Source organism: Protopterus annectens, chromosome 12.part0, assembly GCF_019279795.1.
Source record: "Protopterus annectens isolate FY-2018-M chromosome 12.part0, PAN1.0, whole genome shotgun sequence".
In the NCBI taxonomy this organism is placed as follows: Eukaryota; Metazoa; Chordata; order Ceratodontiformes; family Protopteridae; genus Protopterus; species Protopterus annectens.
In genome coordinates this window covers 815,523,153-815,595,241 of record NC_056746.1, presented here as the reverse complement: position 1 = coordinate 815,595,241, position 72,089 = coordinate 815,523,153, and positions in this window count along the sequence as shown.

The window sequence follows — 72,089 nt, the reverse complement described above, 5'->3', positions numbered from 1 at the left end:
CACCAAAATCCACACATAGAAACTCAAAAATATTCACGGAGGCTCTCATAATAATCTGCCTAAGCAACAGAGACCTCCAAAGCAGAAACACAAGCAACCTCCATCCCCCAACACAACCCAAATGACACATAGCCCACAGATTCAGTGTGCCACTCAAACACAGCTAATAAGGCAAAACAACATACCCAACACACTAGTCATAGGTGACTCTATAGTCAGGCACACTGATGTCCCACTCACCAGGCTAAACAAGGAGAAGGTTACTGTCAGCTGCCTGTCGGGTGCCAGGATCTGCCACATAACCCATGCACTCAGGTCACTCCACAACAAGTACAAATATGACTCTGTCATTGTCCATGTTGGTGTGAATGACCTGAGACGTACCTCCCTGGACTACATGAAAAGCGACATGGAAGAGCTCTGCGATCTTGTAGCCCAGGCAGGTATGACCCTAGCCCTGAGTAGCATTCTACCATCGCCCAGAATGATACCGCAGTACAAGGACAAAATGATTGATTTCAACAATTGGCTAAGCTTCTGGTGTCATTCAAAGGGGATTCAGTATCTGTCTGCTTGGGATGACATGGTCAACAGACCACGATGCTTTGCCACAGATGGCCTGCACCTGTCGCCCCTAGGATTCCGGATACTGGCTAAGGCTCTTGCTGCCCCTATAGTGCCTTTTTTAGGCAGGGTTTGAGTAACAAATTCACCACCATAACAGGAACAGGCAAGCAAAAACTGAGGGTAATGCTACTCAATGCTAGAAGTCTAAATTTCAAAATGCACTCACTTGAGGCACTCCTTAAAATGGAGAACATCGATATCTGTGCAGTGACTGGGACCTGGTTCAAGGCTCCAGAGAGCACCCCTGCACTACCAGGCTATAACTCATACCACCCTTTTCGGCCATCTAACCTGGACCGAAACACCAAAGGTGGGGGTGTGTCCATAGTCATTAAGGATAGCCACACCTCCAGGCTAGTTGCTCAGCATCATGCATCCGAGGTTATCCAAGTGCAACTAACTCTTGGCAAAACTGCAATCCAAATTGTAGCTTGATACAGATCCCCCACCATGCCCCAGGATTCCCACTCCTCTTTTCTTGATGTACTGGAAAATATTAGGGTTCAACCAAACACCCTAATAATGGGCGACTTCAACTACCCCACCATTAACTGGAAAAACTACTCATGTACTAACTCCTTAGTGCAACGCTTTCTGGAATTCATAAACTCCAATGCCCTAGATCAACTTATCCACACCCTCACCAGAGGCAACAATATCCTAGACCTAGTCATTACCAACATGAGTGACCGGTGTTCCACACCTGAAGTCAACTCCTTGTTCGTCTGATCCGACCATAAGCTAATCACCCTTGATATCCACATCCCACCCCCACCCCCCATTAAGGAAACCACAGTAAGAAATTTCTCCAAAGCCAACTTCATGCTTCTTAAGACAGAAGTAGTGAACTTCATAACACCCATGCAGATGGACAATACAGTTACAACTGCTGAATCCTACACAAATGCACTCTATAAGCACGTACATGAGTGCATGGATCGTGCTATCCCAAACAGAACCAAGATGCTATCCTCCAAAAAAAGGAAGCCAATCTGGTGGTCCACTGCCATAAACAAACTGTACAACAGAAGGAAGAAACTGTTGCAAAAGAGAGTAAAATCCCATGAGTGGAGGAGCTCACTGGTCAGCCTCAGTAAGGAGCTGAGATCCCTTATAAGATCCCCCAAAGCTAGCTATGAAAATAAAATTGCCACTAATTCCAAGGACAACCACAAAGCATTCTATAGCTATGTCAAGAATCTCAATGGCAACACCCAGATCTGCTCTGAGTTACAGCACAAAGGCATGAAAATTACAGAACCAACTGATATTGCCAACATCCTGGCAGATAGGTTCAGTGCTAACTTTACCCCCCCCCCCCACCCCCTAAAGGGCTCATATCTCTACAGGAAGAATGCAGAGTCCCTGTAATCACAACTATGCAGGTGAAAGCTGCACTCTCTAAAGCCAAAAACACAGCATCCATGGGACCGGACAACATCCTAAGCTGTGTTTTACATGAACTTCAGAATGAACTGGCTCCCCACTTAAGCACCATGTTCAATAATAGCCTCACATCAGGCTTTGTACCCACTGAATGGCACAAAGCAACAGTTATCCCACTCCACAAAGGGGGAGCCACTACTGATCCCGGGAACTATAGAACTATTAGCCTGATGAGCCTGGTCTGCAAAGCCATGGAATGTATCATCATGGAACTCATAAACAAAGACATTGGTAACCTCCAAACTCTGGATCCCACCCAGTTCGGGTTTGTGAAAGGCAGATTGTGCCCCCTGAACCTGATCGACTTCTTTGAGGCAGTCACCAAAGCCGTAGATGAGGGTAAAGTGGTTCACACAGCCTATCTTGACCTCGCCAAGGCTTTCACCATCCCCCATTCCGGAATTATAGCTAAACTCACTAAACTAGGCATAAATCCCTACGTCACAAGATGGGTTGCCAACTGGCTCACTGACAGAACCCACACTGTAAAAGTTGCAGACTCCAAATCTGACCTCAAACCAGTGACAAGTGGAGTACCACAGGTTTCCGTCCTGGGATCACTCCTGTTTGGTATCTACTTCTCTAAAGTACAGGCTAACACAGAAGGCCTCTGGCTAATGAAGTTCACAGATGACTGCAAACTAGGAGCCATAGTCAAGTCCCCAAATGATGTGAACATCCTACAGAAGGGCCTCTCTGAGACAGATGCCTGGTGTCAGAGCCATGGCCTCAAGCTCAATGCCAAAAAGTGCAGTGTCATCCCCTTTGGTAAAAACTCTGTACCCATGAACTACCACATAGGCAGCAATCTACTTAACACCAAATGCGTGATAAGAGACCTTGGGACCCAGGTGGACAGTAGTCTCTCCTTTGATAGTCACATCACTACAGTAGTCAGGAAGTCCTTCTACATGACACACCTCATCATAAAAGGGTTCTCATCCAGGAAAAAAGAGGTCATTGTTACCCTTTACTCATCACTCATTAGACCCATTATAGAGTACAATGCCCCTTTTGGAATGTACCTCATAACACATCTGCAGCAGCTGGAAAGGCCACAGAAGTACCTCACAAAGAGGATTACTGGACTCAAACAAATGCCCTATACTGACCGGCTCAAAAAACTCCAGCTTTACTCCATAACATATCACCTACTCAGAAGTGATTACTGCCTAACATATAAAGCTATGTCAAACCCAGAGCTGTTGGAAATGCAACACCTAAAGAAATCCCAATCCCTCCAAGCTACACGTTCTAGGGACCTAAACCTTGTTACCACAATAAACAGGACATGCTGGAGGGATAGATTACTATCCCAGAGACTTTCCATACTCTGGAACAGGCTACCCATCTATGTCAAGCAAAGTTCTTCATTAGCACTCTTCAAGAAAAATCTTGATGAGTGGATGGGAAATAGGAAATACACCCCGGGGATCACTTCTGTGTCTCTGCTCATCAGTGGCACAGGAAAATAACTTTCTTGGGTGGTGTAAGCCAGGGAACCTTGTTGGCTAGGCTTGTGTAGACCCTTGGGCCGATAGCCTAGTACCTACCTATGAACCTATGAACCTATGAGCAAAGGCCCAAATATAGTGACACTAGAAATATTGCTGAAATACACTTAGACAGTTTATAGCAAAGTAGGCTTTGCATTCACAGGAATACTTTGCAGGATATGACATCTGACATTCAAATGTATCCTATTATATTATGACTTCAGTCTTTACTGATTTGCCAGACAAAACACAACTGTATGAGAAAATGACTACAAATATGAGGCAAACAAGTGGTCAGTCTGCAAAACTCCAGACAGTTGAATGGTATGAGCTCAGTATATAACATACAGTTGAAGAACACTTCTGAGCCAGTTGTTTACTATGCACATACCCTATATAGGTCTCTCACATTTGTAACATAAGCATATGTTTCATAGTAAGATTCACAAGTGACATATGAATATTTACAACATCGCAGGTAGCTGGCCTGGCAGTGTCACAGTCAGTGTTGCACAACAGCCACTCCAGTAGTAGTCATATGTGAGCTGACCTTTGCTGGGTTGACTCAGGGGCCAGAGCTGTGCTCTATGTCACTGCAGACAGAGCCAGCAGGGATGGCCATAGGTAGGTGATGGACAGAAAAAATATTAGTCCAGCAAGTCTTGTTGAGACCTATTGTTTAACATCCTATTTCAAAGTAATGCAAACGTGTAGGTTTCCGTAGTCACAGTCTGACTTTGCATAGAAAGGTTCAGACCTGTTTTACATAGGCAGCAGCTTTCCTTTTATAGGTAGTGCACATGAGCAGGTGATGCCCTGTGCACCAATTGGTGTCTCCAACTTGCTAACTACATCCGAAACAGCTGTGTTGTCTTTCCATTAGCCAATGGCATGGCAACACAGCACTATAATTAAGTCCTTCATGTGGGCCTGTTATACAGTTATAAAATTTCTACATGAACAGGGTTTGTTTGGACATGCATTTTCTGTATGATTTGAAGTCTGACACTGATATGTATATGACATACCTCTCAACTGTACAGATTTCCACAGAATGTCCAGAGGTTTGCCTGTTATGTTTGGTCTGTTCCTCAGACAATTTTTGTTTTTGGCAAATCACTAGGATAATCTGAGGATTGAAGTTACTAAATATTGACATCCATTTGATTTCAGAATTCATATTCTTCAGAAACTTTATGTTAAAACAAACGCTGTCACTCCAGCAACTTTTTCTGTTTATAACACCATTATTTAAAATATGTCCCTATTTTGTGGGCCTCTGTTCCCCAAGTATATCAGGCTTTGCCCAGATGTCTTCCACTAAGAGGTTCAGAGGTATGGTATATCATTATTTAGTGACTTCATTCCTGATATCATCCCAGAGATTTAGCAGATGCCCAGAAATGTCATGAGGAAGAGGCCATAAATATGGTCCCGAACCCTGGACATTCTTTGGAAATCTGTACAGTTGAGAGTTAGGTATGTCTGGCCATTGTTAACAGACTGTAAATATTGTGCAGCAGTGTAGTGTGTAAATGTTTGTTGGGCTGGGTAGGGTGAGGGGCAGATGTGAGTGTCATTGATCCTTTTTTATCTGACTGTGCATGCTGCTACAGTTGTTGGTGTTCTATCAGCTGTATATGTTTGTAGAGGAGACATGTCCCTTAACACCTCAGGATTCCAAGTAAACTGTGACTTATGGCAGGATATCTAGGAGTAGTGTGTGACTGGCAATCAGGATATGTTTGTTCAGTCATTATACTGTAGAGGTCAGTTGGCTTACTGATTATGATTATGATTATGTTTATGTTTATGTGACTGTGGTGCAAATGGTTATGGTTAGACAATTTCTCACCAATGTCTGTTTTTCCATACAGTTACATCCCTGAGGTGCATGATATACTTGCAAATGCATGGGCAATCCCCCAGAGCTGATTTGGTGTAATGTTGTGTTGGTCTGACTGTAGTTCAAAAGGTGCTGGGTGAAATGGTTGGCAGCTCTAAGTGTTTTTTTCCTTCTTTTACATGACTGCACAAATACCTCTTCAGTGTCCAGGTTTTCATAGACTGTCCAGATGTGTGGCTCATATTTTGGTCTATTCCCCATAACTGTTGTGGATGTCTGACAAATCACTGGGATGATGTGAGCACTGAAGTAACTAAATAATGACAATCATTTGTGTCCCAGACTTGAAGTCTATCAGAGAATATATGTTAAAACAAACCGTGATACTCTAGCAACATTCTGAGCTAATAAAATCCATATTTAACTTATGTCCCTATTTTTTGGCCTTTGTCCCCCAACTTTGTCAGGCTTTGTCCAGATGTCTTGCACTAAGAGGTTGTGTTTATGTGTATATATATATATATATATATATATATATATATATATATATATATATAATATATATATATATATATATATATATATATATATATATATATATGTGTGTGTGTATGTATGTATGTATATATATATATATATATATATATATATATATATATATATATATATATAAAAAAAACATTACTAATTCCACAGGCTTTTCCCAAATGTTGGACGACCATCCTACATGATATATTTACTGAGGCATTACTAATTCTCACAGCTCATGTGGGGTAGTGGTAGCTGCTGTGTTTAAGACTTGCCAGGGATGTGTATCTTTCCCTTATGTTAAATGACTGTGAAGCATGATATGTTTGTAAAAACATTACACATTCCCATAGGTGAGATGGTGTAGTGGTACATTGTTGTGATTGATGTGTATAGGGTCCTGGGTTCGAGACTTGGCAGGGCTGGTAATTTTGTTGCTGGGCAGAAGAGGGGCTGATTGAGACAGAGTGATTAAAGTGCTTTTAACCAGTTGTAAGTGGGTTTGCGTGGTTTTGCACAAAACTAAGTGATGCTAAGATGCTTAAGTCCTCTTAGCTTCGCTTAGTGGTGCTTATTCCCACTTAAACCCATGCTAATTTCAAAAAAAGAAAAGAAAAAAGGGTGACAGGAAAGTGGTGAAATGGGGCAAGCAGGGGTGAAAACATTAGGAAAACCAGCTAGGGATGTGCAGGACAGGTGTAGGAAAGGCCCATAGCTCTCCATACCTTCTGCAGCAACAGCTGTGAATGATGTGGAGAATTTGGAATTTAGAGCCTCACACCACACAGGGAGGAGTGTAGGCAGCATACATTGCTTGAGTAATTCAAGGGTGAATTGACTGACATCAGTGTACGTGGGGGCAAAATGGAGAGCTATGTATGGGACGTGATTTTTTTGTGTGGGGACATATGTCCCTTTTTATTTTTTTAGGTGAGAGTGGGATGTTGGGGAAAGGTTGTAGGTACGTTTGGGGTGGTAGGTTTGGTAGGAGAGGTTGCTTTTGCAGACAGACAGGACAGACAAGACAGCAGACAGGGGCAGTGTATGACACATGAGGGGGGTAAACACCTTGGATGGGGAGGGTAGTTGGGAATTGGAAGCCCATGTGCCCCTAGATAGAAACAGTGGAACTGAGGTCCCCACTCATGGGCAGTCACCACTGCACCTTCACAGCCCAGAAGGTGGCTGTGTTGGGGTGGACAACAGGGGTAGGCTTCCCCTCAAGCTGTGCCAGGTGGCTCTCCATCTGGCTCAGCTGTCCATCCAACTCTGAGTGGATGACACTGCGCACCATACCCCGGAACTTGCAGTGGATGACAGGCTCCTCTCCGTGACCGGGGGGGGGATGGTCCCCATCCCCTGAGGCAGTTCCACCCAAAGGAGATGCAGGACCAGCAGAGGAGGAAGTTCCAGGTTGGGTCTCACATGTGCTGAGGCTCAGAACCATGGCCAGATGAGGCAGGAGAGGCAGATCCACTGGGCTCTGCCTTCCAAATGTGCTATGGTGTTAAGGTTTTCCAAGATTTATTGGTTAGTCATCAACACAACATGTTAAAATTAGTTATAACAGCATGTGTGGGTGTTCAAATTAACCCAAAACAATAGATTTGAAGCAGTTGCATAGCAAACAGAGCACATGCATAAATGGAACAACAGTATGCATTGCAAGAGCATGCCAGTTACATTGACAGCAACAGGACACCAACAATGGTATTTGAACAGGGTATATTAATATGCAACCAATTAAATATATGAACAATAATAGAACACAAGTTGCAACATTAGGTTTTGAGAAAAAACATACCTGTAGTATATGAATAATAATTATTGCTGCAGATAATGGGTGGGGGGAGAGAAAAAAGTCCATTAACAACTGTATAGGCTTCTATTTTTCACAACAGTACTGCTCAGTACTCTACAGGTCTTTCCACACTTTCCATCTATCTATAGCCCATAGGTTCTGTAGCATATATGTACCTGTTAAACTGTCAACCTAGAATGGTATGGGGCAAACTGTGACAACTCTGGGTACATGACTAGAGGGGACTCGTACATATCAGTGTAACATGTATGACAAAGAAAGGGTACCCTGTACTGATGTTCTGCGAGTGTGCTACTGGCATACTTCACCTGGATTCCTATCTGTGTCCAAGGTTATTGGCAGCAATGACCACTAGCCATGACAGCATGACACTTGAGAGACATGTATCTGAAGAGTGCATGGTGTATGTACCTATCCTGCTGTCATTTGCAGGCATGGGGTTGGACAGTGGAACAGTTGTACATGGTATATTAGTATACCCTTCCTACAGCTACTACAAACATTGTTTTACCTGTAAGGCCTGTGGAAAAAAATATCTGTTAACACTATCCGACTGTTTCTACAAATATTCAAGATTTCTTGAGTGTAAATATGCACTCATCTTAGTACCACTCCCTGGATTCAAACCATGTCTGGGTGTGCAAAAATGAACAACAAAGCTATTTGTCATCACACTCAGCTACTGGAGAACTGCTGTCTCTTGTTTGACTTATTTCTGCCTAATATTCTCTTGGTTAGACAGTCTGACCTTGCAATCCTGAGATTCATGCATGACAGATAGTGTACTGTGTATTACTTCTTTGAGATACTACAATTTGGAAAGCAGAGGTTAACACAATGCAATGCTGCAGGCGACACACTATAATACATTGCATATTACTATTCAGGGTTCATATCTTAGTGCAGGACATATTTCATATTTCATTTATATCTTGTTGTTTTACAGCTCCACACTCTACAGTTTTGCATAACAGATGGTTCTCAGAACAACCTCAGTTAATGCATGCTGTCAAAGTCATATTTACTGGGAAGAACCTGTGCACATTCTATTTCTACAACAACATACCAGAGTAAACACAATAGTCTGTGGTATAAATCTTTATTTCAGTAACATAATACGGTGCTTTATAACTGCATATCTTGTAGATCAATATTAGTCTTCACAAACTTTTTATTTATACAGTAGAAACAGAAGACACTATACCTACTGGCAGTAAACAATGTACTCCTTCCTACTTTTTGCACTGTATACTGTAAGATAGATCTGTGTACTGCGGTGGTGGTGCTGCGGTAGCATTGTCACCTCACAGTTAGACGTTGTCCATTCGATTCTCAGTTAGAGCATCTTCTGTGTAGCGACATGCGTGAACGGGCGTTCTTTCGTTGAAGGTTGTGCATTAGGCCCGACAAGCCAGCACGTAAAATTCTACTGCCAATCATTAGAGGACCAGAGTTCTGCTGTGGCAACCCCTAACTGGGAAAAGCCAAAAGACACAAACAATACTGCAAGATAGATCTGTACTCACCAGCCTGTCAGCACAGCCTTGACAGTCTGTTCACATGGGCCTCCACATTGCTGGCCCTCTCCGCTGCAACTGTAGGGGAAAAAAACAAACATTATGCATACCTGTCTGTGACATACTCAGGCTAGAATTTGGTACAGTTATGGATGAGATACTTAGAAACTACTGGGGCATTCTGGCCCCAAGCTTCTTGGATCCACTGGGCCAAGAGCACCCACTTCCTATGCTTTAGGTCAGCATAATGATGCCATACCTCCTCACTAGTTCAGGGGATTCCAGTAGGACTGGTCAGATCACCTGCCAGATGGTCCCAGGCCTCCGCTTGGTACAGTGAGCCCTGGTACTGGCCCTGCAGCTGTCTGTGGTCATGGACTTTAACAAGGAGCCCGGCCATGACCCTGGACTCCAAGATGCCCCAACGCTGTGCCCAAAAGTGCTCTCCCTCTCCAACACCAGACAGACATCCTGCAGAGATCAAACTATAACAGGTTCTGGCTGTATTCCCACCTGTGCAGTTTAAATAAGGCCATATTCCCACCATTTTCCATCATTGGACCATTTTGAAAATGCTGAGCACAGCTCTGCCATGCGTAATCTGCTAAGCTGAGTTGACCAGTGCTTAAAGGGGTAGATGCTGAGTAGTGATTAGTAGTGTGCAAATCCGCTCAGCTGGAGTGAATACTGCTTAGGTTCATAGGTTCATAGGTAGGTACTAGGCTATTGGCCCAAGGGCCTATGTAAGCCTAGCCAACAAGGTTCACTGGCTTACACCACCCAAGAAAGTTATTTTCCTGTGCCACTGTTGAGCAGAGACACAGAAGTGATCCCCGGGGTGTATTTCTTATTTCCCATCCACTCATCAAGATTTTTCTTGAAGAGTGCTAATGAAGAACTTTGCTTGACAATAATGGGTAGCCTGTTCCAGAGTAAGGGAAGTCTTTGGGACAGGAATCTTTCCCTCCAGCATGTCCTGTTTATTGTGGTGATAAGATTTAGCTCCCTAGAGCATGTAACTTGGAGGGATTGGGATTTCTTTAGGTGTACCATGTCCAACAGCTCTGGGTTTGACATAGCTTTATATGTTAGGCAGAGATCACCTCAGAGTAGGTGATATGCTACAGAGTAAAGCTGGAGTTTTTTGAGACGGTCAGTGCAGGGCATTTGTTTGAAGCAGTAATCCTCTTTGTGAGGTACTTCTGTGGCCTTTCCAGCTGCTGCAGATGTCTTGTAAGGTACCTTCCAAATGGGGCATTGCACTCTATAATGGGTCTAATGAGTGTCAAGTAGAGAGGAACAATAACCTCTTTTTTCCTGGATGAGAACCCTTTTATGATGATGTGTGCCATGTAGAAGGACATCCTGACTACTGTGGCGATGTGACTATCAAAGGAGAGACTACTGTCCACCTGGGTCCCAAGGTCACTTATCACACATTCGGTATTAAGTAGATTGCTGCCTATGTGGTAGTTCATGGGTACAGAGTTTTTACCAAAGGTGATGACACTGTACTTTGTGGCATTGAGCTTGAGGCCATGGCTCTGACACCAGGCATCTGTCTCAGCGAGGCCCTTCTGTAGGATGTCCACATCATTTGGGGACTTGACTATGGCTCCTAGTTTGCAGTCATCTGTGGACTTCATTGGCCAGAGGCCTTCTGTGTTAGCCTGTACTTCAGAGAAGTAGATACCAAACAGGAGAGGTCCCAGGATGGAACCCTGTGGTACTCCATTGGCACTGCGTTGAGGTCAGATTTGGAGTGTGCAACTTTTACAGTGTGGGTTCTGTCAGTGAGCCAGTTGGCAACCTATCTTGTGATGTAGGGATTTATACCTAGTTTAGTGAGTTTAGCTATAATTCCAGAATGGGAGATGGTGTCGAAAGCCTTGGTGAGGTCAAGCTAGGCTGTGTGAACCACCTTACCCTCATCTACAGCTTTGGAGACTGCCTCAAAGACGTCAATCAGGTTCAGGAGGCATGATCTGCCTTTCACAAACCCGAACTGGGTGGGATCCAGAGTTTGGAGGCTTCCAATGTCTTTGTTAATGAGTTCCATAATGATACATTCCATGTCCTTGCAGACCAGGCTTGTCAGGCTAATAGGTCGATAGTTCCCGGGATCAGTGGTGGCTCGCCCTTTGTGTAGTGGGATAACTGTTGCTGTGTACCATTCAGTGGGTACAAAGCCTGTTGCAAGGCTATTATTGAATATGGTGCTTAAGTGGAGAACCAGTTCATTCTGAAGTTATGTAAAATGCGGCCTGGGATGTTGTCCGGTCCCATGGATGCTGTGTTTTTGGCTTTAGAGAGTGCAGTGTTTACCTGCGTAATTGTGATTACAGGGGCTCTGCATTCTTCCTGTATAGATATGGGCCCTTCAGGGGGTGAGGAGCGGTAAAGCTAGCACTGAGCCTATCTTCCAGGATGTTGGCAATATCAGTTGGTTCTGCGATTTACGTGCCGTTGTGTTGCAACTCAGAGCAGATCTGGGTGTTGCCATCGATATTCTTGACATAGCTATAGAATGCTTTGTGGTTGTCCTTAGAATTAGTGGCAATTTTGTTTTTGTAGCTAGCTTTGGAGGATCTTATAAGGGATCTCAGCTTCTTACTGAGACTGACCATGGAGCTCCTCCACTCATGGGATGTTACTCTCTTTTGCAACAATTTCTTCCTTCTGTTGTACAGTTTGTTTATGGCAGGGGATCACCAAATTGGCTTCCCTTTTTGGAGGATAGCATCTTGGTTCTGTTTGGGATAGCACGATCCATGCACTGGTGTAAGTGCTTATAGAGTGCATTTGTGTAGGATTCAGCAGTCGTAACTGTATTGTCCATCTGCATGGGTGTCATGAAGTTCACCACTTTTGTCTTAAGAAGCATGAAGTTGGCTTTGGAGAATTTTTTTACTGTGGTTTTCTTAATGGGGGGTGGGGGCAGGATGTGGATGTGGAACACCAGTCACTAATGTTGGTAATGACTAGGTCTAGGATATTGTTGCCCCTGGTGGGGGTGTGGATAAGTTGATCCAGGGCATTGGAGTTTATGAATTCCAGAAAGCATTGAGCTAAGGAGTTGGTACATGAGTAGTTTTCCCAGTTAATGGTGGGGTAGTTGAAGTCGCCCATTATTAGGGTGTCTGGTTGAACCCTAATATTTTCCAGTACATCAAGAAAAGAGGAGAGGGAATCCTGGGGCATGGTGGTGGATCTGTAACAAGCTACAATTTGGATTTCAGTTTTGCCCAGAGTTAGTTGCACTTGTATAACCTCGGATGCATTATGCTGAGCAACTAGCCTGGAGGTGTGGCTATCCTTAATGAATATGGACATACCTCCGCCTTTGGTGTTCTGGTCCAGGTTACATGGCAGAAAAGTGTGGTATGAGTTATAGCCTAGTAGTGCAGGGGTGCTCTCTGGAGCCTTGAACCAGGTCTCAGTCACTGCACAGATATCAATGTTCTCCATTTTAAAGAGTGCCTCGAGTGAGTGCATTTTGAGATTTAGACTGTGAGCATTGAGTAGCATTACCCTCAGTTTTTGCTTGCTGTTCCACCTACGGTGGTGAATTTGTCATTTGAACCTTGCCTAAAAATGGCACTATAGGGGCAGCAAGAGCCTTAGCCAGTATCCAGAATCCCAGGGGCTAGATTTCTAAGCAATGCTGTAACCAGCTAAGCAGAGCTGAATTCTGCTAAGCATTGCTCAGTTTTCAGGTCAAAAACAGTTTTGAATTGGACATTAATTACTCATTACTGATATATTATTAAGTGTATATATTTTACTTTACATGACATCCCCCTATGTGCTTAAATGATATTACCTTAGGGTGTGACTGTACTGTATGGGACACTTGTGTTTACATGGGGGTTTCACAGCATATATCCACTGACACTTCAATTATGGAGCAACTACAGTACCCTGGTTAACAAATATCACTTACTACATCATTTAAAAATTACAAAAAAATAACAATGCTTTCCCATGTACAAATGAGCGGCCTGTCTTGGTAACTGAACCATGAACTGCTGTATGCAAAGCCAGAACTCAAACCAATATGCTATCTCACCATTGAGGGTTTTAGCTATGCTTTTGTATTTAGCTCCCATGAGATGTTTAAGCAATGCTGAGCAAAGTTCTGTGACAAGCAAACCTGCTCAGCTATGCTTAAACTTCACTTATAATGGGAAAAAATACAACCACTTAATTATATATATTAATACTAATGCTGATTCATATTTAGTAATGCACTACCTGTCATTCTATCAACTTTCTAAGTTAGTAAGTGCAATATCTTTTAGATCTGTCCTATTTTGGGACTTGTGTCCCACGTTTATTTCATGGCTTTATCCAGATTTTGTGGTGGAAGAGGTTGAGGTGTGTGCATACCTGTCAACTGTCCAGATTATCGCAGACTGTCCAGATGTTTGGCTCCTATTTTTGTTTTGTTCGTCATAACATTCGTGGTTTTCTACAAATCAGTGGGATGATCTCAGGATTGAAGTAACTAGATAATGGCATACATTTGAGTTTTTGACTTCTAATCTTTCAGTAAATGTATGTTAATGCAAACCCTGTTCCTCTATCAACTTTCTATGTTTATGAAAGCTGTACTTCAAATATGTTCCTATATTTGGACCTTTGTCCCCCCTATTTGGTTGCCCTTTGTCTGGAGTTTGGGCACTAAGAAGTTTACAGGTATGGCTGTGTGTCTGGGATACACTTGTACTGTAAAGTGCCATATGTCACTTTGACAATGCAGGGGGTGTATTACAGTTCCTGTCACAAACTTCCTGCATTGCTTCTCATTGACAAACATGCTTTCAATGTCCACAGTCACTGAAAGCATTGTAAAGTGCAGTACGGCACTTTCACAATGCAGAGGGTATGTGTCAGTACCTGTTACACACCTCCTGAATTTATTTCAAGTCCTACTAACTCTTTCAGTGTCCACGGACAATGTTTTACTGTTTTATTAGTTCCAGGAGTTTGTTTCCAAACCTTTACATGTATTTTAAACTGTTGTTAGTTAGACTTAGACTCAGGCCATTCAATAGCAGAGTTAAATGTCTGAGGAATTCTGTCACCCTCCCATTTATTTTACATTTGTTTACTAGATAGTCCAACTGGATACAAGTCAATTTTCAGCAGAGGCCCGAGGAGAAAAGCTCCAGAAACACATCCAACAAACTGTTACATTTTTACAGTTTAAACACAAATAAAGATGAATAAAAGCATTTTTACACATATGTTGTGTTCTTAAATTTAGTGTCTCTCTTTTGTCTGCCCATTATGTTAATTTGGCCACAAAACTCCCTCTGTCTCATCTCCAATATGTGTTAGTATTGGACAGGATCCTTTACTAATACTGCTATCCAAGAACAAAAATACTTCTGCTGTGAGACTTTATATCATGCTTTGTTGCTAAATAAAGAGGGTTAAACATATTCTTGCAGACCCACCCCTTAAACTGCTTAACCTAAGTTTATCTAAAGGTTTTTTTCCAGCTAAGTGGCACACTGCACTGATGATACCCCTCCATAAGGTTGACCTTACAAATGACCAAGTAATTATAGACCTATTGGCTTTACAAACATCAAAAGAAGCTTTTTATTCAGTGCCTTGTAAACCTTGAAGATACAGCTCTGTCTTGCATTCAACTCCATCATTCATTCAAGTGTCCTGGAGCTCTGGTATGTCCACAAGTCCAATGACTCCACCAATACTATATAAAGGCCCTAAATCTTCACCTACAAGTAAATAAAACACAGTGGAGAGACAGGTTTATGACACAGCACCCAAACCTCTGGAGTAAACTTCCCATATATGTTAAGCAGTGCAAGTCATTAGCTTCCTTTAAATATAACATAGTTGACTGGATGGGCATACACAGATTTATTCTTGAACTAATTAGTAAGGCTGCATGACCTGAAGAAGGATACAGGTAAGACATACATGGTCATAACACTCAATAGCCTTGCAGTATCTATTTATGTATGAGTCAAATCTTTAAATTTACAATGCCATCTTTGCTTTGCTCGGTATATGTTATTTATACAATGTGTGACTTTTGTATTAGGGGTGTAGTATGCTCCTTTTTTATTAGCTGTACACCAGTCACCTTTGTGTTAAAACTATACTGTGTCCTGTTTTTGTTAGCCCTCTACAAGGTCACCTACATGTGTATACTTAACTGTGTTCTTTGTATGTTATTTATATATTTTTTGCCCAGTTGGACTTTCCTGTTAAACAAATGTAAAATAAAATAAATAAAAATAAATAAAATATACTTGTTTAATAGTGTACAGTATGATCTGTGTTAGCCTTGTTCCTTAGTTCTTTGTGCTAAAATGGTGTGATGCACATTTGTGTTAATCAAATACCATGTCACCTTTGTGCTAAAAATATGCCATACTCCTTTTGTGTTAATATTGTGATATACTCCTTTTGTGTCATGGCACTTTGAGTTAATAGTGCTGTGTGTCCTTTGTGTAACTTGTTTACTATAATTCTACCTTTGCATTTACAGTATACTGTGTCTCTTTATGTTATTCATGTACCATGTAACTGTTGTGGTAAAAGTGTGTTGGGATCCTTTGTGTTACTGGTGCATCATGTTATATTTGTGTTAATACTGTGTTATGTCCTCTTGGTGTTAGATATATGTCAGCCCACCTTTGTCTTAACACTCTACTGAGTCCCATAGTGTTAGTTTTGTGTTATACATCTTTTTATGTTAATACAGTGCTGTGTTCCCTTTACATTAATTTATCTTGACATATTTGTGTTAAGTCATGCCAAGCCTCCTTTATGTTGTTTGCCTGTTGTTCAGCCTTTTGTTAATACTGTGCTGTGCTGTGTCCCTTTGTGCTAATATTTACTGTGACAATTTTGTATTGACAGTGTGTCATGCCTACTTTGTGTAGTTTCTGTAAAGCTACCACCTCTGTGTTAATACTGTGCTATTTTCCTCTGAGTAAGTTGTATACTATGTACCTTTGTCTTAATAGAGAGCTGTTTCTCTTTTATATAAGTCATGTATCATGCCTCCTTTGTGTTAATCACACAGCACACCACTGTTGTCTTAACAGTGTGCTATACTCCTTTGTGTTGCTCATTTTTTATGCCACCTCTTATCTGGTACTGTGATATGCCTCCATTTTTATAGGTTTTGTATCTCACTACCTTTGTGTTACCACTGTAATGTGTTCTGTATTGGTCATGTACCAGGCTACTTTGTGTTTATAGTGCACTGCATCTCCTTTGTGTTAATTCTGCACCATGCCACCTTTGTGTTAATGTTCTGCTCTTCACTTCTAGGCTGTCTTCGTGTGAAAAGTATGATATGCCTCTTTATGTTAGTCATGTGCTATGCTGCCTTTATGTTGAAATTATGCTGTGTCAGTAAGTGTTAAGTACCCTGCCTGTCACTTCTATTCTCAAATGTGTGCTGTACCCCCTTTTAGTTGGCTATATACTAAGCCATCTCTGTGTTAATAGTGTACTGTGACCTCTCTGTTATGTATTATTTGCAGTGAATCAGAATGGGAAAAAAGAGCAGATAGACCACTCACAATTTTGGTCATTGGATGTCAGCATCAATTACTGGATACATTTATGACTCCAACTACATATAATGTGGATCTGAGGATAGATAGGGCATTTTTTTCTCATATGGTAGAACAAACATTGCAGGCTAAATCATCTGATACACTACACTGCACTGCACTACAGGTTCATAGGTTGGTACTAGGCTATCAGCCCTAGGGCCTATACAAGCCTAGCCATAACAATTCCCTGGCTATTTCGTAGGTAGGTTCATAGGTTGGTACTAGGCTATCAGCCCTAGGGCCTATACAAGTCTAGCCATAACAGGCTTATACCTTTAAATAATTTTGTCCTGGGATGGGAACAACAATGCTTGTCGATTCTCTCATCAGTTTATAGTGGCATAATAAAGCTAATCTGATATATTTTATTTTTATTTTACATTTGTTAACCGGGGGTGTCTGACTGAGCTGAAAAGGCCCTTTTTCAGCAGAGGCCCAGGGAGAAAAGCTCCACAAAGAAAAATTACAGACATGTTTAGTTATTTAGACATGACCAGTATACACACAAATTACAAGAGACATGTTTTTACAGTGGCATGCGGCACATCAACAGTTACAGTGGAGAGAACAAACAAAAATATATTAATTTAAAAATAAAGGTAATTGATAAATTTGTGGTGTACAGCTGAAGTTTGGAATATTAATAATATGGTAACAAATAATGCCTTATAAACATTAATGAACTGTAAGTACATAGCTGCCCTTTTATGCTATTTGTAGTTGAGAATAATAGCGTAAACACAAGAAATTACTATATGAGATACAGATGAACGATTCATAGTCTACCAGAGTGTTAAACCCTTTTTCTTTTGCCCTTCCCCCAATCTTGCCACATGCTTTCTTTGTGCTGACCAAGGTATACTAGAGCCATGTCTAGTGGTTTACTTTTTACCACTACTTTAGCAATGCATTCCATGTCTTATTATCTTAACAATCTCCCCATGAAGAAATATTTTCTTAAGTTTGTCTTGAATCATTCTTCTTCCAGTTGGTTCTGAAGTTCATAGGTTCATAGATTAGTACTAAGCTAACTGGCCTTGTGAGCCATATTTTAAGCCTAGCCAATTATCCCTTATGAGACTCAAATCCTGCACCTTGTGTTTGTAAGGCAAACACCTTAACCATTAGACCACCCTCCCATTCTTTGTCATTCTTTATCATTTCATTTGATCCTAACTTTGTTTTGTATATAGATAATACCCCCAACTTTCTCTCTTCTGTTCTTTCTTATAGTACTTATGAACACAGAGCTCTAATTCCCTTATTATACACCACCTCTTCCATTATGTGATCCCTTTTGCAAACTTACAGCTTTCTAGGAATTTATATTTTCCTAAGCATGACCTTCTCCATTAGCATGCACTTTATTATATCTCTTACAGTATTTTCAGGTATCCACTACTCTCTCTTTTAAATAGTATTCTAGCAGCCACCCCTACTTTCTTCTTTCCCATCTTAGCTTCCTCTTCAAGTCCACAATTTTCTCTTACCCCCAATAGTTTTTAGTGCTGCATGCTCAAACTATATTTTCTCTTCTTATTTCTACTGTGTTTCACTTGATTGATGGCTTGACTGATTGACTGACTGATTCATTTATTTGGCAAATGAGGATATGTACAATTTTTCTTGCTTCTTTTTGTTTTCTTTCTGGCCATGATCCAGGCCGTAATACTTAAATATAAACTCAAACTGTATTGTTACTGTGACAAGTACATAATTAAGCAGACAAGATGCAGTAACTTTATTACATTAAAGCAATTTAAGAGAAAGTAATAAATAGTCAAACAGGCAAGCAGCTTTAAACACAGTACAGCTGTCATTTTGTGCATAAACAGTGGTTTGTAGACATAACTACAATTATTCATATAACTTTTCTCAATGAAATCAAGTTACACACTGCCTTTAGTGTAGGCAGTTTGACAGCAGTTGCTTGAAAAGGGCATGTTTGTCAGTGTTTTACTTCTTAGTAGGCTATAAGTTCCAGTACACAGGATCTAAGTCTGTGAATGCTATGGGCTCACTAAAAGGTTGTTATTGGATGTGTATTCAAAATTTCAATGTGCACATGCCATACCTCTCAGTTGTTCCCTTTTTAAGGAACCCCCTAATTTTGGATCAAAATGTTGCTGTGTCAGTCCGAAAATTAGAGATTTATTAGTACCAGTATTTACAAGAACCCATGATTTGGGGCATTGTTTCCACTATTTTTGCACGGTCTCTAATTCTGGAGGTATATGGTTGAGAAGTACAATGATGTTCCATTACTCTAAGTTCAAATGCTGTATTTGCCCTGAAGAGTTGAGTCTGTTTTCTAATGCTGGAAATATGTCATATCGTAAGACTTTATAGGAAGGTGCTGAATGTGAAGATAGTCTTTCTCTGCTAATCATTTTGATTTCTGAAGCATAAATCAGTTATACTGTCTAGTCTACAGAGTAACAAAGTTGTAAGTGCACAGATTTTGCTGAAGCACATTTGCAGGGCATTTTGATATAAGTAGAGACTAATGAAAATAATGCAGTCCAAGCTGGAGAAGGGATAATAATAATATGGCTTTTATGGTTGACCTAGATTTAGGTTTGTGGGGGACTCTTTAGTTTGTTTTGTGCATTTTTAGTCAGGATTTCTATATGGTAGGTGAAGGCTCGTGAGTTAACCTGCCATTTGAAATATGAAGTGCCTGTCATTTTAATTGTTATTTTGCTGCTCTGAGTGACATTTTCAGGAAAGCCCCAGTACCATGGTGATTTAATGTTTAGGAGCGTTACCTCACAGCTTTAGGGTCAAAGTTCAGTACTGACTTCTAGTCATTGTGAAGTCTGCATTTTCTCACAGTATCTGCATGGGTTTTCCAGAGTACTCCAGTTTCCTTTCACCTTCCATAAACATGCTGATTGATTAACTACTCTTATCTGTCTGTATATATATTGTCCTTATACTTGCCCCATTGGCCTGAGTTGTTGTAGAAAAGGGTCCATGATGAGATGATCAGTTTAATTACTGAAAAATTAATACATTTAAAAACACACATACAAATATATGAAAACACATACATATATACATTATGTCTGGTTAGAATGGAGAGTGATAGTCCCTTGACACAATGTAATTATGAGTGGTCCTCTGACGGTGACCTGAAGGGATAAATAACTGATTGTCATGTAGCTTTTGGCTGAACCAGCAGTAGTTATTAATCAAAAAGTTACAGTGAGAAGATGACAGGAGCATAACAAACAGCTTGCTGTAGCTATTTATATATGTCAGGACGATGAAGCTACAGGATGTTATTTCCAAAGTTTGTGATTACTTAATGTTTCCATTCTCAAGAATGTGCTTTTCCCATAGTTTCTGTCAGAGAGGTCCAGACTTTAACATCCAAAGACTGGGAGGAGTGCTTATTAGAGGATCACCATGGACAACAAGGCTACCCGAACTATATCTCCATGCCATAATTTCTAAAGCATTTCCTCTCATAAGGTGGAACAAAGAGGCAAAGTTAGACTACATATTCACATTCTAAAAACAACTTCTAGGGATCTCCCAGCATAACTCTGTACTGTACAGATTTTCACAGAATACCCAGATTTTTACATCATTTTTTTATTTATTTCTCATAAAATTTGTATTTTTCTGACAAATCATTGATGATTGAAATCATTAAATAATGTCATACATGTTAGTTTCAGACTTGGTATCCCTCAAAAAAATTCATGCCAAAGCAAAACCTATTATTCTAGCAAATTTATACAATTATAAGAGTGAAATTTATAATTTCTTCCTGATTTATGGACTTTGTTAACCCATTATTTATACCCTTGCCCAGATATCTTGGTCTTAGAGGTTCAAAGGATAGATAAATGTGGTCCTTTATAAATAAGATTCAGAGGTATTTACCACAGATCATAATTGCATGTTTTAGCTATGAATATGTGATGAACCCTTTCAATGTGGAATATTGATAAGCATGGACTTTTAAGACTCAAGATGATGAATGCTCCTCACAGGGAAGTAGAGCTTACAAAGTATTATACCATGATCCCCCCAAAACGTGCACGCTGATTGGCCAGCGTGCCCGTTGTAAATCGAGTTATACTAATGGAAAAAGGTCCGGTCGCCCGGACTTTTTTCCGTTAGTATAACTTCGTTAAACACTGTCTCGCTATGTTAAATGGGTTTAACATATGAGACAGCTTTAAAATAAGCAACGGAGATCTCTGTTGCTTATTTTAAAGCTGTCTCGCTATGTTAAACCCATTTAACATAGCGAGGCAGTGTTTAAAAACGGAGAAAGCAAGATCTCCGTTGCTTTATGTCTCGCTATGTTAAATGAGTTTAACATAGCGAGACAGTTAAATAAGCAACGGAGATGTCCGTTGCTTATTTTAAAACTGTGTCGCTTTGTTAAACTAATTTAACATAGCGAGGCACTAAAGAAAAGCAACGGAGATCTTGCTTTCTCCATTGCTTTTGCCCACAGCTCTGATGTACTGCGCAGGCGCGCAGTACATCAGAACTGCCGCGGATGCCAGACATCTGCGGAAGGGCAGTAAACAGGCATTATACTATGCCATTATTTAAGAAAAGTAACAGTTTCTTTTCTTAAATAATGTCATGGTATAATAGCAATAACCCACTTTTGGGTGTGGGTAATGCTAAATTTACCCACGGTTGGCTTTGTTTGGTCCCTGGGACGGTGCCGTCGGGACCAAACCACGCCAACCGTGGGTAAATTTAGCATTACCCACACCCAGGCGTGGGTTATTGCTATAATAACACACACACACACACACACACACACGTGTGCATACTCACAAGCAAGTACCAAGTAATCTTTGTTAGCTCATCCTGGTGGGAAGTAGCTTTTAGTGCAGCCAAATGGAGTTCTAAAGTCCTGTCCATCGCTGGTAGTTAGGTAACTATTTTAGATGTCAGTGAGTCTGTTAAGTTAATGCTACCTTATTACCTTTTGAGAGGAGGTGCTGTATTTATTAAGGAAAGTATGCCAATAATTATAATAGCAGTCTTCTTTTACTTCAAAAATTAATTGTCTTCTCATTCATTTAATGTGTCATCTTTTTTACTTAGCAGATTAAAAAAAAAGAAAAAAAAAAAACAAAGAAAAAGCAGGGCAGTTGTCCCTCATTTTCTTGATGATTTTTCAAAATTGTCTCTTATGCTGAGATAAGAGATGAGGGTATGTCAAGGGTGTGGCAGGAGCAAGGAAGATGAGATTTGCCTGCAGTGAGTGAAATTTAATCCAAGATTGTCACTGCATTTTCTGTCCGTTGTGTAAGTAGATACTGTGAGTGACTAGCTGAGGGGAAAAAAATGAATAAAATAAGGAAAAAAAAGAAAACAACAGAATGATAGAGGGCTAACTAAATGTTTACAGCTTTGATGCTTCAGAACCCTTAATTACCACAACTTACTAGAATGTTTATTATTGGGAAGGCCCAGGTGATTTTTTTCAAATATTTGAAAAAATAATTTTGTACATTTCATAGCTAATTTAGCATAATGGTCATGTACATGGAGTGCAAGAGGGAAGGTTGTAGGTTTGAGACTGGCTGGAGGAAAGTTTTTTTAACTTATGTTTTTATTATTATTATTATTAAATGTATGAAGTAATGTTATTTATAGATGAGCATATAACATTCCAACCAAGATAACAGGCTTTGGCATTAGGTTACACGATGGACTGGACCATCGAAGGCTGTCTCAACTATCATGTAAGTTAGCATTGTGCTTAGTGTTTACTGAACTGCATGACGTATGATTAATAAAGATTTTTTTAAATTGCAGTGACGGCATCCCTCCAATCCCCATGATCTCAGTGGGACAAAATAGCATGAGAAGTGGTGGCAGTCTTTGGTGATTTGGAAGCAGAAAGACGATGAAAAGGGCAGGCAACAAGTAAGACAGGGGAGGCTAGCAAAACTTGAGGATGATCCTAAGCAAGGTGAGACAGTTGTTAACAGGCCGAGAAAACAGTCTTGAAAAGGTACATCAAAAGTGTTCAGTTTAGAGTAGACAGTGGAAGTTTCTGTGACAGTGTAACCTGCAGAGATTGCAGATGTTAATTATAATACTGAAACTGGTGGGAAGGAGGTATTTTTTTCAGATCAAACACCATGCTGCTGCTGCTGTGTCTTTTGGTTTATCCCGGTTAGGGGTCGCCACAGCAGAACTCCGGTCCGCTAATGTTTGGTAGTGGATTTTTTACGTGCTGAGTTACCAGCCCTGACGCACAACCTTCAACGAAGGCATGCCCATCATGCATGCCTCCACACAGAAGATGCTCTAGCTGAGAATTGAACGTGACAACGTCTTGCTGTGAGGCGACAACGCTACCGCAGCACCACTACCACGGGTCAAGAATCTTTAATGAACTTTTTGGAAGCATTACCAGAGGAAGACATGGTGAGATTGTTTGATATTACAATTACTAAAATGACAGGTCATCAGTACTGTCCATAGTCTTATTTCCTTAGCTGCCTTTAGGAAATCAGCAGTCAGCAGCTAGCTGGGAAGGTGTTCAAGCTCCTATGGCCAGCAACTCCAGATCTTCTTTTTCTGATGGGCACATATTATAGATGGCATTCCACTTTCCTTGCACTTTCCTTGTTTTCTTTGTCTCCTGTTCTGGGATGGGTGTGGGTCATTGCTGCCTACTTTATACTTACTAATTGCTACTTATTAAATTTCTACTATGATATTTTATTAAATTTTTCTCTGTTTGTATGTGCAACTGTTTCCTGCCTTGAGAACGAAACATTGTAATTGTGTTCAACTACATTGCTGTGTAGTTCTGAATGACAATAAAGTTTTCTTTGACTTTGACTTTTGATTGAAGATAAAATTTGCCAGGGAGATTACGTTAACATTTTTGATCTCATAGATTTGGGCAGGAACAAGTACCTGATAGAAGTGGACAGGTTCAGGGCTAAGAATTTGACAGCAGGTCTCACTGCATTAGGTAGGAGACCAGCAGGTGGTATGAAGGTAAAAAATTGGAATAACTGGATTGTAGGACTTCTCCTAGACATGAACGTTATAGTTGAGCTCGACCTTCAGCAGGCCTTACCCGACTTAGCATAGTTTATGACACTGCACAAAGTGCATCAGATCCAATGTGGATTGCCTTGGACTGGATTGGTATGATCAGAGGGTCCATAAGTTAAGATTGATGAAAAAAAACGTGCATTAAGAAGAACACCATCCCAACATCTGAATGAGCATAATGATAGACAAACCTAATGTCAATGCTACTTGGTCCTTTCTTGGATGACTAGACATCTAAGGCAGATGTCTGTTGGACCTTTAATAGCACAAGTGTATCTGACCGATATGCTGGTTCAGTCACATATATTTGAATTTTGGTAAGGGGTATCCAGCAATCAGATGCTGGGTTAAGAATGGGTAGACAGCCACCAGAGTTACCCATGGTGGGAGGGATGTTAAGACATCACTGAGCAGGACAGAGCAGATAGTTAGTGGCAGAGGCTCTTTAAGTGGAATTTGCAGCACCACCCTCCTTTCAAGACAGTTCCCAGCAATTGTTTTACACATTCAACCATCAGTGTTGAAGTCTTGGATGAAGAGTTACAGTATTATGCAGATGAGCAAGGAACTACTTTTTTGTTACTAGGTTTCAAGTTTGTTTGTTTTTTTATTATGTCACAGGCACTCATGAGCATTATGATTTGCTGTAATTTATGATCCAAAGTTAAGGAATAGGTGGTTAGGAAACTACTTAATGTTGAAATAGTGACCAGCAGGTTAGCAAGTTCATTCAAGGATTCCATTTTTCTTTCCTTTATAACCTCACGTCTGAGGCTAGCTCCCAAAAAGAAGAAACGGGAGTTCTGGTTAATACACAACTTGGCCTTTCCTGAGGACTCTGCTGTCAATGAGAGCACGTTCACTAAGCCTCCCTAGATGAGGTTGCGAACATCATCATCAATCCCCTTTTTCCCCATTTTCAAAGTGGGATTGGGACATTGTTAATTGTTGCTATCTCTCTCAATTCGATGCCACACACCTATCTTCTTCAACACTCATGTCTGACTGTTGCAGATCTTCTTTCACACAATTCATTCACCTCTTTGCTGGACACCCATGTTTTCTTTTACCTTTTTCCTGTGTTTCCCTAATCTTCTTCACCAGATTGTCTTCTGCTTTTCTGCACATGTGCCTGAACCACCATAATCTGTTCTATTTGATCTTTTCTGCAATTGGAGCTACTTTATCTTCTGCTTTTTTTTCCTCATTTCTTCATCTGTCCTACAGTGTACATCCTACCACCCATCTCAGGCACTTCATTTTCATCACCTTTAGCTTTCTCATCTATTCTGCCTTTACTGCCCTGGTTTCTGTACCATAAGTAGTACTGATCAAACGACTATTTTGTACACCTTACTTTTCAGCTTCTTTGGCATTCTTCTGTCACACACTACATCTAATTCTCTATGCCAGTTGGCTGCAGACCCTCTGATTCTAGCTCTGACCTCTTCATTCATACTTCCCTTCTCCTCAACCTCCCCTCCCAGACACTTTAAGCTGTTAACCTGTTCCACTATCTTATCTTCTGTCTCAGTTCTCAGCTTCTTCTGATTTCCCCAATTTGCTGCCATGACAATTGTCTAATCTGTACTTAGTTTCATCCCATGTGCCTTCAGTTTTGCATTCCACTCCCCTATCCTTTGCTGTAGTTCTTGCTCAGAGTCTGCCTGTAATGCCACATCATGTGCATAGAGCAACTTTGTTGATCTGTCCTCTCCAACCTGTTTGCTAATGTAATCCATCACCAGTATGAATAAAAGTGGGCTCAGAGCTGAACCCAGATGCACACCCACTCCCACTGGGAACCCCACTGTGAGATCAAACTCTGTTCGTACTGCATTCATTGGATCTTTGTGCATTGTCTGCTCTAATTCTACCAATGTATCTGAGACTTTAAACCACCACAGGACTGCCCAAATCAGCTTTCTTGGACCCTTGCTATATGCTTTCTCCAAGTCCAGGAATGCCCAATTGGACTCTTTCCTCATCTCTACCGTCTTTTCTACTATTTGTCTGACTGCAGACATTTGGTCGGTTGTGCTACATTCTGATCTGAATGCTAATTGATCATCTTCCATCTACTACTCTGTGTATCCATTCATCAGTCACTCTCTCCAAAACTTTTATACAATGTGACAGGGGTTTAATACCTATATACTGCCCACAGTTGTAAATGTCCCCTTTGTTCCTGTACACTGGCATGAATATGCTTATTCTCCAGTCATCTAGGATATGTCTTGTCTCTCCACATTGCTATGAGTACACTCAGGAGCCATTTCTACCCTGTCTTACCTAGCATTTTTATTATATCTGCTGTGATCTCATCTGAGCCTGTTGCTTTCCCTGACTTAATTTTCCTTAGTGCTATTCTTACTTCTTCTAGGATGGGCTCCTCTTTGTCTTTCATCATAGGCTGGGTCTGGGGGCAGTACAGCTTTTATGGGGTTTTCTTCATTCAGAAGCTGCTGGAAGTACACCTTCCATCTGCTTTGGATGTCCTGGACATGTGGGAAGCCTTGGTTGACTAAATTAGATATAGAGTCTGCCTTTTGTTTTTTGTTTACCATTTGCGATAAGGACTGGTCTCTTTTAGGCATGGGTTTTTGGGGACAGTTTTACTATGACATTGCCAGCTGTGGTGGCTTGTGCCACCTTTGAGAATTTTATCTCCGCTTTCTATTGGTGCTAGCAGGAAATGGTTCCTCACCAGGCAGATATTTACTAGTTGGATGGCCTTCTGATTCTAGGCAATGGAGAGCAGGGTGACAGGAAACTGATGGGCCACTTTGTTGAACTATGGGGTGCTGCTTGTGGAAAACAAGAATGAGGGCCTGGTGTAATCCCTGGTATTTCTGGTTTTGAAAATCAGTGGGACTTCATGCTTTAAGCAGCCAGAAACACAGTTAGTGTGGCTGAATGAGACCATCAAGCTATTTCTTGGTACACATTAGGTCAGGATACAAGACAGGATGTGAGTTGTTGGGGTAACTCAACTTTGTCTGTCAAGCTGTAGCACCAGGCAGGACATTTATTAGATAATTTGACAATCTATTTAAAGGAGAGTGCAAAAAAAAAAAAAAAAAAAACCACCACTGGATTAGAATTCCAAAGAGATCTAAAGATGACTGATGTTTGTAAAAGGTTTTCCTGGTAGATGATAATGGTATATCTCTTTGAAAAAACGACTGGATTTCTTCAAAGGCACTTCATCTCTTCAGAGATGCAGCAGGAACCCATGGGATGAGAACTTATATGGAGGGCCACTGCTTTGCTACTACTCAGCCCAATTCATAGATAGCAGACAAGAAGAGAGATGTCACATTTTGTGAGATCACACGACTGATTCAGAAATCAAAGACTATTATCCACTCAGATAACCAAGCATTGGTTAGGGTGTTAGTGAAGAATTTAGATTGGTCCCAACAGATTCAGTCTGATTTGTGGCTTTTGGTCCTCTATAGTTTAAAAAAAAAGAAAAGAAAAAAAAACAAAAAACAAAAACACTGTAACACTTCCAGCTGATAAAAGTTTTTTTTTCCTGTGAGTGCTGAAATATTTTAAATACATTTTTTCCGTGCCATTGCCTAATTTCATTTGTTCCTTCATAGTTTAAAAATCAGCTTGACTTTTTCCTGCCAAATATGCCCTCAGCAGGTCCAAAGTGATTGCTGTTGGTCTTTATCAGTTGCAGCTTTACAGATTCTACCATCTTTTTCCAGAAGCACTTGAAAAGGCCACTGCAATCCCTCCAGAAATCTGTCTGATTGTAGAGGAATGATGTCCAGCCTCCTGACTGACTCCTGGATGACCAGTACCCTACACTAATGCCCATCATTCTTTTAAAGAATTTTAATTAGTTTGCCATACACAGACAGGTTCCTTTCACCCATTATGAGATACATTTTGGCTAGTGATGCAGCACTGAGATGGTTATCCAGGTTTTTATATTTGCCTGACTATCCAAAACATTGTACCATTAGAACAATCATAAAGGGCTTGGAAAGGGTAAAAGGCCTGGAAAAAGACAAAAGAATACCTCTGTCATATTAGAAGTGCATCTCTATGGAGTATATATAGTGGCAGGTTACCACACATAATATAGTCAACAGTGCCTTTAGATTTAGCAAGCTTTTGCAGTCATTACACTGGAAAGATGTCACTGACCCAAAATATTGTGATGATGTGATGATTTTTTATTTGTTGGTATAAAACAGATCAAGGTGGGGTGGGCCAACAGGTTAAACAAGTTCAGCTTTCCATGATTTTGAGGTAAAATTCACAGGAGGTTATGCCATTTCACTCACAGATTGTCACACTGTCAGTAAAGCTTTAAATGCTCAAGCATTGTCAGGGATACAGTCCTATTCATTCCATATTTGAAGGGCTACTGATCTGGCCTGAGAGGGTCAGTCAACAGAACTTTTAAAGTACACTAGCATGTAGTCTTGTAGAGATTTTCTTTCTTATATCAGGCAATGTTTCTAGCCCTTATTTAGCTAAGTTTGAATTGTGTTTTGGGTGTCAGACTGGTGCTAATATTCAGACATTTATACTTTACTTGAGAGGCCAGCAGGCCAGCTAGGTACTGAATGGTTCAAACCTTGAGATCAACCAGTCAGCTTGTGTGATGTCCTAGAGGAACTTTCCAGTGCTGTGTTGTGTCCAGCTGAGGCCACTATGGATGTTAGTTTTGAACAAAAAGGTATGCTGCATGCTGTTGTTATACATTTAAGGGGTAAAAACAAAAAAAATGTGGGAAAGCACAAAAATGACCAAGAAATCCACGGAGGTGCACAAAGTACCAAAACGGACGCAAAGGTCGACTTAAAGACTTTATTAGATCAAAAAAAAAAAAAAACGCACTAACAAACACGTAGAACCAAACATTAATGCTTTCATATAACCAGTATGCGTTTTCGTTTCAATATACTTCATCAGATGACCAGTGCATTGCCATTTTTCAAGTTTATATAAGATACTGCTTAATAATCCAACCAATAGCACAAAACCATTTCATAATTCAAATACCAAGGAGTTTTCTTCCATTGTATTATTGTATTAAAAAATCAGTTCTTCTGAATATACCCAAATAAAAAATGTATAATATTTTAAATAAATAAAAAGACATTTTCCTACAAATCATTTACTAAAAAACATCCATTTCATAGTTAAATATTTAAAACCTGAAATAAACACCTAGCTTAAAATTGTCTGAATATAAATAATAATATGTATATAGCTTAAAAACTCCACCTTAGAAACCCACCATAAAGCTATAAAATATTTAACTATGAAATGGATGTTTTTTAGTAAATGATTTGTAGGAAAATGTCTTTTTATTTATTTAAAATATCCTACATTTTTATTTGGGTATATTCAGAAGAACTGATTTTTTAATACAATAATACAATGGAAGAAAACTCCTTGGTATTTGAATTATGAAATGGTTTTTGCTATTGGTTGGCTTATTAAGCAGTATCCTATATAAACTTGGAAAATGGCAATGCAGTGGTCATCTGATAAAGTATATTGAAACTAAAACGCATACTGGTTATATGAAAGCGTTAATGTTTGGTTCTACGTGTTTGTTAGTGCATTTTTTTTGGATTGAATAAAGTCTTTAAGTCGACCTTTGCGTCTGTTTTGGTACTTTGTGCACATTTAAGGGGTAATGACATTGGTTTTGTACCTGAGTGGATTTTGCTATCTATGATGACAGCACCTTGCCACGAAGCTCATCTGGCCAGCCATCATTCCAAGGATTTGATGGACCAGAATGATAAAAGCCAACAGTTCTGGAATTGACCAGAAGATTTATCAGGGCAACTCTGCAGTTGGGTTTCAAAGTCTTTGAGCATCCAGAATGTGCAGATAGGGAACATGTGGGGTATTTTTCTGGCAGTGTTCACTTATTTAATTCTGGACTTGATTTGTTTAAATCACGGCTAGCATATTTTTTTACAAGCGAATCTATGGAGTATTACCTCATTGTGTAGTTTGGTATTTATAAAAAAGAAGAGAGAGTGAGTGAGAGAGAGAAGGAGCAAAATATTACACATAATAGTTGTAGGATAAGGGTAATCCATTGCCACATATGGTAGGGACTGAACCAAAAAAAAAATGGGGACAAAGGCAGGTAAGCAACATCATAATTTCTTGTGAGTAGATCTGAGTATTATGTCCTCATTGTCATGTCTTTCACTTAACCAAGAAGTGCAGAATGGCCAAAAGAAGGGGGACATCTCCAGAATCAGCCTGGTGCATAGTCACTGGGCAACCCCCTCCTTTAATATTCCCTCTTCCTATTTTGAGCTACCTGGTCAGGTTTATGACAGGTGAATGAATGTTGTACATCAAAAGTATAGGAGCGGTTATCAAGGTAGTCCAGACTGCACTTTGTCCTACCATTTAGCTTTGAGCTAGATAAGTGGGACAATATGGGGAGTGTTATGTTAACTTGTAAGGAACTGTCTACCTCCCTGAGACATAAGCAGCACCAGTAACACAACAGGAGGCACCCATGCCTTTGGTGTTGAAGGCTGTAGGATCTGTTCCTACACTAGATAGATAAATTGCCAAACACTGAAGTGCAGCATAAGGGAAGGGGGGTGCTGAACTCCTGAATGTGTTGGCCTTAAGTTGAGATGTCAGACTGATATCCCATCTGCTTGAGTTAATGGTAGCTGAGGTGGATGTAAAAACCCCATAGACTTATCAAAAAGAGTAGGGGTCTTTTATTTATATACAAAAATAATTCTTATTTATAACATATTTACAAATATACAACTATATACAGATACAAATCTATTTACACATATTCATAATTTCCTTTATAATCATACTGCATTTTCATCCTTATTAGACCCCCCCACTGCTTTTTCATAACCACCATCTGATTTTATTTAAAATTGTTGCTAAAATCCATTTACCATTAAACATAATTTCATTTATTCTTTCATTCCATGTAACCCATTTGATATAAAATAACTTTTTATCTACTTGTTTAATGTATTCTTTAATTCTAATTTTTAATATCCATATTTAATCATATCCATGCTTATTTTATCCACTTTTTTCATATTTTCAAACAAATCCTTTTTACTTAGATTTCCCCATAACCCTTTTACTCCATTAGATTTCAAAAAAAGTTTACTAGTTTCTTCTTCTTGACAATGTAAACATATTCTATCATTTTTCTTTTTATATGGCATATTTCCTTTTTACTGGTAATTTATTTATTACAAGTCTACACAAAAATCTTGACATTCTACTTTCTGATTACACAATTTGCTTCTTATTTTTATAGCTTTAAACTTTCATCTATTAGATTTTCCCATGTTTTTACATAGTAACGCTTTATCATTAAATTCTTATACCATACTTTTGTATCATTTTCTATATTATTATTTTTTGTTTTCCACCAAAATATTTTTTTTTCCTGGTAATGTTTTATTTCATCATTTATAGACTCTTTTCTCTTTTACTATTTTTTACCATATCCCCCAAAATTTATCATATGTATTAACACTACTCCAAAATCCCTGTTCGTCTTGCTATATTCTTAATACTATTCACGTTTACAGAAAGCACTCTAAAATTTTCATTTCCCCTTTTCCTTAGATTCATGGTTTCATAAATTCATAGCTAATTGCTAGTGTAGGTTTCTTAATAGGGCATTAAAAGCCTACACAATTCCCCTCCCAAAGGTGAGAATCAAACACTGTACTGTCTGTGAGTCAAACACCTTAACCATGATACCATCCCCCAGTCATTATCTATATATACTGTTTTTTATCCATTTCCTTTCTTTTTTCTTTTGTACTTATCCCTTTAATTTTTTTCTGTCTTTTACCGTTTTACCGGTAGATTTTTTGTCATCCTTTTTTCTTCTGTTTCTACTACTTCCAAAATTTATTTTCTTTGTTCTTTTTCTGCACTTTCTTTTTCCTTATTCTCATTTTCATGTTGCAATCAATTTAGCCATACATGTCCAATTTTATTGCATGTATAACATTTCAGTTCACATTTATTGCATCATGTCCCATTTCTCCACAAATATAACATTTTGTTTTATCACAGTTACTTATCAAATGTCCTTCTTTGTCCACATAGGTATAGGTATATTTATTCTCTTTCTAGGTATAATTTTTTCTCTCTCTACTTTTAACACAATATTGCAGTCCCATATACCCGTCCATAAACCCTGTTTAACATAAACTTTTGCAATGTCCACTATTTCTTTATATAACATTTTCAAATGTCCTTTCAAAGACTTTTTTTGTTTCCCTGTTAAATGCTTTTCTCACATAAATATTCCATGGTTTATAGTCTTTCTTTTTCATATTCTCCAAGAAAATCTTCCATTGAAAAAACAGTCTCAAATATAATGTCACAAAATGTGTCTTTGTTAATAAGAATAAATGTTCTTACCTCATGTGCTTTTATACCCAAAGGAGATATTAAATTGTCCCACATTTCATACATATCCAGTTCTGTCTCTTCTTTACTTTGAATCCTTACCACGTACTTCTATTTTTCATTTTCTTTTGCCTACTTTTCTGCTACTCTCCTTTTGACTTATTTTACTTTTTCTGCATATGTTTTTTTTTTTTTACATCTCAGCACTATTCAGGATTGCCTCTGCATCCTCCTTTTGTATTGTCCCATAATGTCCCCCTAGGAAATGTCTCCTTCATTTTATGGCTCACTCTGTATTACAATTTCTTTAATTTCTTTAAGTAAATCATCCCACAACCTTCCCAACTAGAGGGTTGTAATTATACATTTATCATTTGCTGGCTCATCTCCATCAAGTAGATTTCTTTGAAACATCTCGTCAGAATCCTGCATACATTCTCTGGTCTTGGTATTTGCTTTCTCCTCCATTTCTCTCACCACTACATTATCTCCATTTTCTTCCACCTGACTCGCTGTTTTTCTGGGCTGCCACTGCACTTGGAATGGAAACAGGAAGTGCTCCTAAAGAATGGGTCCAAATGACGACAATGACAAGTAGGGGAAGTTTCCAAATGCCCTTGCCAAATTTCCTCAATAATGTTTGTTAATTTTAACTTGTTAATACAGTTTGATTACTTTTATATAAATGTAAATGTGCCTATGTCACAAGTGATAATTCAATAACGGTGTTTAAAAAATAAAAATAAAAATAATAGTATAAATACAACCTTCAGTCTCCCTGAAAGGAGACCACTAGATTAGGGAGATTAGCACAGTCAACAAAGGATAAGCTTTGCATTTTGTTATGCCTTACAGAAACAAATGAGATGTCTGTTTGCTGGAACTATTACTTGGCTCTCAGTACTGTAATGTTTTACATATAAAAGGTTGCACTAGTAGTTTGCATGCTTGTCTTCCTGAGGTGGGTTAAGTGACACTACTTTTTAACCTACACATTCTTCATAGCATACTTTTTATCACTCCAATACTATTCCTTTTTACCACAATCTCATACAATCTTCTCAGCACATTATTTCCCACATATTTTCTCTAACATCACATTACACATATGAAGAAATGTCCCTCAATCAGATGAACATCGCATACCACAGAATTGACTTATTACTGGAAGACTCATTAGTCAATGACCAGATTACTGTGTCTGAGTATGGGTCTTGAATCCGCGGTGGTACAGTGGTAGCATTGTTACCTCACAGCAAGAGGTTCTCCTGTTCGATTCTCAGCTGCAGTGCCTTTTGTGTGGAGTCTGCATGTCCTCTCCATGCTTGAGTGGCCTCCGAAAGACATGTGTGAATGGGCATGCCTTCGCTGAAGGTTGGGCATTGGGCTGGCAACTCGGCACCATATAAATCGACTGCCAATCATTAGCGGACCGGAGTTCCGCTGTGGTGACCCCTAACTGGGAAAAAACGAAAAGACAAGCAACAACAACAAGTACCACATTCCAAGGTCCCCACCATCTTTGGTATGCTGAAGATCCATAACAGCATATCTGACCCTCCCTTATGGCCTATTGTGAATGTAAAAGCATCCAGGACAATTCCTTTAATGAAGTTCATTGACCATGTAACCAAAGGGGTTTTACAGAGTAATGTTTACCTTTTTAAGTATTTATGAGACGTTTTATCTAAAGTTTCCAATTATTAATACTCTGATCATTTCATTTTTGTGACCCTTGACATTCAAGATCTTTTTTCTGTCATTGCCCATAATGTCAGGCTAGACTGATTTTATGAATATTTATGTTTTAACTCTGATATCCTATCTGAGACCATACCAGAATTCTTACACTCAAAACCATCACAGAAGTGGTTCTTGAGAACAATTTTATTCCATTTAAAAACCAACTATTTAGGCAGAGAAGGGGTGTAGCAATGGGGGTGGCCTGCACCCCTGTCTTTGCCAATATTGTTCTAGCCTTTTAGAAGTACAACTTTGTGTTTACATCATAAGTTAGAAGCTGTTTGTCCCTATATGGTTCCTTCCTTGATGACATCATTATATTTTGGAAAGATACTGAGGGAAGATTGAGTCAATTCTTCAGATATTTACATACCACAACAGATATTCAGAAGTTTACAATGAACGTACAGGTAGTTAGTGTTAATTATCTTGCTGTTTCTATCATTAAAAACAAAGGCATGAAGCAGTTTGAATACACAGTTTACAGAAAACCTACATATTCAAATTCTCTTCTGCATTTTAATAGCTAACATATTCATCAAAAAGGTCCCTGGTCAAGAGGCAATATGTCACGTTAGCCCAAATGGTTTCAGACAACATTGGACTTCAGAAAGAGTGTAAGAAATGGATGCTTATAATGTTAAAAAGGGGGTACCCTGAGTCCTTCCTGAATGATAGTCTTAAAGAGGTTGAAACAAAAAGATCACTGGGTTATTTTACCCCACTACTGGGGGCTGTGGACATGAGGCAAGCCATTACCCCAAGAAGGGGGAATGATATTGAGCAAGATAGGTTCCAGAGAGCACTAATATTACCTTTCAATACACACTTTTACAATATTCTATCTATAGTTCAAGAAACTGGAATAGTTTTGGCATTGATCCAGAATATATTGAGCTTGTAGGTGAAGGCCCCCATATAGTTTATAAAAAGAATGTTTTCTTTAAAGTTCTACTTGAAAGGATAAGACCTCCTTGTTAATGGTGGGATAGTGATGTGTGGTCACTGCTCGCAATGTAAATATATCTTGGAAAGGTCCAGTTTTAGGTTGGAAAACTATGGTGAAATTAAGTTAAGACAAAAAATATGTGTGATAGCAAAGGTGTTATTTACGTGGCACAGTGCCAATTTTGTAAGAGATTTTATATAGAGAAACCAAAATGGACCTTGAGGTCCAGGATTTACCAGCATTGTTATGATATTCAAAAATGATGAAAGAAATGCTGTTTATAAGCATAGTAAAAGTTATTGAACACATTCATTTAAATTTTTTGTTATTAATCATGTTAATATGGGGCAATGAGGGAACTATTTGATGATTTTCTTGAGTTTAAGAAGTTAAAATGCCACTGTTTTTCCAGGACTAAATGAAACTGTCTCTATTAGCAGGGTTCTTAAGTTAAAAGCAGCCTATGCTATTTGAAACTCTATCACAAAAAGTTTTTAATGAATATTAAATGTTTTAATTTTTTCTAATTAGTTAATTGTTGAATCATTTTAATTGGATCCAGTGGTTTTGGATAAGTATAAACGCTTTTACTGCTTGTGATATGTTATTCTGATGAAGTCCATTTAACCTGGATGAAAGCGCACAATATATGGTTAATAAAAAATGTGTTTTCCATGGATGTCTTCTCCTTTTATTTTACACTGTGAAATGACAGGCTCCCCAGAAGTCTATTATGCATGTACTAGGGTGTGGCATTTCAGATTTGTTTTTTACAGGCATATGAATAAAAATACTAAGTACAGATGTAAAACAGCAGAGTCCAGTTTAATAGCAGAGAAACATAAAGCATACAGAAACATATCCTATTAAATGAAATTAATACCAGCTTAACTTTACAGAGAAGAAAAGAAACTCACAGTAATCAGTGGGGATTAGTTTCATAATTTACATATTTCCATAGTGATATTTATTTGCATATTCTGAAGATTTTCTTTCTTAAATTTGCCAGGAAATGAGCTGCAACCCAGAAAAACATTCTAATAATCAAAACATAAATGATAATGAATGAATAAATAAATACATACATGCACAAGTCATACATAATGCATGAAGCTTTACTTCCTGGATTTTTTTATTTAATCCTGGCTCCTTAGCTATCTTGAACTCGTACTATGGGCCATTCACGAGCTGTCACTGCTTTCCATTTGGGAGAATCATCTCACAGAACTATAGCAAGAACCCTGGCAAAGTCCTGCAATTGTCTAGCTACATCCTCCTTCCAAGAGAGAGAGTTATATTTTTTGTGTCAGTTTACTCCAAATATTGACAGGCTGAGAATTTCTTGAGACATATTTCTTCTTTTGTTTGTACTTCAAGTTTATACTTGTTTTCTTTTGCTACATTATATGCTTTTCCTCCTGAGTACCTTCTTTATGACACTGTTTTTTTTATAAAATTTTTAGAAAAATTCCTACTTTGCACAATCAATATTATCTCTCTTTGATGCTAATACATCTGCCCCCCTACCCCTGCCCAAGCCAAAACCACCAACAGCTCTTCATTTTAGTTCAGCACCCACTTCGCTCATAATGAAGTTGCTCCTTAAACAAAAAACTACTTCCATAGCTGTAGACCAACTACCATCAGACTACCTAAAAATGAACGCAGAAGTCATAGCCTTCCCTGTGTCCATACTTATTAATAGGTTCATATCAGAAAGATATGCCCCAACACTGTGCAAAAAAATCCTAGATCATGCCATTGCACAAAGGTGGCATATCTACAGAGTTTAATGACTACAGACCAATAACAATTCTCTCCCCTCCCCTCTCCAAAATATTAGAGAAATGCATCTATATGCAGCTGATGCAGTACCTAACCTCAAATAACCTGCTCTCAGAAACACAACAGTACTTTAGTCCCCAGCACAGCACCACTACTGCTATACCACATTTTACCAGTATAATAAACAAACATAGAAACGATGGTTTGCTTGTGCCCACCATGTTCTTAGACTTGTCAAAGGCATTTGATACTATCTCACCAGCAACTGCTCATTCACCTCTTCTCAATAGGACTTTCACAATACTCATTGTCATGGTTTCTTAGTTACCTATCTGGAAGGCAACAAGCAGTTAAAAGGCAACAAACCTACTCATCCTTTCAACCAGTTACTACAGGTATCCCTCAGGGCTCTATCCTGGGTCTTCTCCTATTTAATATATTTATTAATAACCTCCACACCTCCATTCACCATGCTACTTTAGTTCAGTATGCAGGCAATTTAACATTAATATGTGCAACCTCAACAATAAATAAGCTCCAAGACATTACTCAAATGTCTTTCTTCTCTGTAAAAACCTGGCTTAAAGAATCAAACCTCCTACTTCAGCCCAAGAAAGCTAAGTTAATGATTTTTACCTCAAAAGGTTGCCAGCATCAAAAGCGATTTTTTATCATAAAGTCAGCAAATAATACTCTCATTGAAACTAACTCACAGTAAACGTCTAGGTGCTATAATAGATGACTATCTCAAATGTGATCACCATATACTGCACACCATTAAATCTACACACCAGAAACTAGGCTCTCTTTATAGGATCAATGAATTCCTTACAGATACTACAAAAAATCTCTAGCCACTGCCTTCATACTGTCAACTCTCTTATACACAGCCCCTATGTGAACAAACTCAAACAATACTCAGAGAAAGAAACTCGCCTCCCCCTACAATAAAATAGCTAACTTTGTCACCAATATGCCTCATAGGATCCACCATTGTCATAGCTTTAAGCAATTAAACTGGCTTGAACTGCACAACCACCTAACATAATTCATAGCAAACTACAGCACACAAACTCATTCATCATTCAGAAAAATTCCCTGTAGTACATAATTTATTACTGACCTACTGTCCAGCAAAGGACATCTGCTCTAGTAACAAATTCTTATTACTTACAAATAAGTCAAATAATGTTGCAGGAGGCTCACTCTATTCACAATACATTGCTAAACTCTGGAATAGTATTCCCATACAAATAAAACTCTCTGACAAACTCAATAGTTGTAAACCACTGCTTAAACAACATCATAACCAGTCCTGGCCCTGCACGTGGTCATCACAAGTTTAAGACTTTGTGTTCACCATATGATACTCTCCAAATACTCTCCTTAAACAGAATACTTTCAACCTCTCACTGAAATGAAAAAACAATTTTTATACATAACTGATGCCTGTCCAATTCACTAGGTTGCATGTGGACTTTCTCTTTATTAACTTCAACCTCTGTAAAATCTTAGATTACATAAATGTAACTACTGTATGTATATAAATAGAAATAGAAATGTAACTACTCTGTGTTTAACTGGAACTAAGTATAATGCAATGTAAACAAATGGAGCTTTTCTCCCTGGGTCTCCCCTAAAATGGGTATTACCCAGTCTGACTTTCCCAGTAAACAAAGACAAATAAATAAAAAGCCACTTAGAACTAATGTTTTCTCATGATATCCATATGGAGAATAATGAAACAAAATCTGCCCCTTGACCTATATCTCACTTTCATTGTTTGTATCCTTTGTACCCCTATAGCTTGCCAATCATCAAACTCTCTCCTTCTCTTGGACTATTGAACAATTCATTCCCCAATAACTGGGGTGAGGGCTGACCCAGAGGGGTTATCCTTTAATATGTTATCAAGGTGGTCCTGATATTTTGTATGCTGCCCTATCCCTCCTCACACTTGATAAAGTGCTGGGGAGGGGACATGTAATGAGCTACAGAGGAAGGCATCCTCTCACTCCCACAAGTGGTGTTTCCTCTTGGGCAGCAACCCCCCCCCCCCCTTGAAGCATAAGTGGTGATTTCTCAAGGACTCACCATGAAATTTGCACCACTTAGTGTGTCCCAGAGTGCACACATCCTACCCCCCCAAGCAGGCAATTGGGCTAGTTCCCTTAACTTCTCCCCCGGCCTGCCTGGCTCCTCAGTTTTCAAGGCTTCTAATTGAACCCTGGTCACCTGCAGTGCAGTCAAAGCTCTTTCTCTCTACGCTGTGGTGCAAGCAACACATAGTTATTTCTAATGAGTGAAATAAATTTCCTTATGACCAGTTTTTGTATGGTTGCATCTGTACATCTGGAGGAAGCACAAATAATTACAGTTCTCTGTATCCTCTATTAATTCAGCAGCTCCATAAGCATTCATAGTAATTACAACAGAAGCCTGGGGTCCATACATTGGTGTATCATACATTCTGGGATGGATTTGTATAGGTTATGAATGCAAATAACAGTCCAGACAAATTTCAATAGGGCAAAGTCTACTTTAATGGAGGAGCAAACTTTCACCACAAAAATATTTCCCTTTATAGAGACTTTCTGAGATGAACTGCAGCTGAACTTTTCAGAATCTTTGTAGTCAAACTTTGTTTTCAAAGGGAGCTTGAGCTCTCAGGGAGAACCACAGAAATGTTATTCCACTATGAATTATGTCTTGACAAATCTATAACTGTTCAAAACATTGTCCAGTCAAAAAAAATAAGATTTAATTTTGCAGGAGACAATAATCTTGCACAATCCATGTGAGGGGCGTCAGTCCCCTCCCCCATACACACATGACAGCCTGTCAGTGCTGTGATAGACACGGTGCTACTGATTATTTTCTGAGGAGCAGCACTTGACAAACTGCAGCTTGTCCAGATGGGAGTGATAAGCTGCAACCTCATCCACTTCACACTTGTCCAATGGTAGGGAAACACAGAAACTCATAATGGACAATTAAAAGCGACTATATAATGTGGTTCATGGATAATGTATGAAGATTTACCTCCTATGTTTTATTTTTGTAAAGGCATTCATTGCTCATACTTTGAATCATTCCCAATTATTTCCAATGGGAGAATTGTCTCTAAGTTCTATAAGACTTCCCCTTGGTCCTCAACAGCTAAAGGTAGTTTTGTATTTGGACTTCATCTCAGGAAATCCCCAGTCATGATTACATTTTGTCAAATGACTTTCTATTTATTGTTTTCACCTATAGCTTATTAGTGATGTTAGAGTTTTCTGAAAAAAAAAAATGAAGGAGCAGCTATGAGGCATGCACAGCAGTTCTTTAGTAAATGATAAGGCTTGATCCAGAGACTCCAAAAATTAACCACTGCCCTGAAACAGTCTTAGTAAAGATGGATATGCTATCTGCAAGTTTATTTATCCCTTGCGACACTGATAAGTACTTTTGCTTTATGTCATTTACTATGTATAGAGTCTAAAAAGTCCTAATCTGTTCCAAGTTTAGCTTTCTTGAAATGTGGTACTTTAGAATGTTTTTCTGATCTTGATAGCTGAGCATGCTTTCCTTTCCATGCTATAAAAAACGCATTTGCGAGGTTTTGCACGCCGGACAGTGCCAGTTAGCTAGGTTTAAACTATTCCCGGCTCCACAAAGTCTACTCTTCAGTTTTTCCCTTGGAACTAGACAAACTTTTAACTTAAGCACTTAAAAAAAACAAAAAAATATTCTTGTTCTCCTAACTTTCCTGGCTAGTTGTTCCAGTGATTCAGGTTTTGCTGATCCCTGGGCTTTGCCTTGGTTCCTGTACTTCTCCATTTTCTTTGTTTGGTCAGGGGGAAGTTTCTTTACTCACCAGTGGGAGTGGGGAGTACTGAGCTGCCTGTTTGTCCTCAGAGGAGTGGTTTAAGACAGTAACTTGTAATTCATTGGCCATTTTGGGTCATTTCCTGCCTTTTCCAGCCCCCTGCTATAAAGCACGCTTTGGCGGGCTTTTCTGGCTGTGGAGAACTCAGCACAGCTCCTCGTGGTATCCAGCAGAGTTCCTAGAGCAGCAGAGAACAGAAAAAGCATCTTTCCAGATTTTAAGTATTTTTCTTGCATTTTTCGACCATTTGTGCTATTCGACGACTGTTTCTGTCTATTTTATAGTGGCATTACCTGTTTTTCCTGTTTTTATAAGCTTTAAATGTTGGATGCACTTCTTAGTTTAAGTTTGCTTAAAAGTTAAACTACAGGCTAATACACTCAAGTGTACTAGCTTTTGATAGCATTTAATCGAAAAGCAAAGCATTTATTGTGTTTTCTGTTCTGTCTGTGAAAAAAATTTGAAAAAAAAACAAAAAAATATTCTTGTTCTCCTAACTTTCCTGGCTAGTTGTTCCAGTGATTCAGGTTTTGCTGATCCCTGGGCTTTGTCTTGGTTCCTGTACTTCTCCATGTTCTTTGTTTGGTCAGGGGGAAGTTTCTTTACTCACCAGTGGCAGTGGGGAGTACTGAGCTGCCTGTTTGTCCTCAGAGGAGTGGTTTAAGACAGTAACTTGTAATTCATTGGCCATTTTGGGTCATTTCCTGTCTTTTCCAGCCCCCTGCTATAAAGCACGCTTTGGCGGGCTTTTCTGGCTGTAGATAACTCAGCACAGCTCCTCGTGGTATCCAGCAGAGTTCCTAGAGCAGCAGAGAACAGAAAAAGCATCTTTCCAGATTTTAAGTATTTTTTTCTTGCATTTTTCGACCATTTGTGCTATTCAACGACTGTTTTTGTCTATTTTATAGTGGTATTACCTGTTTTTCCTGTTTTTATAAGGTTTAATTGTTGGTTGCACTTCTTAGTTTAAGTTTGCTTAAAAGTTAAACTACAGGCTAATACACTCAAGTGTACTAGCTTTTGATAGCATTTATCGAAAAGCAAAGCATTTATTGTGTTTTCTGTTCTGTCTGTGAAAAAAATTTTGAAAAAAAAAAACAAAAAAAATTCTTGTTCTCCTAACTTTCCTGGCTAGTTGTTCCAGTTATTCAGGTTTTGCTGATCCCTGGGCTTTGTGTTGGTTCCTGTACTTCTCCATTTTCTTTGTTTGGTCAGGGGGAAGTTTCTTTACTCACCAGTGGGAGTGGGGAGTACTGAGCTGCCTGTTTGTCCTCAGAGGAGTGGTCTAAGACAGTAACTTGTAATTCATTGGCCATTTTGGGTCATTTCCTGCCTTTTCCAGACCCCTGCTATAAAGCATGCTTTGGCGGGCTTTTCTGGCTGTAGAGAACTCAGCACAGCTCCTCGTGGTATCCAGCAGAGTTCCTAGAGCAGCAGAGAACAGAAAAAGCATCTTTCCAGAAGTATTTTTTCTTGCATTTTTCGACCATTTGTACTATTCGACGACTGTTTCTGTCTATTTTATAGCGGTATTACCTGTTTTTCCTGTTTTTATAAGCTTTAATTTTTGGTTGCACTTCTTAGTTTAAGTTTGCTTAAAAGTTAGACTACAGGCTAATACACTCAAGTGTACTAGCTTTTGATAGCATTTAATCGAAAAGCAAAGCATTTATTGTGTTTTCTGTTCTGTCTGTGAAAAAAATTTTGAAAAAAAACAAAAAAATATTCTTGTTCTCCTAACTTTCCTGGCTAGTTGTTCCAGTGATTCAGGTTTTGCTGATCCCTGGGCTTTGTGTTGGTTCCTGTACTTCTCCATTTTCTTTGTTTGGTCAGGGGGAAGTTTCTTTACTCACCAGTGGGAGTGGGGAGTACTGAGCTGTCTGTTTGTCCTCAGAGGAGTGGTCTAGGACAGTAACTTGTAATTCATTGGCCATTTTGGGTAATTTCCTGCCTTTTCCAGACCCCTGCTATAAAGCACGCCTTAGCGTGCTTTAGCAAGATTTAGCGCGGAGTTGCCACTAGAGCAGCATCAGGCAGCTCCGGTTTAACAAGGTTAAACTTTTTCTGGCTCCATAAAGTCTGTTCTTCATTTTTTCCCTTAGAACTGCTCTACTAGTAACCTAAACAGTATATCCCTTAACTAAAAAGCACAGCACTTGTTCCTAAAAGTTTTCTTCCTTGCAGGTTAAGCACTCCTATATTATACAAAGTCCCTCACTTTCGAAACCCCCCCAGGAGTACCCACTTCCTTACTAAGTCCTCTCTTATTCAGTCTCATACCTAACTTCTTAAATTTCTAGCATGTCGAAGGGCCAGATGCTGGCGTCCTCTCCTGCCCAGTTGGTGAATCTGGGAATATTGAGGCAATGTTACAATTGCCTCATGTACACAGACAACCCTCTCCTCCTCCCACATAACACAAATACTTGCGAGAGATGCAGCTATTTAGCCAAACTGGAGGCTGAGCTCTCTCAACTCAGGACTGTTAAGACCAGACAAGAGGAGAAGGCAACTACACACACCACAAAACCAGCCTCACATAATGCTACCACACCACTGAATCAAACACATAAACACACAAAAACTTACTCGGAGGCTCTGAGTAAAAATTTACCTAAACAGCAGAGGCCTCCAAAGCAGACACCCAAGCAACTGCTACCATAAGACACCCCACAAGCAACACATAAACCACAAAATCAGTGTGCAAAGCAGTCACAGCCCTTAAGGCCAAATACAACACCAAACATACTTGTCATAGGTGACTCCATAGTCAGACACACTGACGTCCCACTCACCAGGCTGAACAAGGAGAGGGTCACAGTAAGCTGCCTATCGGGTGCTAGAATTCGCCACATAACACAAGCACTCGGGTCACTCCATGGCAAGTACAAATATGACACAGTCATTGTCCATGCTGGTGTGAACGACCTGAGACGTACCTCCCTGGACTACATGAAAAGAGACATAGAGGAGCTCTCTGATTATGTAGCCCAGGTAGGTATGACCCTGACCTTGAGCAGTATCCTTCCTTCACCAAGAGTGATACCACAATATAGAGACAAGATGATCAGCTTTAACAATTGGCTTAACTCCTGGTGTCATTCAAAGTGGATCCAGTGTCTTTCTGCCTGGGATGACATGCTTGACAAGCCACGCTGCTTTGCAAGGGACGGCTTGCACCTGTCACCCCTGGGATTCCGGATATTGGCTAAGACTCTTGCCACACCCATAGTGCCTTTTTTAGGCAAGGCTCAAATTCTAAACCTACCACACTAGAAAACAAAAATGAGAAGAAACTGAGGGTAATGCTGCTCAATGCCAGAAGTCTAAATCTCAAAATGCACGCACTCGAGGCCCTTCTCAGTATGGAGAACATTGATGTCTGTGCTGTAACTGAAACCTGGTTCAATGCTCCTGAGAGCACCCCGGCACTATCAGGTTTTACCTCATATCATGCGTTCCGGTCCTAAAACCTGGACCACACCACAAAAGGAGGGGGTGTATCCATATTCATTAAGGATACCCACACCTCCAGGTTGGTGGCAACGCACGAAGCTTCGGAAACCATCCAGGTGCAACTAACCATAGGCAAAACTGCTCTACAATTTGTAGCATGCTACAGGCCACCCTCTCAAACTCAGGAACCCCACACAGCCTTCCTGAAGACACTGGAGGGGATAAATGTATCTCCAAACACCATCATATTGGGTGACTTCAACTACCCGAATATAGACTGGGAACATTACTCAAGCCCTAACTCTCTAGCTCAACGGTTCCTGGAGTTCATAAATTCAAATGCCATGGAACAACTAGTCACTGTTCCCACGAGAGGAGAAAGTATACTAGATCTCATTATCACAAACATGGGGACAAAATGCTCCGCACCGGAAGTATATCCCTCATTGGTGAGATCTGATCATAAACTAATCTCACTGGAAATCCACATCCTGCCCCCACCCCAAACAAAAAAGATCACAGTGAAGAACTTCTCTAAAGCAAACTTCACACTACTCAAGACTGGTGTGGTATCCTTCAAGGCCCCTGAGCCAGAGGAAACCACAACCCAAGCTGCGGAAGCCCTTACAAATGCCTTCTATGAACACCTCCAGGACTGCATGGATCAGGCAATCCCAAATAAAACCAAGACTCTTTCCACCAAGGGCAAACGTCCAGTCTGGTGGACCCCAGCCATTAACAAACTTTACAATAAGAGGAGAAAGCTATTACATGATAAAACAAAATCCATAAAAGGGAAGTCACCCCTGATCATTCTTAGTAAAAAAATACGAGCACTCATAAAATTAACCAAGGCCAGTTTTGAGAGAAAAATTGCCATGGATTCAAAAGACAATCATGAGGCATTTTTCAGCTATGTTAGGAACCTGGGTGGAAACTCCCAGATATGCTCAGAATTAGTCCAAAATGATACAAAAATCACTGAACCCACAGACATTTCTAACATACTGGCAGACAGGTTCAGTGCAAACTTCACCCCCCTCTCCCCCGTAAAGGAGAGATAACTATCCCAGCAGAGTGTAGCCTCCCAGACATCTCAAATGCGCAGGTAAAAGCTGCTCTCTCTAAAGCTAAAAACGCAGCATCAATGGGACCGGATGGTGTCCCCGGCTGTGTGCTACACGAGCTCAATGAGGAACTAAACCCGCACATAAGGCAGCTGTTTAATCTCAGCCTTATCACAGGATACGTTCCCAAAAAGTGGCGTATGGCAACTGTGGTCCCACTCCACAAAGGCGGTGCCTCTACGGACCCTGGTAATTACCGCCCCATAAGCTTAACAAGTCTAGTCTGCAAAGCTATGGAGAGGATCATAATGGAGCTTATAAACAGAGATATAGGGGACTTGCAGACATTGGACCTGTCCCAGTTTGGCTTTGTCAAGGGGAGATCATGCCTTTTGAACTTGGTCGACTTCTTCGAGACAGTCTCCAAGGCCATTGATGAGGGAAAGGCAGTCCATACAGCCTACCTTGACCTTGCAAAGGCTTTTGACACAATACCCCACTCGGGTATTGTAGAAAAACTTACCAACTTAAATGTAAACCCATATGTCATAAGATGGGTTGCAAACTGGCTTAAGGACAGAACCCACAAGGTTAGAGTTGCTGGCGCTATGTCAGACTCCAAGCCGGTCACAAGTGGTGTCCCACAGGGCTCGGTCCTTGGCCCCCTATTGTTCGGCATCTACTTCTCAGAAGTACAGGCCAACATAGGAGGACTTTGGCTGACAAAGTTTGCAGATGACTGCAAACTGGGCACCATAGTGGAAAGTGCATCAGGCATGGATATCCTTCAGAGGGGACTCACGGAAACTTATAGCTGGTGCCAGAGCCACGGCCTGAAGTTAAACGCCAAAAAATGTATAGTCATACCCTTCGGGAAAAACAAGGTAACCCCAAGCTACCATATAGATGGCAATCCTCTAAGCACAGAAGAGGTTATCAGGGACCTGGGGACCCAGGTTGACAGTGGCCTTTCTTTTGACACTCACATTGCTAAAGTGGTTAGAAAGACCTTCTACATTGCCCACCTGATCATGAAGGGATTCACATCCAGATCTAGTAAGGTCATTGTTCCCCTGTACTCTTCACTTATCAGACCAATGATCGAGTACAATGCCCCATTCGGGATGTATCTCACCCGACATCTGCAGCAATTAGAGAGACCCCAAAAGTACCTCACCAAAAGGATAAAGGGACTCCAAAATCTGTCATATGCTGCCAGATTGAAGAACCTCCAGCTCTATTCAGTCGCATACCGTCTGCTCAGAGGTGACATGTGCCTGACGTACAAGGCCATGTCAAACCAGGAATTAATGGACATGCTACACCTCAAAAAATCCAAATCCACCAGAACCACTAGAGCAAGCGACTTAAACCTTAGCACAGATATAAATAGGACGTGCTGGAGGGATAGATTTATCACTCAGAGACTCCCTATGCTGTGGAATAAAATCCCGGTCCATGTGAGGCAGAGCACCTCGCTGGCTCTGTTCAAGAGAAATCTTGACCTGTGGATGGGAGATCGTAGGTTTACCCCGGGAATCATCTCTGTGTCACTGCTGGACAGAGGCACAACAAACTAATGGGCACAGTATTTTTTTCATATAAGGGGTGGCGTAAGCCACAAAACTCTGGGCTAGACTTATAAATGCCTTAGGGCAGATAGTCTAGTATAAACCTATGAACCTATGAACTTAAATCATTAATTTCACAGCCCAGCACTTGCTCAAAACTCATAGCAAGCACTAATTAACCCTAGCACTAGACCCCCCCTTTACTGTCCAGAAGGACAAGGCTCGCTATTCGTCCTTACCAGCCAATCAGTAAAACAGCTCACTTTATTTATTCAGGCATGTCCAAAGGGCAGTTTCAGGTGTATTCTCCAGTCCAACTGGTGAATCTGGGCATTTTGAGGCAATGTTACAACTGCCTCATGTACACAGACAACCCTCTCCTCCTACCACCAAACACTAATATATGTGAGAGATGCAATTATACAGCTAAACTGGAGGCAAAGCTCTCTCAACCCAAGACTGGCACTGACAGTCAAGAGGAGAAGGGAAATACTTGCAACACACCACCAGTCTCACATAGACCTACTAAACCAACACCGGCAAATAACACACATAAATACATGAAAATATAATCCAAGGCTCTAAATAAAAATCTGCAAAAGCAACAGACCTCCAAAGCAGACACCCAAGCAACCTCCACACCCCATCACAAACCACGAAACATGTACTTCACATAATCAGTGTGCCACGCAATCACAGCCCTTAAGGCAAAATAACATACCCAAAACACTAGTAATAGGCGACTCTATAGTCCCACTAACTAGGCTGGACAAGGAAAAGGTTACAGTTAGTTGCCTGCCAGGTGCTAGGATCCACCACATAACACAAGCACTCAGGTCACTTCAGAACAAGTACAAATACAACTCTGTCATTGTCTATGTTGGTGTGAATGACCTGAGACGTACCTCCCTGGACTACATGAAAAGAGACATGGAAGAGCTCTCTGATCACGTAGCCCAGGCCGGTATGACCCTGACCCTGAGTAGCATCCTGCCCTCACCAAGAATGATACCACAGTATAAAGAAAAAATGATCAGTTTCAACAATTGGCTAAGTTTCTGGTGTCATTCAAAGGGGATCCAGTATCTGTCCGCCTGGGATGACATGCTCGACAAGCCACGTTTCTTCACAAGAGATGGCTTGCACCTGTCACCATTAGGCTTTTGAATACTGGTCAAGGCTTTTTCCACCCCCATAGTGCCTTTTTTAGGCAAGGCTCAAAAGACAAACCCACCACCATAAATAGTACAAGTAACCAAAAACTGAGGGTAATGCTACTCAACACCAGAAGTCTAAACCTCAAAATGCATGCACTTGAGGCACTCCTCAGTATGGAGAACATCGATATCTGTGCAGTAACAGAAACCTGGTTTAAGGCTCCAGAGAGCATTCCAGCACTACCAGGCTATAACTCATAACATACATTTTGGCCACAGAACTCGGACCGAAACACAAAAGGTGAGGGTGTAACCATATTCATCAAGGATACCCACACCTCCAGGTTAGTGGCGCAGCACAATGCCTCAGAGATAATCCATGTGAAACTAACAATGAGTAAAACTGCAATTCAAATTGTAGTTTGCTACAGATCACCCGCCGTGACCCAGGACCCCATTCTGTGTTTCTGGAGACACTGGAAAATATGAAGGTCCTATCAAATGCCCTAATATTGGGTGATTTCAATTACCCAAACATTAACTGGGAGAACTACTCAAGTACTAACTCCCTTGCACAATGCTTCCTAGAATTTATAAACTTGAATGCCCTGGATCAACTGGTCAACACCCCCACCAGAGGTGACAACATATTGGACCTGGTCATCACCAACATCTCGCTGGTTAGATCAGACCATTGCCTAATCACTCTGGATATCCACATTCCACCCCCACCCCCAATCAAAAAAACCACCGTGAAAATCCTTTCAAAAGCAAACTTCATGTTACTTAAGACTGAGGTAGAAAGATTCACAGCCTCCATGCTAAAGGACAACGCCATCCAAGCTGCTGAATCTCTTACAAAGGCACTCTATGAGCACCTGCAAGAATGCATGGATTGTGCTATCCCAAGCAAAACCAAGACTCACTCCACCAAGAAAAGGAAACCAGTCTGGTGGACCCCTGCCATAAACAAGCTAAACAATAGAAGGAGGAAACTTGTGCAGAAAAGAGTAAAATCCCAGGAAGGAAAGATGTCCCTGATCAGTATCAGCAAGAAACTACGATCCCTCATAAAATCATCCAAGGCTAGCTTCTAAAGAAAAATTGCCAAGGACTCCAAAGATAACCACAAAGCATTCTTTAGCTATGTCAACAACCTAAGTGGAAACTCTCAGATCTGCTCTGAGTTAGTGCAGAATGGCACAAAATACACTGAACCAACTGATATTGCCAACATTCTGGCAGACAGATTTAGTGCAAACTTCACCCCCCCTCTCATCCCCTAAAGGGCCCATAACCATACGAGAAGAATGTACAGCCCTGACAATCATTGACACACAGGTTAAAACAGCCCTATCCAATTTCAAAAACACAGCTCCAATGGGACCGGACGGTGTCCCAGGCTGTGTCTTACATGAGCTCCAAAATGAACTAACCCCTCACCTAAACACATTGTTCAAACTCAGCCTCTCTACAGGCTACATACCCATAGAGTAGTGCCCAGCAACAGTTTATCCTGTTCCACAAAGGTGGAGCCGCAATGGACCCTGGGTACTATCGCCCTATAAGCCTGACTAGCCTGGTCTGCAAGGCTATGGAGCACATCATCATGGAACTCATTAACAGAGACACTGGGAACCTCCAAATATTGGACCCTACCCAGTTTGGTATTGTTAAGGGCAGATCATGTCTCCTAAACCTGGTGGACTTCTTTGAGACAGTTACCAAGGCTTTAGATGAGGGAAAGGAGGTCCACACAGCATACCTAGACCTCGCAAAGGCTTTTGACACCATTCCCCATTCTGATATTATAGACAAGCTCACCAGCCTGAACATAAACACCTACGTCACAAGATGGGTTGCCAATTGGCTCATGGATAGAACCCACACGGTGAGAGTTTCAGGCTCTAGGTTCGACTCTAAACCGGTTACAAGTGGTGTCCCCCAGGTCTCAGTCCTGGGACCCCTCCTGTTCAGTATATATTTCTCAGAGGTACAGGCAAGCACAGGAGGACTATGGCTGACCAAGTTCGCAGACGTCTGCAAACTGGGGGTCATAATTGACTCTCCAGCTGATACAGACATCATCCAGAAGGGTCTCACTGAGATGGATACCTGGTATCAAAATCACGGTCTCAAGCTAAATGCCAAAAAGTGCATAGTCATCCCCTTTGGAAAAAACAAAGTACCCGCGAACTACCACATACGTGGTAATCCCCTAAATACAGAAAATGTAATAAGGGATCTGGGGACCCAAGCAGATAGTAATCTCTCATTTGATAATCATATTGCCAAGGTGGTTAGAAAATCTTTCTATGTGGCCCACCTAATCACAAAAGGGTTTGCATCTAGAACAAAAGAGGTTATTGTGCCTCTCTACTCATCACTCATCAGATCCATCATAGAGTACAACGCCCCATTTGGGATGTACCTTACAAGACACCTACAACAGCTGGAAAGACCACAGAAGTACCTCACCAAGAGGATTACTGGCCTCAAACAGATGCCCAATGCAGCCCGACTGAAGAAACTCCAGCTCTACTCGGTTACATACCACTTAGTCAGAGTTGATCTCTGCCTGACATACAAGGCCATGTCCAACCCAGAATTGATGGACATGCTCGACCTAAAAAAAAACAAATCCCCAAGAGCCACATGCTCTAGGGATCTAAACCTCACCACAACAATAAATAGGACATGCTGGAGGGACAGATTCCTGTCCCAGAGACTCCCCATGCTTTGGAACAGGATTCCAATCTACATTAGGCAGAGCCCCTCACTAATACTCTTCAAGAGAAACCTTGACAAGTGTATGGGAAACAGAAAATTTACCATGGGGATTACTGCAGTGGCTCTGCTGGACAGAGGTACAGGGAACTAATGGCTCTGCTGGACAGAGGCACAGGGGACTAATCTAAGGTGGCGACGAAAGCCAACACATTCTGGCTAGGCTTATAGATGCCACTGGGCAGATAGCCTAGTACTTACCTATGAACCTATGAACCTATGCAAATAAAAATAAGTCATCTCAGCAATGACCTTTAGTCATACACTATTTGTTTAAAAAGGAATGACTGAACATTTGTTAAGTGAAACTTTTTTTTCTTACTTATATCTTTTTGTAAGTTCAGTGACCTTGGAGTTAGACTCATATGTACATATTAGGCTAGCTGCCCTTATGAGCTATTTTAAGCCTAGCCAATTTCTATTTTAAAAGTAAGGCTCAGACTCTGTACCTTGTGACTGTGAGGTAAGCGTCTTATCATTATACCATCTATCATGAGATATAATAATGAGTACACAGGGTCAACACTCTGTATGACATTAGTCACCAGATATAATAATGAGTACATAGGGTCAGCACTCTGCATGACAGTAGTCACCAGATATAATAATGAGCACATAGGGTCAGCACTCCTTGTGACATTAGTCACCAGATATAATAATAGGGAGCACATAGGGTCAGCACTCATAATAATAAGGAGTACATAGGGTCAATACACTGCATGACATTAGTCACCAGATATAATAATAAGGAGCGCATAGGGTCAGCACTCTGCATGACATTAGTCACCAGATATAATAATGAGTACATAGGGTCAGCACTCTGCATGGCATTAGTCACCAGATATAATAATAAGAGTACATAGGGTCAACACTCTGCATGGCATTAGTTACCAGATATAATAAGAAGTACATAGGGTCAGCAATCTGCCTAACAGTAGTCATCAGATATAATAATAATGAGTAATAATAATAGACCCTGTTAAATAACAACCTGCATATCATTGCTGAAACCTGTTTCTAACAAAACTCTTTTCAAACTATCTGCAAATAGACAGAGCTAAGTATATTTTTTGGTTCTTCAGAATTGTGTACTGTAAATTGTTACTGGACGAATTTTATTCAGAGTTGTGCATTGTTATTTTTATTCACTGTATAGATTTTTTCAGATCTCTGCTGAAAGTATTTTGTCCCACCTCTCCCTATTTTCTGCTGTGTCTTAAGTTGGTATAACTGTTTTTACAGCTTGTGTCATCTGACTATCTGAAGGATTACTTGCATAATAATAGACCTTGTTAGTTAACAGCCTGCATATCATTGCTGGAACCTGTGTCTAACAGAACTCTTTTCAAACTATCTGGAAATATATAGAGCTAAGTATATTTTTTGGTTCTTCAGAACTGTGTACTGTAAATTGTTGCTGGACTAATTTTATTCAGAGTTGTGCAGTGTTATTTTTGATTCACTGTATAATTTTTCAGATCTCTGCTGAAAGTGTTTTGGCCCACTCACCTTCCCTATCTGGTTTGTTGTTTAAATTTGGTGGCTTTTGCAGTTGCCCGCCCCACTATAGATTTGATCTGGGACACTCCCCCCAGTCCCATCTCTTTACCACATTCTACCTAATACACTCCTTCTGCCCTTGTTTTTAGTAATTTTTAATTTAATTGCATTTTTTAAACTGTGTTTGGTCTAATATTGCTACATACTCTAGTGTGCTAGCTTGCACTGCATTTGAATTGTTTTTACTGCTGCTTTAGCTACTTTTCTGAAAAAAATAAACCAAAAAAAAAAATGGTAAGCCTGTTTCTTACCTTTCCTGTAACTAGTGTAGTCCAGTTACAGATTAGCTGTATCCAGGACTGTATGTAGTCCAGTTACAGATTTGCTGTATCCAGGACTGTGTGTAAGCTTCTGAGCCCCCCCCCCCAAGCCTTTCTGTGTTGGAGGGAAGCCTTCTAGCTTGTCAGTGAGAGTGGTAAGCACTAGGTAACCTGTCTACCACATAAGGAGTGGTTCTGGCACAGAAATTGTAGTTATTGGCCATCTGGGCCATCTTTTCCATCTCTCTCAACTTTCTGATTTGAAAGCCTGCATTTGCACTTTTTTCTTTCCTGTAACTAGTCTAGTGCAGAAAAGGATTCTTAGTTTTAGCACTTGAATTTACTTATTCATGCTCAGCACTTGTTCAGAACTTGTTGTAAGCACTAAATAAGCTACTAATTACTATAGCACGAAACCTTCCTCATTACATAGAGGACAACAGTTTTTGCACTTACTTTTCTCACTTGTTTAGAGAAAAACAGCTCTTGTACTCACTTTCCACACTTATCTAGAGGAAAATATTTTTTTTATTCAGGCATGTCCAAGGGTCAGCTCCCAGTGTTCTCTCCTGTCTATCTGATGAATCTGGGCATCTTGGGGCAATGTAGAAATTGCCTCATGTACACAGACAACCCTCTCCTCCTACCACCCAACACAACAACCTGTGAGAGATGCACTTATCTAGTCAAACTGGAGGTAAAGCTCTCTCCAACCAAGACCAAACTTGACATTCAAGATGAGAAGGTAAACACTTGCACCACACCACACTTATCACATAGTCTCACTAAATCTACACCACCAAAATCCACAAATAGAAACACAAAAACAGCTGTGGAGGCTCTCAATAATAATCTGCCCAAGCAACAGAGACCTCCAAAGCAGAAACACAAGCAACTTCCACCATGACACATAGCCCAAAGACTCAGTGTGCCACTCAACCACAGCCAATAAGGCAAAACAACGTATCCAACACACTAGTCATTGGTGACGCTATAGTCAGGCACACCGATGTCCCACTCACCAGGCTAAACAAGGAGAAGGTTACTGTCATCTGCCTGTCAGGTGCCAGGATCCGCCACATAACCCATGCACTTAGGTCACTCCACAACAAGTACAAATATGACTCTGTCATTGTCCATGTTGCTGTGAATGACCTGAGATGTACCTTCCTGGACTACATGAAAAGAGACATGAAAGAGCTTTCTGATCTTGTAGCCCAGGCAGGTATGACCCTGACCCTGAGTAGCATTCTGCCATCACCCAGAATGATACCACAGCACAAGGACAAAATGATTGACTTCAACAATTGGCTGAGCTTCTGGTGTCATTCTAGGGGGATCCAGTATCTGTCTGCTTGGGATGACATGGTCGACAGGTCACGATGCTTTACCAGAGATGGCCTGCACCTGTCACCCCTGGGATTCCGGATACAGGCTAAGGCTCTTGCCACCCCTATAGTGCCTTTTTTAGGCAAGGTTCAAATGACAAATTCACCTCCTTAACATGAACAGGCAAGCAAAAACTGAGGGTAATGCTACTCAATGCTAGAAGTCTAAATGTCAAAATGCACTCACTCGAGGCAGTCCTTAAAATGGAGAACATCAATATCTGTGCAGTGACTGAGACCTGGTTCAAGGCTCCAGAGAGCACCCCTCCACTACCAGGCTATAACTCATACCACACTTTTCGGCCATGTAACCTGGACTGGAACACCAAAGGCAGAGGTATGTCCATATTCATTAAGGATATCCACATCTCCAGGCTAGTTGCTCAGCATAATGCATCCAAGGTTATCCAAGTGCAACTAACTCTGGGCAAAACTGTAATCCAAATAGTAGCTTGCTACAGATCCCCCACCATGCCCCAAGATTCCCACTCCTCTTTTCTTGATGTACTGGATAATATTAGGGCTCAACCAAACACCCTAATAATGGGAGATTTCAACTACCTCACCATTAACTGGGAAAACTACTCATGTACCAACTCCTTCACACAACGCTTTCTGAAATTCATAAACTCCAATGCCCTGGATCAGCTTATCCACACCCCACACGCAACAATATCCTAGACCTAGTCACTACCAACATGAGTGACCGGTGTTCCACACCTGAAGTCAACTCCTCGCTGGTCCGATCTGACCATAAGTTAATCACCCTTGATATCCACATAGGTTCATAGGTTCATAGGTTCGTACTAGGCTATCTGCCCTAGGGCATTTATAAGCCTAGCCAGAGTGTTTGTGGCTTTCGCCACCCCTTGGGATGAGAATACTACACCCATTTAGGGTTTAGTTTACTGTGCTTCTGTCTAGTAGTGACACAGAGATGACCCCCGGGGTAAACCTACGATCTCCCATCCACTCGTCAAGATTTCTCTTGAAGGGAGTTAGTGAGGGGCTCTGCCTAACATGGACTGGGATTCTGTTCCAGAGTGTAGGGAGCCTCTGGGTTATGAATCTGTCCCTCCAGCACGTCCTATTTATTTCTGTGTTGAGGTTCAAATCTCTTGCTCTCGTGGCTCTGATGGATTTGGATTTTCTGAGGTGGAGCATGTCCATTAATTCCGGATTGGACATGGCCTTGTATGTCAGGCATAGATCACCTCTGAGTAGGCGGTATGCGACTGAATAGAGCTGGAGTTTCTTCAGCCGGGCAGCATATGACATATGTTTGAGACCCCTTATCCTCTTGGTGAGGAACTTTTGGGGTCTTTCCAACTGCTGCAGGTGTCGGGTAAGATACATCCCAAATGGATGGAGTATCAATTATGGTGCCCAGTTTGCAGTCATCTGCGAACTTTGTCAGCCACAATCCTCCTATGTTTGCTTGCACCTCGGAAAAATAAATGTCGAACAAGAGGGGTCCCAGGACTGAGCCCTGTGGGACACTGCTTGTGACTGGCTTAGAGTCTGACATGGCTCCAGCAATTCTGACCTTGTGGGTTCTGTCCTTGAGCCAGTTTGCAACCCATCTTGTGACATATGGGTTTACATTTAAGCTGGTGAGTTTGTCTATGATGCCCGAGTGGGGTATTGTGTCGAAGGGCTTTGCAAGGTCAAGGTAGGCTGTGTGAACTGCCTTACCCTCATCAATGGCCTTAGTGACTGTTTCAAAAAAGTTGACCAAGTTCAAAAGGCAGGATCTGCCCTTGACAAAGCCAAATTGGGTAGGATCCAATGTCTGTAGGTCCCCAATGTCTTTGTTTATGAGTTCCATAATGATCCTTTCCATAGCTTTGCAGACCAGGCTTGTCAAGCTTATGGGGCGGTAATTTCCAGGGTCCGTAGAAGCACCGCCTTTGTGGAGTGGGACCACTGTTGCTGTACGCCACTCTTTGGGTACGTATCCCGCCCTCACCCCCTATGAAGGAAACATGGTAAAAAATTTCTCAAAGGCCAACTTCATGCTTCTTAAGACAGAAGTGGTGAACTTCATGACATTCATGCAGATGGACAATACAGTTACGACTGTTAAATCCTACACAAATGCACTCTATAAGCACTTACACGAGTGCATGGATCATGCTATCCCAAACAGAACCAAGATGCTATCCTCCAATAAAGGAAGCCAATCTGGGGGTCCCCTGCCATAAACAAACTGTACAACAGAAGGAAGAAATTGTTGCAAAAGAGAGTAAAATCCCACGAGTGGAGGAGCTCCCTGATCAGCCTCAGTAGGAAGCTAAGATCCCTTATAAGATCCTCCAAAGCTAGCTATGAAAACAAAATCGCCACTGATTCTAAAGACAACCACAAAGCATTCTATAGCTATGTCAAGAACCTCAATGGCAACACCCAGATCTGCTCTGATTTACAGCACAACGGCATGAAAATTACAGAACCAACTGATATTGCCAACATCCTGGCAGATAGGCTCAGTGCTAACTTTACCCACCCCCTAAAGGGCCCATTTCTATACAGGAAGAATGCAGAGTCCCTGTAATTACAACTATGCAGGTAAAAGCTGCACTCTCTAAAGCCAAAAACACAGCATCCATGGGACCGGACAACATCCCAGGCTGCATTTTACATGAACTTCAGAATGAACTGGTTCCCCACCTAAGCACCATGTTCAATCATAACCTCACATCAGGCTTTGTGCCCAATGAATGGCATAATGCAACAGCTATCCCACTCCACAAAGGGGGAGCCACTACTGATCCCGGGAACTATCACCCTATTAGCCTGACGAGCCTGGTCTTGAAGGCCATGGAACATATTATCATGGAAATCATAAACAAAGGCATTGGTGACCTCCAAACTCTGGATCCCACCCAGTTCGGGTTTGTGAAAAGCAGATCATGCCTCCTGAAACTGATCAACTTTTTTGAGGCAGTCACCAAAGCCGTAGATGAGGGTAAGGTGGTTCACACAGCCTATCTTGACCTCGCCAAGGCTTTTGACACCATCCCCCATTCTGGAATTATAGCTAAACTCACTAAACTAGGTATAAATCCCTATGTCACAAGATGGGATGCCAACTGGCTTACTGACAGAACCCACGTTGTAAAAGTTGCACACTCCAAATCTGACCTCAAACCAGTGACAAGTCGAGTACCACAGGGTTCAGTCCTGGGGCCTCTCCTGTTTGGTATCTACTTCTCTGAAGTACAGGCTAACACAGATGGCCTCTGGCTAATGAAGTTCGCAGATGACTGCAAACTAATTACCATAGTCAAGTCCCCAAATGATGTGGAAATCCTACAGAAGGGCCTCGCTCAGACAAACGCCTGGCGTCAGAGCCATGGCCTCAAGCTCAATGCCAAAAAGTGCATTGTCATCCCCTTTGGTAAAAACTCTGTACCCATGAACTACTACATAGACAGCAGTCTACTTAACACCAAATGTGTGATGAGACCTTGGGACCCAGGTGGACAGTAGTCTGTCCTTTGATAGTCACATCGCCACAGTAGGCAGGAAGTCCTTCTATGTGGCACATCTCATCAGAAAAGGGTTCTCATCCAGGAAAAATGAGGTCATTGTTCCCCTCTACTCGACACTCATTGGACCCATTATAGAGTACAATGCCCCTTTTGGAATGTACCTCACAAGACATCTGCAGCAGCTGGAAAGGCCACATAAGTACCTCACAAAGAGGTTTACTGGCCTCAAACAGATGCCCTACACTGACCGTCTCAAAAAACTCCAGCTTTATTCCATAGCACATCACCTACTCCGAGGTGATCTCTGCCTAACATATAAAGCCACGTCAAACCCAGAGTTGTTGGACATGCTACACCTAAAGAAACCCCACTCCCTCTGAGCTGCACAGTGTAGGGACCTAAACCTTGTCACCACAATAAACAGGACATGCTGGAAGGATAGATTCCTGTCCCAGAGACTTCCCATACTCTGGAACAGGCTACCCATCTATGTCAAGAAAAAATCTTCATTAGCACTCTTCAAGAAAAATCTTGATGAGTGGATGGGAAATAGGAAATACACCCCGGGCATCACTTCTGTGTCTCTGCTCAACAGTGGCACAGGAAAATGACTTTCTTGGATGGCATAAGCCAGGGAACCTTGGTGGCTAGGCTTACGTAGGCCCTTGGGCTGATAGCCTAGTACCTACCTATGAACCTATGAACCTATGAGTACACAGGGTCATCACTCTGTATGACAGTAGTCACCAGATATAATAATAAGAAGTACATAGGGTCAGCACTCTGCATGACAGTTGTCACCAGATATAATAATAAGGAGTAAATAGGGTCAGCACTCTGCATGACAGTAGTCACCAGATATAATAATAAGGAGTACATAGGGTCAGCAGTCTGCATGACAGTGGTCACCAGATATAATAATAAGGAGTACATAGGGTCAGCACTCTGCATGACAGTAGTCACCAGATATAATAATAAGGAGCACATTGGGTCAGCACTCTGCATGTCAGTGGTCACCAGATATAATAATAAGGAGCACATAGGGTCAGCACTCTGCATGACAGTAGTCACCAGATATAATAATAAGAAGTACATAGGGTCAGCACTCTGCATGACAGTGGTCACCAGATATAATAATAAGGAGTACATAGGGTCAGCACTCTGCATGACAGTGGTCACCAGATATAATAATAAGGAACACATAGGGTCAGCACTCTGCATGACAGTGGTCACCAGATATAATAATAAGGAGTACATAGGGTCAGCACTCTGCATGACAGTAGTCACCAGATATAATAATAAGGAGTACATAGGGTCAGCACTCTGCATGACAGTGGTCACCAGATATAATAATACGGAGTACATAGGGTCAGCACTCTGCATGATAGTAGTCACCAGATATAATAATAAGGAGCACATTGGGTCAGCACTCTGCATGTCAGTGGTCACCAGATATAATAATAAGGAGCGCATAGGGTCAGCACTCTGCATGACAGTAGTCACCAGATATAATAATAAGAAGTACATAGGGTCAGCACTCTGCATGACAGTGGTCACCAGATATAATAATAAGGAGTACATAGAGTCAGTACTCTGCATAACAGTAGTCACTAGATATAATAATAAGGAGCACATGGGATCAGCACTCTGCATGGCATTAGTTCCCAGATATAATAAGGAGTACATAGGGTCAGTACTCTGCATGGCATTAGCCAGCAGATGTAATAATAAAGAGTACTTAGGGTCAGCACTCTGCATGACAGTGGTCACCAGATATAATAATAAGGAGTACATAGGGTCAGCACTCTGCATGACATTAGTTACCAGATATAATAATGAGTACATAGGGTCAGCACTCTGCATGACAGTAGTCACCAGCTATAATAATGAGTACATAGGGTCAGCACTCTGCATGACAGTAGTCACCAGATATAATAAAAAGGAGCACATAGGGTCAGCACTCTGCATGACTGTGATCACCAGATATAATAATGAGTACATGACAGCCCTATTCTCTTCAGGTAATTAACAGCAATCAGGAGTATGCAAGGGGATGCAAAACAAAGATAGCCTTCAGCCCCTCAAGCAATGGGATTTAGCCATATGTCCATGGGTTTAATATAATCAGTTTTGACATTTCTGCACCTCTGGGCAGCAACAAGATCCGGGCTGCACTGCAGTGGCCACTTCTGGAAAATCTGTATTTATGCTACCTCCTATTGTATGAGTATCTTGACATTACACCACACCACTGATTGGAAGTAGCATGTGAAGTAAAATGAGGGAACACGTAACCTTCTTGATTACCTTCATGCATTAAACATTTCTTTGCTATTATGCTTATCAAACCATTAATGCATTCAATTATTCTCTGTGATCAAGATAAGAACACCAGACAGTTAATGTGATTAACTTATGCAGTGTGTATCAGCTGGAATGCAAGGGACTGGTACTGAATGGCTACATACATTTTTGAATAAATCAAGTAAATGTTAAAGCTTATTCCTTTTGCATCCTCTTTAAGGTCTTCTCTCAGTGCATAACATTTGATTTGTCAATGTCTGGAAAATGAGGGCATTGTTAGTAATGTCAACATTTGCATACATGAGCTCATCTGTTTCCAGTACGCTGCATGCACACTGGCTTTCTCCTTCCCAAATCAGGTGCTTGAACTTATTTTCCAATACTGACACTGCAGTGCAGCATAAGAATAGGTTATCTGCTTCTGAATGGGCCATCATTTGGATGAGATCTTAAAGCAAGTCCTGCCTGAATTGGTGGTAGCTCAGATGAATCTAAAACTCCCATGGCATTTACTGAAAAAAAATGCATCAAATATCACAGCATTCTTATCTTAAATATTCCATGAAACATTAGAAAAAACATAAAATAAAATGTTGACACTTTTGTCATTTGTGCCCTGATTTTCTTAATGACTTATTCCACCTTATTATACAAAGCTTCACCCCGTTTACCCTGCTATAAAATCCAATAGCTATTAGCACCAATTCAGCAAAGGTTCTGCTTCCAACAAAACATTATGGCAACTGTAAATTAAACTGTTTTCATCCTATTTATTTTTTAAAAACCTATGCTTTGGACTAACTACTGCCCAAAACCTTCGAATCTGCTAGAGGCAAAGAAGACAAGACATGGTAAATAGTTTCCATAACTCTACAACTCTAGGATACATTTTTTTGTTTGACTTTGTATTTCACTTCAGTTTTTAATACAGATTTTCTATGAGAAAGTCAGCATAAAAAGTCAGGAACCCCTGAATTCTAAAAAGCTCTTCCTATCCTTTTTTAAATAACTCCCTCTTTTTTAATTTAAATTATTCAAACTAGATGTTGTGTCAAACTTTGTTATTGTTTTTGTTGCACTATACTTTCCTCTTGTCAAGATCTATCAGAAATAATTATTTCTACAACATAATTTTTCTACTGTAGTCATACTGAAAGCTATTCTACCTTTCTAATTTGTAATTCTTCCATCAAATAGTGGCATATTTTCATTCAGAATATCAGATTCATCGTTATCAGTCTTGACTTGAGCTGGTGGTAGCTCAGATGGATGTAAAAGATCCCACAGCACCTATTAAAAAGAATAGGGATAGTTCACTGATGCCCTGGTGAAATTTCTTCTCATTTTGTAAATACGACATTAAGTCTCCCTTAAAAAGTGACAACTAGTCTATTGGGACTAATCTCCTCAACAAAGGATAGATAAATAAGCAAATAAATAAATAGAATAAAGATATCATGCAGTTTCACTACATTCACATAGTTTTTACATTGTCTTGACTTAGTACTAACATTACAACCCTCAGAATTTTTTTCAACTACCCACACCACCTATTTACCCAGTCTGTTGTTAACAAAAATTATTAAATCATTTCCATGGTCTAACATTAATGCTAACTCCATCTTATCTTTATCCATCATTCTTCATCCCCCACTTTTCCCTTTCCTTGTACCATTACTGTATTAACTTTCACAATGTATAAAATTCCACTTGTAGGAAAACCTTGCCACATACTCTTGGACATCCTCATCTTCTTACTAATCTCTTGCTTTACTAATGTTTAACCCATGCATTTCTACACAGAGTTTGCACAAGTGTAACCCCCTTTATCTCATTCTATATGCCTTAAGAATCCGCCATATTTTGGTAAGTTGTACATTCCCAAAAGCTTTCACTATATCACCCACTACAATTCTCTCTTTCAAATGTCCTTTCTTTATACCATCATCAATTTCTTTAACAAATTATTAAAATTTAGTTGACATCCTTCATTTTGATCCCACCATTTCTCTTGCAAGGTATATCTTATTGTTGCACCAAATCATTTTGCACTGTTTTATTATTTTACAGTTTACATTACACATTGTTATTATACATCACTTAAACACATTCCCCTTTATTTCATAAAAATTGAATTCTTTTTCTATAAATTTCTTTCTTCTTTTAAACTTCCCTTAAGTCATTTAATACCTCTGAAACACTCTTTTTTCCCTTTAGCATAATATTACAAACAAAACCTAATCCATCTTCTCCTAGTAGACTCTTTAGATTCCCTGTTTTATTACTATAGTCAGTTCATCCACTTCTGCATCTCTCTCTCTCCTTCTAACATCTGTCTTTCTACTTTTCTAATTTTTAACATTCCACTTTATCTCTACTTTATTTTTCTTTTAATATTCAACATTTTCCAATATTCATTTCTTCTGTCTTCATACTTTGCAAAATGATAAATCTGTCTTTAACTTTTACTCAGTGCCTTAGTCTTATTAACATTTCTTTTACCTTAATTGTATCCTTCTATGTTTTTAAACAATTAATATAGTTTTTCTCTTCACTTTTAACAATTAGCAATCACTGCCATATAAAATTCTTATCAACTTCTGTGTAGTTCTGTAACTAGCATTAATAGCAGCATTTATAATTCTCTTTATAACCTCTTCACTATTCTCTCCATTTTTTTATAAAGATGTCTCAAATATATAGTATGCTCTTTATATAATTACCTTCTTACTGTTATCATTATATTCTTTGTATTACATATTCCTGTCTGTCTTTTAATTCCTTTCCCTTCCTTACTAATTTGATTATTCTCCAAATTTTGCTATTATTGCCAATGATCTGACAAAAAAGTAAAAAAAAAAAAAAAAACAGTTTATTTTATCCCCTAGTAACTTTCTGTAGTTCCCTTGAAAATATAATAAAATCTGTTTCTGTCAACAAGTTTCATCTCTTGCAGGTATAGCATTACAGTTTTCCCAATACTTAACAATGCACAATCTATTATTTCTCGACATGTTTTTACACTTCTGATGTGACAGAAAATCCCTCATAAATTATTTTATCTGTATTTGTCATTACATCTTTTCCTCTCATCAAGCGTCTTTATTCTTTCTTTTATTCCTGTGTATACAGATAATAGCCCTATTCTTATAACTATTTGACTATGACAATCTGCTATTATCATTCTCCTGAGAAATATTATTATCATGTCTAATACCTTTGTTTCAGCACTGTGCTTTGTGTTATACTTGGAGACTGAGCTTACGTGGGTTGGCTCTTGTCTTAGAAAGGCTGCAGATACTTAAACAATCAGCCTCTGCTCCTCTGTTCAACCGAGAGAACTACAAATGTTGAATCAGTTTTATCTGCTGTATTTGCTGCACTTCTACTGTATTGCACACTTACTGCTATTTCTTTTTAATTGAAGGAAAGATCTGTTCTGCTGTTTTACCCTGTGCTATAATCTATGTGTGCTGCTTTTCACTGTTATTTTATTTAAGAGAAAAAAAACATTCTGATTCTTTTCCATTGTTCCATTGCGCTTCTGTTGGCTATAATATAGACTGGATTTAAACCAGTTGAATCTAGTTCTGATTGTGGTTTGAGAACTAAAAAAAATCAGGACGTCTTTCTTTGGAAAAGCCCCCACCCCCACCCCCCCACCCAGTACCCTCATGGCAGGAGCAGATAGTAGGACTATTTAATTTAAGGTTACTGATTTCAGGGCTTAGCTTGTACACTTTCATTGGCTTAGGGCTTAGTTTGAGTGTTTTCATTGGTTCAGGACTCTGAATGTTTTCATTGGTTCAGTACTCAGTTTGAGTGTTTTCATTGGTTTCTTTGCATTAGCTGCTGGGCTTTGTGTTATACTTAAGGTCCAAGCTTGCACATGTTGGTGCTTGTCTTAGAAAGGCTGCAGAGACTTAACCAATCAGCCTCTACTCATCTGTTCAACTGAGAGAACTACAGACACTAAGTCAGTTTAAATGCTGTATTTCCTGCACTTCAACTTTATTACACACCTACTGCTGCTTTTTTTTAAATGGAAGGAAAGATCTGTTCTGCTGTTTTACCCTGTGCTATAATCTATTTAAGAGAAAACTGTGTGCTGCTTTTCACTGTGTTATTTATTTAATTTAAAGGAAAAAAAGCATTTGGCTTATTTTTTGTTGTTTTGTTGCACTTTAGTTGGCCATGGTATAGACTGGATTCAGACTGGCTGAATCCATTTCTGGTTGTGGTTTGAGCAGTAAAAAAAAAACAGGACATCTTTCTTTGATAAAGCCCTCCTGTACCATGATAGAGGAGCATACAGTAGGGCTATCTAATTTAAGGTTACTGATTTCAGGGCTCAGCTTGTACTCTTTCATTGGCTCAGGGTTTAGTTTGAGCATTTTCATTGGTTCAGGACTCAGTTTGAGTGCTTTCATTGGTTTCTTTGTATTAGCTGCTTTACTGTTGTCTGCACTTAGCATACCATCATGAACTGCTGTGCAGAACGGGTAACTCTTGGCTTCTATTGATGCAAAAGTGCCAATACTCATATTTTCCTTTAGAAGTGGCAGCTATATAGCAGAACAGCTCTTAAATAGCTCTCAAATGTTCAGTGAACCACCCAGCAAAGATTTTACCTCTTACCTATCAACATTGAACCCTATAGAAACTATTTCTATAGACCTCTCACATAGGTTAGACCCCTTAAAATTAACTCCCTGCCTGATACCCTCATCATTTTCTCCATATCTGCAGTGATACCTGATTCAAACCTTGCATTGTGGACTGTCAGTTACTCGCCATTTCTCCTGCCAACCTGGTCAACATGTTTTTTTTTGAGGAAGTGTAGCAACTGCCTCATGTACACTGACAACCCCTTAATCCTAAACCACTCAAGTACAATTTGCGAGAGATGCTCCTACAATATAAATCTGGAATCACTGCTCTCTCATGCCCAGAACAGCAACACTAAACAGGTTGTCAGCGCACCCACCATGATTCCTACTCATAATATGCATCCAACACATAAATCTTCATATGTTGAGGTACTGTCCAGAAACCCACCTAAACACAAGAGGCCTCCAAAACACAAACCTGCATCTCCTGATGCACCCAACACAATACCTGATGCAACCAATAAAAACACTAGCACCAGTGTCTCACCAAAAAAGTCCTTAAAGCAATGCACATCTTTTCCAAATGTTTTAGTTTAGGGGACTCTATAGTGGAACACTTGGCTGCCCCACTCACCAGGTTAAAGAAGGAAAAGTTATGGTCAGCTGTCTATCTGGTGCAAGAATTCGTCAAATCACACATGCACTCAAGTCTCTCAACAACAAGTACCATTATGACTCCATCATAGTTCATGTTGGTGTGAACGACTTGAGATGTACCTCTTTGCACTATATGAAGAGAGACATGATTGAGCTCTCTGAATATGTGTCCCAGGTAGGTATGTCCCTAGCTTTGAGATACATTTTACCCTCACCTAGGATTATACCACTATATCAACAGAAAATGATTGACTTCAATATTTGGCTTAATTTCTGGTGCCATTCTAAAGGGATCCAATTCCTTTCAGCCTGGGATGACATGGTTGATAGACCACACTGCTTTACCAATCCCATAATGACATTTTTAGGCAAGGTTACAACAACAAATTTTCAATATGAAAATATCAAACAAAGAAATTAAGGGTCATGCTGCTAAATGCTAGGAGTTTAGATCAGAAACTGCACCATCTAGGAGGACATTTCTCAATGTAAGATGCCGATGTCTGTGCAGCCACAGAAATCTGGCTCAAGGCTCCAAAAGGTATCCTGGCCTTGCAAGGCGACAATGTCTTCAACACTTTCAGACCATAAACTGAAGTTGTGAGAACCGAAGGAGGTGGAGTATCTATCTTCATTAAAGGTAATTACACCTGGTTAGACAAGTTAACTTTATGGAGTTACTCCAAGTCCAAATTACCATTGGTAAGACCCACCTTCATGTTACCATCAGTTACAGGTCCCCTTCTGTGAACCATGATGTCCATACAGGTAACTTAGACCTACTTGGGACAATCAAAGTACAACCTAACACCCTAGTCATGGGTGATTTCAACTATTTTTCCATTAACTGGGAAACTTATATGAGCCCAAACTCATTTACACAAAAGTTCCTGGACGTTGTTAACTCAAATGCCCTGGAACAAATAGTGCACCACTCCACAAGCAACTCCAATATTCTTGACCTGGTCCTCACTAATATGAGTGACAGATGTATACTCTCAAGTATAGTTCCTGCACTGGTTAAATCCAATCATAAATCAGTCACTTTGGAAATAGCAATAACACCAGAACTCCCCAAAGGAGAGGTCAAGCTAAAAAAACTTCACCAAAGCTAACTATACCCTCCTGAGGATGGTATAATCGACTTCCAAGCTCCAGTTTCTACAAATGGCATTGACAGCTATACTAAGGTCTACACTGATGCCCTGTATAAACATATACATAAATGTATAGACACAGCTGTGCTTATTAGGATTAAAGCACGATTCTCAAGAAAAAATATACCACCCTGGTGGATGTCTAGTATTAACGAAATAAGCTGCTATCTAAAAATATGACCTAAACAAGCAAATAAGACAACACATAAAATCCTCAAAGAGCAACTATGAGTAAAATTTAATAACCATAGCCAAGGATAACCATACGCCTTTCTTCAGCTATGCCCGAGACCTAAAAGGTAGGACTCAGATGTGTGCCGAACTAATTGTTGATGGTATCACACACACTGACCCTGTGTAAATTGCAAACCTGCTAGCATACAGGTTTGGCAAAAATTTCATCCCCTCATTCCCCCCAAGCATACCATAAGCCATGTTATCATCACCTCCTCCTCCCTGGCTCTCCAAAGTGCAAGTCATCAATGCTGTCACCAAGGCTAAGAACACAGCCTCTAAGGAACCAGATGGCATTCAGGGCTGCATTCTAAATGTTCTAAAACAAGAGCCAGCTACTCCATTAGGCACCCTATTCAACTACATCATGAGTAGTGGCTTTGTCCCCATTGAAAGAAAAACAGAGACTATTATCCCTCTTCCCTAGGGCGGCCCAGCAACAGACCCAGGTTACTATAAAGCCATAATTTTAACCAGCCCCATCAGTAAGGCAAGGGAACAAATCATCATGCACCTAATAAATAAGGATACAGGTGACCTCCAAATCCTAGATCTGTCCCAGTTTGGTTTTGTCAAGGGCATGTCATGCCTGCTAAACCTGGATGACTTCTTTGAGAATGTAACAAGAGCCATAGATGAGCGCAAAGGTCTGCACACAGCCTATCTGAATTTGGCCAAGGCCTTTGACACTGTCTTACATTTGGGCATCACTGATAAACTAGCCCAGTTTAATATCAACCCCCTATGCTGTCAGGTGGATTGAAAACTGACTCACAGATCAGCAAAACGCAGTCAAAGTGCTCCACTTCACCTCTACCAGCAGACCTGTCACCACTGGGGTCTCACAAGGGTCAGTACTGGACCCCCTTTTGTTTGGCATATACTTTTCAGAAGGCCAGGCCAAAACATAGGGGCTGTCACTAACCAAGCTTACGTATGACTGCAAATTAGCTGCTATCATTGAATCCCCTAGTCATGTCAGTGTACTCCAAAAGGGGCTTACACAAACCAATGATTGATGCCAAAGCCATGGACTTAAATTAAATGCCAAAAAATGCATCCTCATTCCGTTTGCCAAAAGGAATGTCCCTGCTGATTATAAAATAAACAATAATACCCTAATAATACCCTAAGTACCATAGGTTCATAGGTTCATAGGTAGGTACTAGGCTATTGGTCCTAGGGCCTATATAAGCCTAGCCAAAAATGTACCCTGCCTTTTGCCATCCAAGAAAATTATTTTCCTGTGCCCCTGTCGAGCAGAGCCACAGAAGTGATCCCCGGGGTGAATTTCCTATCTTCCATCCAATCATCAAGATTTTTCTTGAAGAGTGCTAATGAGGAGCTCTGTTTGACATAGATAGGTAGTCTGTTCCAGAGTATGGGAAGTCTCTGGGACAGGAATCTATCCCTCCAGCATGTTCTGTTTATTGTGGTGACAAGGTTTAGGTCCCTAGAGCGTGTAGCTCAGAGGGATTGGGATTTCTTTAAGTGGAGCATGTCCAACAGCTCTGGGTTTGACATAGCTCTGTATGTTGGGCAGAGATCGCCTCTGAGTAGGCGATATGCAACGGAGTAAAGCTGGAGTTTTTTGAGATGGTCTGCATAGGGCATCTGTTTGAGGCCAGTAATCCTCTTTGTGAGGTATATCTGTGGCCTTTCCAGTTGTTGTAGATGTCTTGTGAGGTACATACCAAAAGGGGTGTTGCACTCTATAATGGGTCTAATGAGTGATGAGTAGAGGGGAACAATGACCACTTTTTTTCTGGATGAGAAACCTTTTGTGATGAGGTGAGCCATGTAGAAGGATTTCCTGACCACTGTGGCATTGTGATTATCAAAGGAGAGACTACTGTCTACATGTGTCCCAAAGTCTCTTATCACATTTTTGGCGTTCAGTAGACTACCAGCTATGTGGTAGTTCATGGATACAGAGTTTTTAACCAAAGGGGATGACAATACACTTTTTGGCATTGAGATTCAGGCCATGGTTTTGACACCAGGCATCTGTCTCATTGAGGCCCTTTTGTAGTATGTCCAAATCGTTAGGAGTTTCGATTATGGCTCCTAGTTTATAGTCATCTGCAAACTTTGTTAGCCAAAGACCTTCTGTGTTAGCCTGTACTTCAGAGAAGTAGATACCAAACAGGAGAGGACCCAGGACTGAACCCTGTGGTACTCCACTTGTCACTGGTCTGAAGTCAGATTTGGAGTCTGCTACTTTCAGTGTGGGTTCTGTCCATGAGCCATTTGGCAACCCATCTTGTGACATAGGGATTTATACCAAGTTTAGTCAGCTTATCTATAATTCCAGAGTGGGGGATCGTGTCAAAAGCCTTGGCGAGATCTAGATATGCTGTGTGAACCACCTTACCCTCATCTATGGCTTTGGTGACTGCTTAAAAGAAGTCAGTCAGGTTTAGGAGACATGATCTGCGTTTTACAAATCTGAACTGGGTAGGGTCCAGAGTTTGGAGATTACCAATGTCTTTGTTTATGAGTTCTATGATGATACGTTCTATGGCTACAGACCAATTCAGTAGTGAGAGACCTGGGAACACAAGTTGACTGTGACCTCAACTTTGACCACCATGTGTATACTGTGGTGAGGAAAGCATTCTTTGTTGCTCACTTAATTAGCAAAGGCATAGCCTCTAAAGAAAAAGAGGTTATAACCCCAATATACTCATCACTCATCATGCCTATTATTAAATATAACACTCACTTTGTTGTATACTGTACCAGACACCTACTGCAACTCGACAGACCTCAGCAATTCCTAAGAAAATTCATGTTCTCCAGCACATGCCTTATATGGACAGACTGAAGTTGCTGTCACTGTACTTAGCTGCATATAAATTACTCAGAGGTGACTTATGTCTGGCTTACAGGGCTACCTCTGACCCAAATCTAATGGAAATGCTACACATCTATAAGTCAAATAGGACTTCAGTCACCAGTTCCAGGAACCTCAACCTTACTTGTGACATAAATAGGGCCTGCTGGAGAGACAGATACATCTCTCAGAGATGGACACTCATCAGGAATAGGTTTCCAATCCACATCAAGCAGAGCACCTTGATGACCCTGTTTAATGTATGGCTATGTATTATTTTTTTTTTATGTTTCTGTGGCACGGCGCACAACAATTGACACATGCCAGACATCTAAAAATAGAAACCGGATACATTTAATTATGAATGCAAAGGTCAAGTTTAAGCATAGCTGAGTAGGTTTGCAGTGTGCAGCATGGTGCTCCACACTGCTTAAACATAGGTGAGAGATATATGTAAAAGTATAATAGCATTCCACACATCCACCTAGCCAAATGGTTAGACTGACAGCCTTATGTGCAGTAAGTGCAGGGTTTGAGTACACAGAAGGTTTGTTAAGCATTTATTTTCCAATTACAAATTATGCCAGTTATTTTTAAATCCTGATGTGCTGCACTCAGCTAAGCTCCTCTAAGCCCTAGTAAGCCATGCCAAGCACTACTTAAACAAGATCTATTTTAGCACTGTTTGGCACTGTGCAGCTCTACTTAGCTGGTTTGCACAGCACTAAGCAGTGCCAAGCACTGCTAAGCATTGCCAATTAAAGCACTTCTGAGCTAAGCTCAGCTGGTTTGCATGGTGCTAAGTGGCACGCCACATTTTTAAAAATTGATCAATGGCATTAAAGTGTGGGAAACCATGGTATATTAAGCACAATAGGTGGGAATACTGCAGAATACATTGGAGTTCAACCTGTGAGGATACTATGTCAGGTGTTGGAAAGGGTATGTGCTTTTGGGCATAGCAGTGGACCATTGAGGAGTCCAGGGTCATGGTCAGACTCCTAGTTAAAAACCATGAAGACCGGCTCATGCAGAGTGGTTACCAGGACTCAGGGTACAAAGCAGAGGACTGGGACTGGCTGGCAAGGGAACTCACCAGTGCAACTGGTACCCCCTGCACAAGTGAGCAGTGTCATCACCACCACCACAACCTGAAAAGAAAGAAGGGGACTGTCTTGGATTCCTGGATCCAAAAATTCTGGGTGGGCACTGTTCCACAACTGTTTAAGTATATTTACTTGTGTTTCACCAATATTTAACCTTGAATGTCTGCTAAACTGGTATGCATAACGGTGTGCTTCTCTCTCAACAGCTGCAGAGGTGAGAGCTCACAATGTAAGGGTACATGCAGAGCTCCTGGCCAGGTTATGCCATGAGTGTGATGCATCTTCCAATCTAGAGTCATATAAATAAGAAAGAGTAAAGCATTAACTCCCATTAGGTATATAAACAGTGTTGATTATATTGTAATGAATGTGGTCATAGACCTGGGATGCAATAAATGATGACTGCCACATGTACTACAATAAGCAGGAAGGAGTTAAGCATTAACCTTGATTAATTACATGAAATAAAGTTTCTATCATAATAATTATGGAATTACAGTTGTATTACTACACCTGCATTGCATTAACTTTTTGCCAATAAAAACGTGAAAGCATACCAGTAAATGCATGAAGGCACATATAATGAACTGTTGTGCAATACTTGTGGAATGAAAGCTGATATTTCAACCCAGTAACAATATATTGCGTACACCTGCAGTTTATTTAGTAATGTATAGGTTACCTAGTCTCTCTGCCATTATTGCATTTCATGCAGCTGTGTCCAACTGTCACTGCACTGTATTATAACACTGTAGTATTAGTAGCAGGTCATATTGTGTTACCAGGTTAGCTCTAGGACAAAATGAGTCACCTAGATATAAGCAGTGACTCAGTAGCTCAGTTTGTTTACTGCTGTGTACGAAATACATTTTGGTAGACACAGACCAGGGTAAAAATACAGTTCCATGTACTAACAAAAATTACTGAATTGCATATGCTTTGATGACAGATATGCTCTCCACAGGGACACAAAAAAGAGTGAGCTAGCTCACAGTATGTGTAAATACTTGTTTGTAAAGCTGTACTATAACATATGTTGTTCCAAAAACTGTACAGTATTTTGCACGTGTTTTATTAATGTTATGTATTGTTATGGTTGCATATTAACATATCTTGTTGAATTACCTATTTTGTCAGCCTTATGTCGTAACTGTTACTGGCATGCTGTTAATATACTGACTGTTCTGTTATTTATTGTTGTGTTTCAAATAATATGCATTTAACTGTAATGGGGTTATGTACAATGTTCTGGCATGTTGTTATTACTAACAATGGTTTTGTTCATAACTCACCTATGTTTATTGCTCTATCTCCATGCCCACAGCACATTTGGGTAGTCTGATTCCTGGAGATCTGCCTACCCTACCACAGCCAGCCGTGACACTGGGTACCAGCTTATCTGGGACCTAAGCCAGTGGTGCCCCCTTCGCTGGCCCTGTATTACCTTCAGGTGGAAACACCTCAGTCCCACCCCAGGAGTGGGGGCAGAGTTGGGGTTGTCACTCAGGTTCAACTACCAGCCATGGTGTGCAGGATTGTCCATAGGAGTTATGAACAACACCTGCGCTGGATTGGGCAGACTCGAAACCTGGTGAGGCTTGATGGTCCTGCCACCCAGCCTCCAGCATAGCCACCTTCAGGGCAGTGAAGTAACAGTGTTGACAGCCCATGGGTGGGGATCTCAGTCATGCTGCTGCCGCCTGGAGGCACATGCACCTCTGATTC